This window comes from Triturus cristatus, chromosome 7, assembly GCF_964204655.1.
Source record: "Triturus cristatus chromosome 7, aTriCri1.1, whole genome shotgun sequence".
NCBI classification, from domain to species: Eukaryota; Metazoa; Chordata; class Amphibia; order Caudata; family Salamandridae; genus Triturus; species Triturus cristatus.
Window position 1 is genome coordinate 1,392,749,906 of NC_140590.1, and position 72,089 is coordinate 1,392,821,994.

A 72,089-nucleotide genomic window follows, 5' to 3' on the forward strand; every position below is an offset into this window, starting at 1 on the left:
ATAACATAATAAAATAACAAAACTTCACCCAAACTTATCCATCCAAAGGCTCTGTGAATTTCCCCAAAAGTGGTAGGTATGATCTTAATACCCCCTTCTCATACAGACTTTTTTCTTCCAATTGTATAGGAGATTCATCTGGCTATACTACAAAACGTCCATGCCTTATTCATTCACCTCACAGAAAGCTTTTGCTGCCCTAAATAATTATTTAACCACAAACTCCAGCTCACGTGGTCTGGTTCTCTGTGGGGCCATGTTATATCTGCACTTTTGACCATAGCTGTTTATACACCCTGAGCTCTGCAGCAACTTTGTCAGAAGAACTGACTATGTGAAACCTGTGTGATAGTGCAGCATTAATGCATTACTCGGTCTGCCTACAGGCACATGCCCATGGACAATTTGCATTCTTTCCAGTTTGTTTAATCAGAGACTCCCACTAGGATGAGTGGGGTTTCTGAACTGCTCTCAGCTTGTGACTGTCTTCTACCCCCACTTCAGAAATGTGTGCACCAAAAAATAACTAGGTCTAAAGATAATTTTCTAAGCAACCATATGCTGCAATTCCAAGCTGGCCAAGTAATCGTGTGAACTCTGATTCAACAATGGATGCCCCTCTGAATTTTAATTTGAAACTTTTCTAGATAGGGACTACATTTTCCACTGCAGCAACATCTGTTTACATATGGGAGGAGCACCGAATTGAGACATGCTAATATTAAAACTCAGATACAAGGGGTTTTCATAAAAATCTGGGCATCTTTATATAACGCATTTGTTTTAATGTGTAGCTTTTTGTCACTGTACTCACTGCAAATGCTGTTTTTAGTTTACGTGAATCCTTGTCCATTTAGCTTGACTAGTGTGAACAAAACTACACCATCAGTCAAAATGCAAATTAACTAACATCACTCTAAAATGTATTAGGATCTAAACATGCATGTCTCATGTCAAGGGAATAAATCACATTGAAAATCAATTTTAGCAATAAGGATTGATCAGATTATGTACAATGGAACCCTCACTTGGAAAGAACTCTGAAGCTTAAAGGAAACAGACGGATCTTTAACTTGGAGAGTGCCATTAATGATTTGAAATAATTAATCAAATAGCATTTTCTGATACATATTTAAAGACACCTTGCCTGTGCTATTTATGGATGCACTCGTCCACCCATCTAATTATTTTTCCGTATAGGTGAGTATGGAATTGTCATTTGTTCTACACAGAAGATCCCAAAATGTTCTAAAGGTATTAGATGTTTTTCATGCAAAACAATTACTTTGGCCACCACAGCAGCACTAGTCTTTGAACAAGGCTGTTTTAATTTGCTTATCACCCCATTGGGAGTCTGACTCCATTTCCTCAATGCTATCACAAGACAAGTTTGTTTTTCTTTCACCATAACAGTATGGGCTTTTTACATAGTAAGCCACTATTGAAGATCTTTCGCTGGCCCATACAGGAATACAGAATCAAATTAAAAACCCTATGGATTATCTATAAATCTTACGGCTGCAAATGTTCATGCTATCTACAAATCCTGGCTAGACGTTACATCCGGCCATGTATTTGTGATCAGCTTCAGCCTTTTCTGATCCAACAGCGAGCTTCTAAAAAACACACAAAGGAATATCTTTGAGGGTGCGAATGCTGGAACTCTATCAATACACAGCTTCTCTCCATTTCAAATTAGCTTCTAATCAAAAATCTTTTGAAAATCGAGTCACTCATCAGGGCCTGTAACTAGACTTCTACCTAAAGCAGAGGAAGGGACAAATAAAGTCAGTTTCAGGGACCAGCTTCCACAACGTGCTAACATTTGGCTCCTGTACCTCCTATTGTCAATGAAGAGAGTAATGTATTTACTATACCCTTATAGCCCGCCGTAGCGGGCTATACCGGCTATTAAAGGCCCGCTGCAGCGTTAAAGGCCCGAGCCGAAGGCGAGGGACTTTAACAAAAGCAGCAGGACATTAATAGCGGTATAGCCCTGCTACGAAGGGCTATAAGGCTATTAGAACATTCTGCCACTAGAGGGCAGAATGTTCTAACAAATTAAACAAAGGCTTCTCGAAGCTCGAGGAGATTTAAATCCCCTCGAGCTTCGAGAGGCTTTTGTAAAACATTGGAATGTTGCTCTGCGGGCCTTTACCGGCCCGTAGAAGCACGGAGCACTCCATTGTCTACAATGGAGTGCTCCACATTCCAATGTTCTAATATTCTTTCAAGTGCTCTGTAGTGACCAAGGTGACACATTATGCTCTATAAAAATGTCTAAATAAGTAAATCTCCTCTCACGTTGTATTGTTTAAGTGGCTATAATACCACAGTTTAGAATCCATTTCCCACCATCTTGTCTTTGTGATCCAGAGCAGCCACCAGTGGATGCAGTTGATAGGAGCTGAATGTAGTTTCTGTAAGGACACCATTCAGCACAGCTGATAGGACATTGGTCTTTTTTCTGACTTTCAATAATGATGAGTGTATTGTGAGCTCATTGCTGCCTGTCAGGTGCTAGCGCACGGTTTACAGTGGTGCCTCAGCCTCTAAGACGGGCTGGAACATGCGTTTGTACCACAACTAGACCGGCTGGTCTTGAAGTTTGTAAGGAACTAAGGAATGACGCAACGTACACAAGATAAAATAGGTGTACCACAACTCATGTACATCATGACAACGTTTGAATACACTAGTGGGCTCATTTGTGAGGCCCTAGCGGCACTATTGCACCACTGGAACGTCACTTTGTTTACGTTTCGGTGGTGCACTGCCACTGGCATATTTATAAGGCCACGTAGAGCCACGTTACGTGGCTTTTCATGGCCTTAGAAATATGCACCCCTTCCACTCAGAAAACTGAGTGAAATGGGTGGTGCTGGGGGCGTTCTCAAGCAAAATCCATTGCTTTTTGACACTGCCCCAGATTTAAAAGAAATCGTAAGTCTGAGGCAGCACAAAAAACGTATGCCTCCCCAGGCGAGGCATAAGGGAGGCACAACGAAGGAAAATATCTTTATTTCTCCTTGTTATTCCTCTTTCTATGTGTGCTGCATTCTACAATATACATAGAAAAGAGGAAAAGCCTCTTCTTGATGTTTTTGTGCAGGAAGGTTTTCCGTTCTGAAAAAAAATAATCATCCCCGCAACGCAGGCACCCTTGCGCCATGGTGCAAATGGGCCTGCGATGGCGCATGGCAGCCCATTGTGCACTGGCACAGGGGAAAAAAACAGGACCTAATAGATATGGTGTATTCCTGCCATTTTCTTTTGCCCTAGGGCAGGGCAGAAGCAAGGCCTGCTGCGCTGCCGCATGGCAGAAAACCCATAAATGAGGCCCTAAGCATTCTGTCAATGGCTGTCCCGTGCTGCATCTATCTTGGGCACAGATGGTCGTGAGCTTGTCTCTGTGCCCACTCCAGCTGTGGAAGCATGATCAAACTGCTGCAGAGTCTTCATACTAAACACTTGATTTAATTTTACTTTTGTTTTTCTCTTTCTTGGATTGCACAGCATACGTTCCCTGATTTATTTTGGCCAAGAAGAAAGCTGTAAATGTTTTGACTCATTAGGTTCAAGTCAAACAATATCAAACTGCCTCCCAAAAAGACGTCAGTTACCTTCAGTAATTTGATCCAGAACACTGACTTTTTATTTGCACAGTCAATTATATCTGTGCATGCTCAGGGATTGGGTGCATGTGCCTAGGTGGATCTCCAGAAAAAAAATCTGTGGTGCTTTTGTATGTTTGCAAACGTCAATAAACTATATTAAAGTTCTAGGCTACGTGCTTTGGAGCACTTTGCTCAAATGGATAAAAAATGTCACCATTGTTTCAGCTTTGGGGTAAACTAAAGGCATGGTTGTTCAATGCACACTACATTAAATAAGTAGGGAGTTCCTTCCAGCAGCGAAGGAGCATTGCCCCACTGCTCTTAGAGCAGTAGAAAAAGGAAAAAGAAAATGATAATAACACAATGTTATTATCATTTTATATTTAGTACGGGCTACAGGGCCAGGTTCGGGCGCGGCGGGACTGGGGGGGTCACAGGGCTCAGGAAATATACATGCACCGTAAGTGTGCATGATAGTTTGGCCGGCCGTCTTGGGCCGGGCAAACATTCATGCGCACTTACCATTTCTCCACCTGGCTGTGTTGCACAGCTGGATGGAGAACGGTCTCAAGGCTCCCAGGCACTGTCTGAGTGGCCAAACAGGCCGCTCAGACCAATCACGATGCTGGTGACAGCAGTGTCGTAATTGACTTAGGGGAGCCTGTGTGCTTCTGGATGGATGGATGGATGGATGGATGGATGGATGGATGGATGGATGGATGGATGGATGGATGGATGGATGGATGGATGGATGGATGGATGGATGGATGGATAGATAGATAGATAGATAGATAGATAGATAGATAGATAGATAGATAGATAGATAGATAGATAGATAGATAGATAGATAGATAGATAGATAGATAGATAGATAGATAGATAGATAGATAGATAGATAGATAGATAGATAATATTAAACAATTTATAAAGCGTATGGCTACTTCAACTGAAGTGTCCCAGCGCTAAAGATAGATGACGTACACAGCTCTGTCAAAGTGTCAAAGAATATATACTGCACGCCTGAGGGCACGCTGGCAGCATTTGAGTCAGAGAAGTTAGGTAAATTATACCTTCTTATAGTGAGAGTTAAACGTTGAGAGCTGAAATGAGTAAAGCAACATATTAATTATTTAATAAATACATACTGCAGGCCTAACAATAGCGTAAGGCATCCCACAAATAGCGCAGAAGGCCACCGGTCAGTCTTCACCTCATTACCTCTGGCCTTCTTCAGGGGTCACCGCTGGTGATATATATGGTCCTCAACCTCTCAAAATGTTAACCAGCCAAAAGTAGAATGAGGTTGGCCCACAGCCCTTAGACTAGTTTATGCAATGCAACATGGTCGTCATTAATGGCGCAAGCGCCACTATTCACATCAATTCCAACAATGAACAAAGAATGTTGCCCATCTTTGCTCCAAAACATTGTAGTCATTGATCTGAATAGGAAGAGAGGCTGAGTTTAGAGGAATGGTTTGAGCAGGTGATTAACAGCTACACCCAGTGAGTGTAGCTGCTTCCGTGTGCCCCATGTGAAATCTCGTGTGATGCCATGTCATGACTTGACAATTTACGCATAATTTAATGAATAAAAAAACGACAAGTCCCAGGTTTAGTATACTGTTGGCTGAAAAAAAGAGATTCGGATGAAGATGTCACACATGACAACAGCCACTTGGCAGCCGTGGCCCTTTCAGTAATGGACTCCCGTCAGTATGTTGCATTTGCACAATGCCCTGCGGCGCACTGCAGCCTGACGCGCAAGCCCAGCAGCAGCGGGCCTGACTTTCCAGTCAGAGCCAGGCCTCCCGCGGGACGGGCTCGCTTGCATCTCCCTCCAGTATCCGTGAAAAGCATACAGCCATGTTACACATACCCGGCTTAGGCAATGCTCATGGCGGCTTTCCTCGTTATCGGCTTATCCGCGATCACGCCAGGCCGGGGATCTGGCCTGGCGCCAGCTGGCTCTTCCTGGCTTCGAGAGCTGCCAGATTTCACGGAGTGGGCTCGGTGTTGGGAGTCAGATGACTGGCTGCGAGTCTCAGTAACACGCGGGGAGCTGCGAGCGGCCGGCGGCCTACTCGGAGCTCTCAAAATCAAAGTCTGCCATGGCCTCTTTATCGAGCGCTATTACGACATGAACGCGTTGGCAATTTTATTTGTTCATTTTTTAATTTAGGTAGGGTCACAAGAATTTCGTGGCAACGCAGCGTCACATTTTGCCGCAACGAAAGCAAAATTTTGCGATATAATGCCGCAAATTGTGAAATAGTGCTACTTGGCTGTTTTGTCATTTTAAGGCACATTTATTTATGCTATCTGGGCACGGACTTCACCACTTTAATATTAATTAAAACCAGAGCGACTTCAGAAGAGGAAGTAAATGTTGACCAGTTACCCTTTCCAAAGGATTTGCCCCTGTGCGTGACCCCTTATTTAGTAACTTTTGGTCAGTTTGTGCTGGAAACGTTATTGTTGAAATCTCAAAATTATGCTGCAGGTTGTGAATGTTGTAGCACACGAGGTGAATTCATTATTATTCATTTACTGGGCCGTGTAATTACACCTGACCCGAGTTTAGGTCATTTGTAAGGTGCAGCAAGTCGTAACAAAGGTTTAATTCCAATACAATCTTTGGGAATGAAAAAAAAAATCATATTTGCTTCGTAGAGGGCAGGTGCCAGGAAGTGAATATCAGTGAATGAGTTTCGTAACCGGCACATTGGCAGGGCCGGACTGGCCGTAGCGGGCACCGGGCAATCCTCGGTGCGCCGCACTGGTGGGGGCCGGTTTTGGGCCCCTGGGGGCCGTTTTTGTTACAGGGCCATTTTTGCAGCATAGCTGCAAAAACGGCCCTGTAACAAAATCGGCCGAAAACCGGCCCTGGCAAAGAGCTCGGCGGCACCCCCAACCCCCCGCGAGGGGGCGGCCGAGAACTTTGCCAGGGACGGTTTTCGGTCCCAGTCCGGCCCTGCACATCGGGCTAAGTCACCACAAGGTGCTTTCTAGCTCCAGTATGAGGGTTAGAAGAGGAGCATTTTCAGTTTCTTTCTGACTGTTGAGTTGGTTGCCCCGGTGAGGATCTTGTCACACTACAGACCCCACAGAGAGTGCCTGTAGACTTCAGTGTGTTATGGGACGTGATGCAGATATTGACTCTGGAGCGAGGAACGTATAGGGATGTGGATAAATTAGACCACGAGCCTCCTGTAATCAAGATGGGACTCTGTCAGTATTACAAGATTAAGGTTTCACTCAGTGACTCACCTACCCACTCAGACCATGCCAAGAACCTCGGCATCATACTCGACTCATCACTCACCATGAACCGACAGGTCAACGCCGTCACCTCCAGCTGTTTCAACACCCTCCGTATCCTCCGAAAGACCTTCAAATGGATCCCCCCCCCGAATCGAGGAAAACAGTCACCCACGCACTCATCACCAGCAAATTTGACTATGGCAACACACTCTACGCCGGCATTAACAAGTGCCTACTCCGCAAATGGCAAACAATACAGAACATCGTGGCTAGACTCGTCCTCGACATCCCCCGGCACAAACACATCAGCCAACACCTGCGGCGACTACTCTGGCTCCCTGTGGCGAAGAGAGTCACCTTCAAGATCCTCACTCACGCCTACATTTGCCTGCACAACTCCGGACCCAAATACCTCAACGACAGAATAAACTTCCACATACCCACACAGAATCCTGCGATCCTCTAACCTTGCACTGGCTGAAACCCCGCGGATCCGCAGAACCAGATCAGGCGGAAGATCATTTACTCACATCGCAGCCAAGATCTGGAACGAGCTACCGGTAGACATCAGACGCGCCCCCTCCCTGGACACCTTCAGGAAGACCCTCAAGACCAGGCTCTTCGGCTGAATGGAACGGCACCCCCCCCAGCACCTTGAGAGCCTCACGGGTGAGTAGCACGCTTTACAACAACCTGATTAATTGATTGATTGACCATGGCTGATAATGGGGAGCATTTCTGCCTCATGGAGTTACGATGGCCCTCGTATTGGTAATTGCTGGTGTAGGGGCAAGTCCTCCCAGGAATGATATCTGGCCCACACATAATCCTGCCTTAAAACAGGTCACCTAGTCCCTCAAAAACATAACACTGCCTGCGTACCTGTTAACCACCATAAATGGGACACAATCTACACAAAGTTAATGTAGGAAATTATGGGGTGTACTTTGAGGTCACACTCAAAGTATTGTATTGTAATTGCATTTATATAACACTTACTACCCCTGATGAGGCGTTGAAGCGCTTTTGCGGTGAGTAGCATGCTACTACGGAACCCATCAAGGATTAGTGGTGAACTAGTATAATGAAAATATGAAATTAATTTGAGTGGTGGATATGTTAGGCAGTTATTTGGATTGAGTGGAGGGATAGAAGAGGGAAAAAGGTTTGCATTTGTATAGCACTTGCTACCCCTGAAAGTAGAGAAGTGATTGAGCTCTATGCTAAGATATTGGATTCAAAAGTTCTCATCTTTTCTATGATATATTTATTTTGGACCTTCTCTTTTGTATCCCAGTGGGGAACGCTCATCTTCGCATATTGAATACGAGTGATTCAGTTTCTCTGGAATGCCCAGAAAACCTATCTTCAAGGCCCAACCTTTGGTCCAACACTGCCTCGGATGAAACAAATCTTGATGCCCACTATGAACCCAAGCCCGATCCTCCTTGGCTCCATCTCTCCGAAGACCCTTCCCTTTATGTTACTCAATTTGCTCCATATGCCATCTGAAGGCAGTTGACAGTTTATCTTAAAATCATAAATTACACAAATTACCCAGCTTTGGTCATCATGTTTTATCCAGCGAGAACTATTTTCTATTTTTTAAAGTCTGTTAACAGTTCTCTATGTTGATTTGAACCAATAGATGGATTAATTCTACGTGAGTGGACAACTTTTCTGTAGCAAACATTGACAAAGGTCAAAGAACTAGCTTTTTTTCAGGGGAGCGTTTTTGGTGGGATGAGTATGAAAATGTGTTGTGTGTCAAATTTTGTTAGGTTGTGCATCTGAAGAGGACATTTTAACTTGTTGCTGTTCTCAACAGTGAAGTCGAAAGGATGCAATACTGTATTCTCTGGTGGCTCCTTGTTGAATTGTTTGTGTGTGCAGTTCAGTGCTTATTCTCACTGCACCTTGCACCCCTAGCAGCTGTCTAGCTGCCCAGGTATAGGGATGGTCCTGGCTGTTCTTTATCTGATTTCAAAGTTGTGCAGTAAAACATTAGAGAAACTTTAAAAGGTCTGACCATCTATTCACCGTGTCCCAAAGCTCAAGAGAGTTGTGCAAAGTTTAGGGTTTCTGCATCACATAGTCAATCAAGGTGGCAGGTGGGTGGTCCTGGTTACTTTCAAATAAAATGCCCTCTATCTGCCTGGTCACTTAATTCTTTATTCCTCATTTTTTAGGTCTCGCCTGACCCCGCGCATGCGCTGATCTGGCGAGACTTATTGAGAGGGCTCCAAAAAGTGCTACCAGGCCAGCATAGAGCTACAGTGCAGGTGTGCGGGCGCGCGCGTGCCGCGCTTTACCTCGATTACTTTCACTTTTGCAGCCGCACGGCTGCTTTGATGTTTGATCGTGATCGCGAGCGCGATCACTTTCACGGCCGCTTTGCATAGCCAATAGGTCTCGCTTTTGGGACCTTATAAGTATTTAGTTATGCAACTGTTGCATAGCTAAACACTTATAAGGTCCCAAAGGCTAGACCTATTGGCTATGCCAATGCTTGTTCTCCTTGCAGTCCTTAACTTCAAAATGGCATTGGGCATCTATTGGTGTCTTTCTTCCGAGTGAGCTCATTTTGTACTTCTCTTCTGTAGTCAATCTGTGCCAACTCTGAGTCTGTTTCTCTACAGCTATGGAAACTATAAAGCGGTAACTTTTCACACAGGGCACTGAAGCTGGTCATGTCATACGAAGGGCAACAATAGAGGGGCAGCAACCTATTAGTCTTTTTTGTGACATTGTTTGCCCTCTCTCTAAGTGCCGGCGTGACAGGTCGCTGGGGTGGACTCTGGAATTTCCCCTACACCTTACTAATCGGCTGAATCTCTATGTTTTACAAACAAGAATATGTACTATCTAATTTTATCACTGTGGTATCTAGGGAAATTTGTGGGTCAGGCAGAGTATGTTGATTAATGACAGCTTGGGCATTCAGTAGATTCCTATTGGGGTCTTGACGATGTGGTTGATGGGTGTCTTGCGGTTTTTTCCTGGTATGTTGTGTGCTGGAGCATGCAGGCCAAAGATGAGAAGATGCAGAACTTCTGTCATAGGAGTGGTCCTACTGTCAGTAAGACTATGTTTGATGCAGACATCCGTCAGCAATCACATCCCGTACATTCCTGGTCTTCTCTTTTGGGCAGGAGTTCCATGCAATTAAAACGTAGCAGATAGTCAAGAAGGAGGTGATGAGAGTCAACAAGGTCTGAGCAGCTGATTTCAGAAATGGGAAAGGATGAGCATGAAACCACTGAACCTAACAAGAGGATGACGTGTTTTTTGGTTTACATACATCTTTCAATTTAAGTGAATAACTATACACAAAAGGCAGACATACTCTTCTAAAACCATGGTGGGTGAGATGTCACCTTTGGGGTGCAACACAACAGAATGTCCTTGGAAGAGGTAAGGGACTTTAGTACAAAATCAGAGGGCAAGATTTGCATGGTGGATTTTTACAAAGCATTAGCTGTTGCAGGTTATAAAGAGCATTGGCAAAACCAATAGGTTTCGCTTTTGCAAGATCTATTGTCTATGTCACTGTTTTTTAACTATGAGGCGGTCAACACTGGCTACGTCCTAGCACTTTTATTTTACTTTAAGCTATGATGCACAGCAGCTCATGCTATAGTGTAACATTAAAAAAATAATAATTGAAAAAGCCAATAGACTTTGCATAGGTGAAACAAATTGGCTTTACCAATGCTTGTTCATATTTCCTCCATTTTGAAAGTGGACCATAGAACAGACGGTTGAGTTTACAGGAGGGTTTCTCAGTAGGAAACATGGCATACAGACTGTGGCAGATACTGTTGCCAGTGCAATGGGCCAAGTGGACGTGGTCTGCTGTCCATAGGTTCGCCAGGCAGGAGCTGCTGGAGGAGGAGTATGACGACCAGCAGGCTGAGGGCAAGTCATAGAGGTCAGTACAGCAAGATCTGCAGAAGGTCACAAGGTTCATGCCAACACAGATGCTGTTCGTCAGCTCCCATGTATCTCAGTATAACACGTGACCGTGTCTGAGGCAGTGTGGCAGCAATTTAACAATTCAGTTTTGTTCACAAAGAAAAAAGTAGATCCAGCAATGAAAGCAGTGGGTGGAAACGCTAAAAGGAAGCGGTACTGGGTCCATCCTCTAAAGAAAACACAAACACACGAAGGACGAGAAAGAGAGACAAGCAACCGACAGGAAATTGCACCTAGTAACCAATGGAAAGCAAGAAAATGAGGGTGACAAGAAAACCATCAAATTGTAAGTAATGGTTTTTTTTACAAGAGATTGTGCCAGAGCTGTGTAGGCGAAACCTAATTCACAAGAAAGAGGTACTTAGTCCATTCTCCAGAGAAAACACAAACACACAAAGGCAGATGAAGGGAGATAGGAAACAGATAGAAAATTGCAGCCAGTAGCCAGTGGAATGCATGGAAATGAGAGTGACAAGAAAGCCAACAAATGGTAAGTAATGGGCGGGCTGTAACTAGGCCTGGGCAAAAATTTTGTTCCGTTCGCGGAAATTGCGATAATTTGACATTTTTGCGTTCCGCGGAGAGCGCGAAAATGTCAAAAATTCCGGTTTCCGCAGCTTGGCGATAATTTGTTTCTTGCTCGCGCTGTAAAATGATACATTCTCGCGCGCGCGCGATCGCCTTACCTGAATCCCTGCGTTCGCCGACAAGTTTTTTTGATCCGGTCGCGTTCTCCATGAGATGTTGTATTGTTTTTAGCCATTTGCGCTGTCTCGCGACAGTTCGCGCCCGCAGTGACGTCATGCGTCGCGCGATCACGTCTTTCTTCTCGCGATCATGCACCGCGAGAACAACTCAAAACAAGATGGCCGCGCCCGCAAGCAACCACATGGGTAAGTTGGCGACCCGCAACCATGTAGAAAATCTCGCGAACATGCCGGAAAAAAACTTCCGCATCTTCGCGATATTTCTGCTTGTTTGCGATAATTTTAAACATTCTCGCGATAATTTGCGAAGGTTAATTCCGCAAATTCCGCCCACCCCTAGCTGTAACCACTGTGCAGGAAAAATCTAAAAAGGGAGTCATGCTTGGTTGTAACTAGTGGGCAGCTACAAATATGTCAATTGAACATGACTGCTATTTGGAAGCCACATGAGTGACTTGCTTTGCTGCATGGAATAGGGCTGGCTGAGTCTTCTCACATGTACTGCTGCAAACCACATGTGAAAGACAGAATGTCCTCGTTTTGTGTGCACAGTCTGATTCACAAACAAAGTTGTAAACATGTAGTTACTTGGCATATGTCTACATTTTTTGATAGTTACAAATAGTATAGCAATTCACAAAACGTATAGGCATACCCAAGAGGAACATATGATTTGCAAATCAATAGCATGTAAGTTGACGTGATACACACACATTGCTGGTGTACATGTGTTTTCCCTAAACCAGAACACGCAGAATCTTCAAATTGTGGGAGGTCCACGCAGGTAGGGTTATAACATTAGTACAAATGTAAAAATATATTATCTTCTTTTTTAATTTCATGGAAAATCCACAATACCTGTTTTTGTTTTACACACCAGCTGCTGACTTAAGGAATACTGAAGCACTTCCGCAAACTTTCTAAACTACCTATTTATGGGTCAGTCAGTTGTAAGTTTTAAAGTGTGAAAGATGCATCACAAATGTCTGTGAGAAACCTGAATAAACACAACCTAACAACTATGTTGGTGGTCCTCTCGTTTACATATCATTTCCCAGCTACCTCTGTTCCTTTCATCAGGAACATACTCACAGGAGGGCAGTGAGGACCGAGAACCCCCTCAATTATGCTTAGCCCCAAAAAGGCAGCAGGCCAAAGATTACTTACAAAACAAAAGGTTAGCTCATGGTAACACTTTCTTTACAGCTGAATACTTAAAACGTGTAAACTAAAATTAAAGACCTGCAGTGCATTGTGAAATAACTTTAAACTATTTAATTTTTAGAACATCAGTGAAACTGCTCCTCTCTGGTCAGTTACAACAAAGAGCCTGATGTGGGATTAATAATGCTGCAGGAGTCATCCTAATGTATGCATTTGATGAAATGCATCGCTTGGTTGGCAACCCTTCCTCTTTTGAAGTGGAGCGCTCTATGGAGCCAAAATATTATTTCATAACGTTTTGCGAGTTGTCTTTTCTAAAACACTAATCACCGCTATTTTTTTTTTATATCCCCAGATCTTTCTTCCAGCTTTACCATCATCCCCTTAGTGCTTTATAATGCAGATGATGTATAAGTCATTTATAATCAAACAATGACTTCATGTGGGGTACAAAGTTTACTAAGCTAACATAAGGCAAACATCATTGACACTAAGAAATTGGTACCAACAATGACACAGGTACACATTCTTTTTGGTGTCTAGATTTGCCTTCGTTCATGTGTATAACATCTTACACCAAGTTAAACATGGTTATACATCCCAGAGCTGGGTCAATAACTTTGGCATACATAACGCCTGCTGCTGAACCCTGAAGTTGGAGGAATAGGACATAATGGATGTTTTGAAAACTTTAGACGGGGCCTTCCCAAATTACTTTATTAGGGAGCGGAAGAGCAACCCCTGCTGTCAATCACTTTTATGATTTTAACTGCTGTAATTCAGATTTTGTTGTTTTCATATGTATATTTATATTGATTGTTGGTGGATATTATTACCAAAGTATCTAGCTGATAAACTGGAATTGTCAGGCAGTGCCGTAACATTCGTAAAGCGCTCTGATACCCTTCCAGGGTCTAGCTCACGCTATATAAAACTTTAGAAATAAGATTATTGCCAGTGACATTAGTTAACTCTGTGATTAATGATCTGTTTTAGATTCTGGAGTGTAGGCTGTTGTTGACAATCCTTATAATTTTTATCAGCCATTTAACATTTTTTTTACCATTAACCAATTCACACATGCTCCTGCAAGTCCATCACTACAACTGGGATGCAGCGGTGGATACTGAGAGACAATGGCCCTGGGACAGTTAAACTTCTCTGAGGAGTGGACACTGACATTGCAATGGTGATGCTGGGATAATGACACAAACATTGGTATGGGCATATTGGTATGGAGACACTGACACAAAGACAGTGAAACGGGCAAAGAAATACATGTGCAGGTGAGTACACTGACACGCAATCATACCGTTTTATTTTGTGGAGAATTGCAAAAATTAAGAGAATTTTTTTTTTTTTAAATGTACATTCTGAACCTTGCATGGAAATTGAATACAAGTGCTTTCAAAAGTCAATTGAAATACTGACAAGAGACTGGTTTGAGTAGAAAATGTCTCCTGCAAAACTCCCTATGGCAAAAATTATGCAAAATATAGACCCACAAAATCTGCAAATCTCGCAGGAATAAAAACCACAGGAATGCAGGCCTTCCTTGCAGCCCATGCAGCACCATTTTGTTGCCTAGTAAGTGAAAGAGATGTGTATCTAAATTGGACCAAAAACATCCCATGACTTTGATACATTGTTATTCATGGAGGAGGATTTTAAGAGTGTCTGGGAGCGATGTATTGTGTGAAACTGGCATAGAGGGCACCGGAGATGATATTGGATTAGGCTGTTATGGTGTAGGTCTACATACTGGAACTCTCATACTACAACACTGGTAATACTTGATTCAACTTGCATTGTTTTTAGGCTGTCGCTTAGTAGTTGTGAACATGATAATGCCTTGGTCATTTTTGGTAAGCGGGACACTCAATCTAGTTCATCATTTTTCCTTCCTGTATTTTTATTTCATAAAAAGTAGGCCTGGGCTAAAAATCCGTTCCGCTCGCGGAAATTGCGATAATTTGACATTTTCGCATTCCACGGAGAGCGCGAAAATGTCAACATTTCTGCCATCCGCATTTTACCGGAAATTTTTTGCTTGCTCGCGCTGTAAAATAATACATTCTTGCGTGCGCGCGATCGCCTTACCTGAATCCCCGCGTTTGCCGACAAGTTTTCCCGATCCGGTCGCGTTCTCCACGAGATGTTGGATTGTTGGTAGCCATTTGCGCTGTCTCGCGACAGTTCGCGCCCGCAGTAACATCATTCGTCGCGCGATCACGTCTTTCTTCTCGCGATCATGCACCGTGAGACAAGTGAAAACAAGATGGCCGCGCCCGCGAGCAACCGCATGGGTAAGTTGGCGAGCCGCGACCACGCAGAACATACCGCGAACGGGCGGGAAAAAAACTTCTGCATCTTCGCGATATTTCCGCGTGTTTGCGGAGATTTTTAACATTTTCGCGATCATTTGCGAAAGTGAATTTCGCAAATCCCGCCCACCCCTAATAAAAAGACGAGGCCTCGAAGCTGTTTGTCTTATTGAATTGAACTTTATGGAGTAGAGCGCTATATATCAAAGGTTTTGTTTTCTTTTAAAAGGAAAACTCAGGACTGCACACTTGCCTACCTGGAGGCACGTGGTCACTTCACTGTAGTGGACTGTGTAGCTATTTGTATGGGGCATTAATACAACTAGCACAGCTGACACTTGGTTGTTATTGTACTAGCATGGCCTGTACTTTGATGCTTTTACTAGCACAGAATAAATGGGGAAAATGTGTGAAATCCGGTACTTTTCCCTTATTTACAATAAAGCACAAAGAACGAAAACGTGTAGTAGTAAGTTAAAAACTATCCTAGAGCTGTCAAAATTATTTGTAATTGATTAATAACTCAAAAAGAGCAATAGCTACAGTATTGAAAGGGATTACTGAGGCTATTACTTAAAGTTGTTTCGACTACAGACTGTTGCCGCTTCAAGAATAAAACATCCTAAACAAATAACCGGTATTTTGCAGCGCTTGATTTGTAAAAAAAAAAAAAAAAAAAAAAGGTTTCAGGGCTCTGGTCAGGATACCACTGCTGATTGCACCACAGTTTGCCCCGGCCATGCTGCCAATAATAACACCACAACTACTAACCTTCACGCTCCCAAAAGTGTGACATTTCGGACTATTTCCGCCCCCTAAAGCTATAAGAATGGCTTGTGCGGTAGGTAATGGTTGGTCATTTTAATGTGCGGTAGTTAATGTTCATTTTAATGTATGTTGTATTACTACTTAATTTGTTGTGGTCATCTCTAAATTGGCCAGACAGCGCCACTTTGTGGCAGACTGTCACAAGCGCCAGTGTTGACAAACAAGTGCCGGTGCCGAGAACCGGTACCCAGATGGCTCAAATGAAGCCCTGTGTTTTTGTTTCTGAGACGGTTGGTAATCCTTACCACTATGAAGGCGTTGTACCAACTAGGCGCGAGTCGGAGTTTACCTAAAGGCGTTACGGTGCACAGCAAGGAACGCGCAAGCCGAGTCTGCATGCTAGAAAGCCTTGTCCAAATTGGTGCAAGCCAACTTGCTTTATGATGACGTGTTTTGGGACATAGCAACCAAGGGGCAGCATGCACGTGGAACACCTTCAGCGAGTGTTTGCACTGGAGACAGCAGTGTCTGTAGGCATACAGGATAAACTACATGCCCCAGAATGCAGAGGGTATTGGCTAAAATCATAACTGGCAGATGGTGTCACGCATGCCATGCGGAGATACTGACGCGCCATTTTAGTTTCAGACCTGGCGTTGACAGGGTGGGGGAGGCGGCAGCACTTAAATGGAGACTATTTGTGCTCGTTGGCCTCTCCGCCGTGCTTGCTGTTTTCTTTAGGGCTAAGAGAGATTAGGCCGCAGTTGAACAAAGACTTGACTTGTTCATTGCTTCTGGCTTTAGGGGACTTAATGTAAAACTAATGAACTTTAAGCTGAGGCACAGATAATGGTCATTAGCAGGCTGCTCTCGCCGTCATCAGAACGCCTGACCTCCCTGTTAACTCTCAGTTTATCTTCCCCTGCAGATGGCTACGTGCTGGGCGAAGTGCGCGCCTTTTTATGTTTCCTGGAGGTACCGTTCATCAGCCAGGCGAGGGTAGCGTGGCAAGATGGAGTCAGGGCGCCGTGCCCAGGGCAGTAAAACAGAGCGGGCGGCGCGCCAGCTTCGAGGGGCCGGGGCCGTGAATCCCGCGCAGGAACTGACAACAAGGCATAAAGGCAATAATAATGATTTTGAAAGATATAAAGTTAATGGTGATTACCGTGTCAGCAAAAGTGGTGCTGCGCGCAGCCAAGGGCACTTCGCCGCGCGGGACTTCCTGATGTCAGGCGGAAGGAGCCGCGCGGCCGATCTCCCGCGGCTCTCGAGCTGCATCGCTCTCGCCTGCTCAATGTCACATGCGAACTCGAGAAGCACCGGGAAAGGCATCTGCGATCCGGCCTTCGTTATGAGGATCACAAGCTGTGAAAACACCGGGGCAAACTGGTTGAGATTCTGGCTTTGGCGGCAGCAGCTGTGGGTTCTTGCTGCCCATTGACTCGATGTGTTTTCTTGATCAAGTAGATGACTGTTGGACCTCTGTCTGGGACTCTGGGTTCTACTTTACATGTAAATGTAAATGTGAAGTATTTGTATAGCGCACAGCTACCCTGAGGCATCCCGGCGCTTGTACTCATACTGCAGTGGAACCCTTCCTGGTATTTCCTGTGAGATGTCAATCCTGGGCACCCCAAGGTGAAAGCCAGGCATCCTTTGCGCTGTGGGGGCCGTTGTGGAGATTAAGCAAGCTATTGCCCAGAGTTGCAGCGTGGGGCCCGTGATTAGAATAGGCACCAAGGCGAGAATTATCAGGTCCGATGGAAATTGAATCCAATACCCGCCGAGGCGGGGGATTGAACTCTGGTCCCGGGCCAGAACTCTGCATCAGGGCCTGCCGCTCTAACCATTGAACCACACTTCTCTACATGCTCTGTCCTCTCATTAAGGGGCGTATTATCAAGAAACGGCGTTACAATTATCGCCCATTCTGTCAACATGGGCTTCTATTGGAATTCTCAAGGGCATATTATTAAGCCCATTATCGCCGCTTTAGCGGCAGTTTTCTGCCGCTAAAGCGGTGATAATTGTAATGCTGTGCTTGATAATATGCCCCTATGTCTGTTACAAATTAAATTGCCTCGTATTACTTAGAAAAGGAAGGCAAAGGGAAGCTGGGCGAATCTACATTGCACTTCATCTAAATATTGTTGATGTTAGTTTTTTTGTCATTCTAGTTGTTGATTTACAACACATTACGTTTTGAAGTATTCAGGATTCTTAAAATGGATGCGCCACACATTTTAAGGTATGACCTTTCACCAGTTTCTTTCCTCAAATAGAATTCTTGGCCAGCAGTGGGTAAAGCTACCTGTCTCTGGCGAATCACTAGCTCTGGGGTCTGTAAATATCCAAAATGATCAATTCAAGTTTGAGAATTTTGCAGTTTTCATAAATTTTGACTTTCATCTGACAAAGTCCCCAATTCGTTTGTGGAAGTGGTCCTATTTAGGAACTTGTTCTAGAGGGATGTGGTATGAGACAGGAGAGGGCATCAGAGCAAACAAGCAGGCCCGATTCACAGAGACTTTTACAAGCCGAAGAACATTGCAGGTGTGCATAAGAAGCACTTTGTTGGTGTACAATTCTAATTCTGATTCACAGAATTGAGATTGGTGGTATGTTACATTTACAGATTGCATTGAGGAATTGGCAAATCTGTCAAGATACTGTTGCAAGTTCCAGGCCATGGACTAGAAGCAACCTTCAGCACATGTCACAAGCAGAAGTGCATACATTTCTTGGGTGGGAATTGGAAGGAAACACCTCCCATATTTAAAGGGGATTTAGTGAAAGGGTTTTTTTCCACTAAGAAAAACGAAAATTTGTAAAATTACCAATTCTTTTTATGCGTGCAGAATTTTTCACATTGCCGTTCTTCAAAATGAAAATAAAACCAAACATATGAGTAATTCCAAGAACACACATTTACAATTTTGAAACAGTGCACTGTGTGATTGAGACTCAGAGTGATAACTGGACATTGTCTGTGCATTATTTTCTGATGAGACCGAGTATACAATGTATCTGAAACTGCTGTGATTTGTAATATTTCTTTATGAAGTTGGGAACAAATGTTACACTTCACTTTGGGCCATATGTAGAAAGCAAAATTGCGATCGCAAACGCCGAAATTCACCGAATTTCGGCATTTGCGATCGCAATTTTGCTAAGTGGTATGTAGGAAGGCAAATCTGCGTGCAAAATAAGGAATCGCTAAATTTGCGACTCCTTATTTTGCTATTGCATTTAAGGAATCACAAATTTTGCGATTCCTTAAATGCAATGTAAGAAGCACCAAAAAAGTGCAATGTGGCCTTAAGGAATCGCGAATTACCACCAACTACAGGTTGGTGGTAATTTGCGATTTCTTTCACAAATGCATATTTTTGCATTTTTCAAAGTGGCATGTGGTGCACACATGTCCTTAGGGCATGTATGTGTGCCACATGTGCACCCATGCTCATTTCAGGGGTGCAACAGGAAGTCCTTTTGACACCCTGGCACACTTGAAATTGCATTCTCAATTTGCGATTCTCTAATTGAGAATCGCAAATTGAGAATGTCTTCCCATTCATTCCTATGGGCCTCTAGGCCCATAGGAATGAATGGGGAGGTATTCCTTAATTGCGAATTGCAATTTGCACTTCGCAATTAAGGAATATGTAGGATTCGCAAAATTATTTGGTAATCCTACCTACATTCCGTTTTGCAATTCTCTAATTGCGATTCCCTAAAAATTGCAATTAGAGAATCGCAAAACACGTTCTACCTACATATGGCCCTTTGTTGTTAAAATAACTGAGCTAGTTACTCTGCTCCCCAGATCTGTGCTCAACCCTAGTAAAGTCAACTCATGGAGTTCTGTTCTTGTTGCAGTGCTCTGTGTGTGAAGGACAGATTCCAATCCTAGTGGCCTGATTTCAAAATATGGAACTTTGTGTGAGTCAAGTATCTATAGTTGATCCTTGTTTGGATCCTGTGTGCAGTTTAGGGCTTTGCCATCTAGTCAACCCACCATGGGGTTTTCTGCAGATCGCAAGACCCTCTCTTTGAACTCCCCTCCAGATAAGGTAACACCAGTGCTTAATTTGAGCCGGTGGTTTCCGGTGCTCAGCACCAGTACTTAATTGTCAACACCAGCACTTATGACAGTCTGCCACATGGTGGCATTGTTTGTCTAATTTACAGATGAGCACAACAACAGTTGTTTATTCATTCCATACACATTGAAATGACTGATACCTGCTGCCCAAGTCATTCGTATAGATGTGGGGGCCTGGAATGGTCTGATTTGTTACACTTGTAGGAGTGTGGTGATTTGTAGTTGTGCTGCACTGTCATTGTCAGCACTGACAGGGCCAATGAGTGGTATAAGGTGCAGTGGCCTTCTGACTCGGGCCCTGGGAATTATGTTTTTTACAAACTAAGCATGGGGTAACACACATTTGAAGGTATGCAGTGCTTAATTTGTTCCTAACATTTCAGCTGATGGAGGACTCACTTTGAGGAGCAGGACTTATTTTTCATCACACTTTGACCTAGACCAAGTGAAGGAAAGGCAACAGAGGGGGAAAGAAAGAGGAAGAGAAAGATAGGAAAACAGTGGCTAGCGGTGAGAACAGGCTTGAAAAAGACCCTGCAAGAGTCAGATAAAGAGACGGGTCGTGTAAGGTGGATGATGAAAGATGCAGGAGGTGGAATGAAGGCCAGGTGTTCCTTGTCTTCAGCAATCACAGCATTCAGTAGTGCTGGTGATGGGCTTCTAAGAAAACGATTGAGCCCCTGCACTTATTTATTTTGACAAATTAAACACTAGAGGTGTGCCCTAAGAGGCAAAGAAGTTTGTCCCAACATTCAAATACACACGAGGAGAGGAAAGCTTAGAATCAGGTATGTTTCATTGGAAGTGAAAGAGTTTTACTACATGTGAAACTGTTGGTTTTTTACTTGGTTTCCTACTGTAATCTTTATGCAAAAGAATTTGCAGCACGTTTGACTTTATAACTTGATTTCAACTCTGGGAAACTTAAACCTTCATATGCCACTTTATTGCCATCGATTCCTACAATAAAGTACTTCCATCTCTGCAGGGCCAGACTGGGAAACCAATGTGGTCCTGGTAAAAATGCTCAAACAAGCCCCACTCCCTTCATCTCCTCATGCACTCTCTCTCTTGCCAACCATCCATTTTCTCTCCCTCCTTCTCTCCTGTCACCCTCTCAGATTGCTTGCTCCCTTCCTTCCCCATTCCTCCCTCTTTTTCTCTCTCTTGACGCCTCCCCGTGTCTATTGCAATTAACCGCAGGGAGCTGTAGAACCTGACACAGGTGCCAGGAGTGGCATCCAGGGTCTCGAGCCCCCCCACCCCACCCCATGGAAATGCCCTATGGCATAAAAGGTTCGTCCAGCTCATCATCGTAGCAAAACTGTTTCAGCTCTCTTTTGATTGAATGAGGAACAGCCCCTGGTAGATATGATGCCAAACGGGTTGTCTCATTGAGAAAACTCTCGTTAATCCCCTCACTCCACATCTGTCTAACTCTTTATGCCCACTAGTTATCAAAACATCTGTGTGAACCTGGCCATCTAGGCAACCCAGGCTGGTAGTTTGGAAGCAATTGTATGTCAAGGCTATTGTGGGCCCCAGTGCAAGAATGTAATTTGCCCCCTCAGCTGAGTCCTAAAAGATAGACATCATTGTTTGGGGTAAGTGCATTCCTACATCCATGTAGCCAGGTGCCACATCACACTTGCTGCCCAATGACAGTGATCTCCTGTTAGGATAGGAAGAATATAGATACTCTCAGCAAAGAGGAAGTGTTAACCTTAATCCTATTCTAGGTGGTATACATACAGTCAAGGCTTCATTTACCTAGTGTGGTACCTGCTTGTGGAGGATGGACCTTTTGTAAATGGAAGCATAGGTGAATTCCACAACAGAGTATCTGGATTGTAGCTCTATATAGTTGCCAAAACATATTCATCACTAAATTAGACTAACAAGACCACTGAATCTAAATAAAGATGAAAACATCCATTTTATATTGTATGGCAGTTCTTTTCTTAAAATAGAGTTCTCTCCTAATAAATCCATCAGTGAGCACTCCTTTCACTAGCTCTCTGGAAACATAGGGTGTCTTAAAGTCATATCTTGATCCCCAGAGGCCTTTTCTCTTTTCTTGTGGACCTAAATCCAAATGTACTAGAACAAAATTCTTCATTGTATTGGAATAAGTTTTCTTTCTTCCCACTCATTGTTGGGTCATCAGAAAAAGGATCCAGTACAGAGCGAGTAGAGGTGACTTCCTTCATTTCCTTTCACACTCATGCAGCATGTTGGCCCTCTCCTGACAGTACCCCCACTGTCCATTGCCCCTTCTTGAGTCCACTTCCTTGTGCTCCTGGCCCCGCCTTCCCATGGGTGACCATCTGGCTTCTGGTCATCTCGTTCTCAGGGTCCAAATGCTCTGCCCTGATTTATGTCAATCCTGCACTCATGACCCTGTAAAAAGAGCGGTAGAGTGAGCATAATAAGTTCCATGTTGAGCCCCTGTGTCCTCAGGGAGAACAAAGGGGCATATCAACAACAACCGGCGATAATTATCTCTAAGCGCACTTAGCGCTAGGATAATTATCGCCGGCTAGCGTGAGTTTTTATCGCTGAGATAGCGTGCTATTAGCAACGCTTATCTCAATAGCGATAAAAATCCTCACGCTAACAGCCTAACGTGAGATTATCGCTGGAAACCCAGCGATAATCTCACGTTACCTTGTTGATAGGGACAGGCAAACTTAGCCATGATATCCTCCTTCCATAGGATATCATGGCTAAGTCACAAAAATACCAGCTGTAAAAAAGCAGCGTTAACCGCGGTTAGCGCTGCTTTTTTTGTCTCTAACAGGGTTAGCGACATTCTTGATAATAGGAGAAATGTCGCTTAGCGACATTTCTCCTATTATTTTACTCTGAAACACCCCCTTTGCATCTCATTAGAGATGCAAGGGGAAGCATAGAGTAAAAGGGTGCTAACATGCAAATTTGCATGTTAGCACCCTGTTGTTGATAGGGCGCTAGTTTTATCTCTCCTTTTTTGGCTTTTAAAGCCAAAAAAGCAGAGATAAAGCCCTTGTTGATATGCCCCTTGGTCACCTTCCATTTTTAACTCCAGTATCTAGAAGCCTTTAGTGAATGATCAACTCTCATCTCTGACTGTCAATGGAACCCCAACTCCAGCTACTAACATGGATTGGAAGACCTTCCCTGTGTCCAACTCTTGGGCGGTAGCCCTTCTGGGAGACTACTTAGCTTCTTAAATGAGATGTAAGTCTTTGCGTACCTGCACTTCTTTTTCTGTTTAACCAGCTTTATATAGAATAAATGTACATAAACCAGGAACAATGATAACACATGCAATTATGGGAGCAGGAGATAATTAATTATATAAGTAAGTAATGCTGTTTACAATTTTATATTTCATAGGGAAATCAGGGTAACAAAAAGGGGGTAGAGGACGGTGGGAAGAGAATTATAAACCAGCATTTAAAGATCGAGTAGCAGAATGCAGTAATAAATAAACTAGGAATAAGTAAAGAACATGGTTAATTTGAAAACTAGAATGGAAACGTATCATTGAAATAAAGCAGAAAACTTAACACATTACGGGGGATTAACTTTTCATAAAAAGTAGAAGTAACTTGTTTAGCAGGAATATCTACAAGGTTCTGAGTGACCACCAATATAAGTCTCTATTTACATGAGATCTACACAGAGAAGCAAACGCTATATCAAATCTACAATGATGACAAACAACATACCACCATGCTTTGATGGAAATAGTAGTAGAGCACTTCCAGTTAACAGTAATTTGTTGAAAAGCTAAGGCCAACTTAAGGTCAAATAATCCATTTTCATTTGCATTTAACTTAATAACATCTAATGCACTTCCTAAAAACAGTAATGACATTGACATTGACTAACATAATTTATCGTTGGTAATATCATTAATCAACAATTTAACAATCAACCACCTACCCTTGGTATCTATTTCCTGGGTAAGAACAGTACATTTAAACTTTTTATTGCATAAGATAATAACCCCATTCTTGTTATTAGTTGTGGGAGAAACAAAAAAACCAAACCCACCCAATTGTGTTTAACCTTTAAGGCCTTTGCCTCTGTAAGATGAGTTTCAGGTAAAAAGACTACATCACGATTATAGGAAGCTAAATGTGATAGAATTTTCAGCATTTTTATGGGGTTAACAACACATTTTGCATTCTAAGAAATAACTCTGAATGTTACAAACAACAACAAAATAGAAAGCTACACAATCCACGAAATTGAAAAAAGCGAGAGTAGAAAGAGAGGAAAGAATAGGAAAATCCGAGAAGGGCCAGATGGCAACCACAGGAGGAACAAGCATTTGCAATGCATTAGGTCTTGCATTTACGCGAGTTTAAGCTATTGGCATTGTAAATGACAATGCCTATTATTTTTGTTTTTTTAAAACATAAGTAAAAGGCATTGTCAATTACAATGCCAATAGCTTAAACTCGCGTAAATGTGAGACCTCTTGCATTGCATTGGGGCCTGTCATTATGCTCAGGGAATCAGCTATACTCCTGGCAAGCTGTTGGCACTCCATACACTCTCTGCCAATTTTAAGCTCAATCCCCTCACACATTCCAGCATCCTGGAGCACGAAATCCTGGAACCTAGGACTACTTCCCTGAAATCTGTGGCACCAACACAATTGGTCCATCTATAACTCAACACGGCCAGGACCATAATGCCCGCAAGATCTCGGTTATATATTTAAACACTTGTTCACTGATTAAACACCAGATGGATATCTTCTTGTTGCTCAAATGTGAGCAGCCTGACCTTCTTCTGCTTTCTGAAACCTGGCTGTCTCAAGAGTCATCTCCTGATATTCCTGCGGCATTACCCTCTGATTACCATATCACCCAGGCCAATCGTCCCCAGGGGAAAGTGGGGGGAGGAGTAGCTATAATCCCTCGTCATGATTATAATTGCAAGACTCTCACCCCGCTTGACTTACCCCTGGTGGATAACCTGGTGATGAAATTTGAGTTTGAATCTGGCGCTGCGCCATTAGTATGCGTCCTGCTTTATAGACCTCCTCACTTTCCCTACTCCTTGGGTGAACAGATAGCTGATTTGGTAACGAACTATGGGAGGGTTATGCTGATTGGCGATTTCAACTATTGGGCCAATGACACCCACGGTGGCCCTCAATCGGCTGAGCTGACCGAGCTACTTACCAAATTAAACCTAACCCAACAGGTACCCATGGCCACTCATATTAAGGGACATATTCTTGACCAGGTCTGGACTGTGAACATCACTTTGTCTCCTGTCTCAGTCTCATCCTGCACCTGGTCTGACCACCATTTAATCCACTTTACCATTCAAGATAATGTCATGAATAAAAATCCTAGTTTAGCTAGTTGCAGCCGAAGAAACTGGAACAAGATTGACAAATCATTATTTCTTGATTCCTCATAAATTCGGCTCCCCCGGGCAATCCCCTACTTGACCTAACTGATGCCCAGCTCACTAACTGGTTACTGGCCACCAGTGATAAGTTTGCTCCCCTCAGGAAGATCCACGCTCCCCGTCGACATGATGCTCAAAATGGTTTTCAAGTGAATTAAAATACCCAAAATTAGCCCTTAGACAATTGGAAAGAAAGTGGTGAGGCAATTACAAATCTGAAGACAAACAGTCCTATTTAAACTTTTTGAAAACCTATAAAAAATCTATTTCATTGGCCAAAGTGGCACATTTTTCTTCTAGAATTTTGTCGGCCACCAACCGCTCGAAGGAGATTTTTCACATTGTAGATGAGCTATCCAACCCTGAAGAACTTTGTGTAGGCCCCCCCTTCTCAAACCTTTTGCAATGCCTTAAATCTCTTTTTCATTGATAAAATTAAAAAAATTAAGTCCAGTATCCCAGTCAATCAAAGACTGTCCCCTAGTTCCCCTCACATCACCAATAACAGCTCTCTCTCGCATTTCCCCGCAATATGTGAGCGCACCTTTCTTAAATTTCTTTCCAAAGTCAAATCTGGATCACCCACCGACTGTTGCCCTCCTAGCATTCTGAAGAAAATTTTCACTGCTCAGTTCACTGCCCCTAGTGTCAAAATTTCTTGCGGAGTCCCTCAGGGCTCCTCCCTCTCTCCCCTGTTGTTCAATCTTTACCTTCTCCCACTTGTCCGAGCCCTGAAAGAGCTCAAGGTCTGCACTTTTAATTATGCAGATGATTTTCAACTTATTTTTTCCAGTAGTAATTCTCCTGAGTCGATCCATGCTTTTCAATCCACCATATTATTCATCAGTCAATGGATGAACGAGAACCATCTGAAACTTAATCCGGACAGAACTGAGCTTATTCTAACTGGTGGCATTGATAAAAATCCCTGGGGACCCCCATTTCTGGCCCGGAGAACTGGGTCAGTCTCCTGTCCCCTCCAGCTCGGCTAAAAGCCTTGGGGTGGTCATTAGTCAAGATTTTACTTTGAAGCCTCAGATTAGCTCTGTGATCTCCACCTGTTTTTTTCAACTTCAAAAAATAAAGAAGATCTGCAAATTTCTTACTCACGATGCTCGGATACAGGTGATCATTGCCTTGGTCATGTCACATTTCGACTATGCCAATTCTTTATATTTTGGCATCCCTCTTTATCTCTCAAAACGGTTGCAGTTAATACAAAACCAGGCTGCGTGTCTAACTACCCATCTGTCTCGGCATCATCACATTACCCCCCTCCTGAAGCAACTTCATTGGCTGCCGGTTGCTCAGCGGTGTGCCTTTAAGATTGAATGTCTCATTTTCAAATCACTCAACAGTAACAGTCCGAAATTTGTTAATAATATGATTAATAAATATGCTCCCACACGCAAACAACGCTCAGCACACAAAAACCTTCTTCTCACCCCCTCTTTTAGACTCAAGCGCACCGGTGGTGTCAGGTTTTCAACCTTGGCCCCCTCTTTTTGGAACTCCCTGCCATCTGAAATCCGTCTCTCCACCAATCTTCTTGGCTTCAGAAGTCTTTTTAAAACATGGCTCTTTTGACAGGCTTTCTAATTCTTTCTCAGGGACCTGGACTTCTGCCAAACTAGCGCCATGAAACCTCCCCGATGTACGTGCGCTCTACAAATTCATATTGACATGACATGACACAGCTGCTGATTTTATCCCCAATTCCCATTCTTGCCCTTCTAGTATCCTTTTACTCATTCAACAGCATCTCTGCCTGGCACATGTCGCTGTATTGTTTACTGAACCTTTGCTGATTACCCACCTCTTTGGTCTAAAGGCACACAGCATTAAACTGCCCCAGTTGCTTAGCTAGATCATTTTTAGGTCGAGCCTGGACAGCGCATGCCCTGCTCTGTGAGGCATGCTGTATTGAGGTAGGGACCTGAAGCTCCACCCACTCTCCGCCCACATTTTTTATTAGCTTGTGTCATTGTCCACTGTAAACCGTGGCTGTTCATTGGTCAAAAAGCATTGTAGTCCCTCCTTAGTACCGCTTTGTCTCATTATGTAATCTCCCATGGTGACACCCCCTGTTACGTGTGTTGTTGCTCGATAGGCTTTAATTGCAGACTCCGAGCACTATTTTCTCAAATAGGGTTGTCCTGCCTGCTGCTGCAGGCAGGACACGCTCTCTCATAACTGTTTAAAAAAATATTATAGCACGCATTTGCAATGCAACAGGTCTCGAATTTGCTAGAGTTTAAGCTATTGGCATTGTAAATGACAATGCCTTTTATTTATCTGTTTTAAAAATAACACATAAATAAAAGGTATTGTCATTTACATTGCCAATAGCTCAAACTCTCATAAATGTCAGACATATTGCATTGTAAATGCTTGTTATGTCTATGTCTCAAATACCCTCACCCATTACACCACCAAGTGCTTCGTCCCTTAACACAATAACCACACCTCAGTGGTCATCATGTATGGAATGACAACATTTTATATGTAGGCTCCAAACAAAATCCCTCCCATCCCCAAACCCTGCACGGTGTGGCTTGTTACTGTATTGTTTTGCATCTGTTATTTCTAAAGCGCGGCTATCACTCCCAGGGAGTATCTTAGCGCTATGCAGAACTAGAAGGAAGGTACAGGCTGGTACAAATTGCCTTGGATAGTAATGAAGGATTACATGAAAGAGAAGCATAGAGAGTCTGAGGCTCCAAAGATCCCGGTTTTTAGAAATTTCCTGAAACAAGCCTCAGAATGGATGAGACGAAGATGGCTGGGGAGTATATTCCATGTTTTTGCCCCAAGAACAGTTACTGATCCACCTCCTTTAGTTTTATATTTGAAGGGTGTGGGTTTTAAAAGGTTAGCTGAGGAAGACCTGAGATGGCGTGTGGTGATATAGGGCATACATCTCGATCTTAGATACGCTGGTCCCAAGGCCCTGAAAGCTCTAAAGGTGATGACAAGTATCTTAAATAGCTCTCTTTTGTTAATGGGTAGCCAATGCAGTGCTTTTAAAGCTGCGGAGGCTGAGAAGCGACGTGGCAGATTAAGCACCAGACGAGCTGCTGAGTGTTGGACAGTCTGAAGTTTTTTTAGGATTGCTGTGTTGGCACCCGCGTAGAGGCTATTGCAGTAGTCTAACCTAGAGGTTATTAGGGCTGCTGTAATAGTTTGCCTTGCTGTGGCTGGAAGAAGGTCAAATAATTTTTTCAGGGATTTGTTCAGCACTTAGTGCCCCTCATAGAAGTAGTAGGCACTCTATAAATGGTAGAGTATGATATTCAGCAGCACCTTTGAGTTGATAATATAACGTAAGATACTTACGGGAAGTCCCTCTGACAGCAGTACAATGCTTTCTCAAACAGGATAGATGAACAAGTACTATTGGTGCAGTTCTGAAAAGCGCAAACTTGGACAAAGGATATTGTCACTTTACTTAAGAATCAGATTAGATTACACTAGGTCAGAATTTGTATTTTTCTAAACACAGGAGAGTAAGCAATTTGCTCAGATTCACTTGATGGGTGAACCAATGCCAGGACTTGAACCTGGTTCCTCAGGTCCAAAGTAGGCAGCTCTTACTATTAGGCCACATCTCCTAAGCTGCCTGCAGTAACTGAAATATTTTAGTAGAAGCTACTCACAAAATAACCAAAGGTCATATGATCTGTTTTAGACAACGCAGAAGCAGGTGGCTATCCTGGTAGTTAGAAAATGTAGCAAAGGGGGGTAATTTAAAAAACGTTGGGGGTTATTTACTAAGAAGTTGCCTGGACGCTCAAGTCACATTGTAATTGTATTGTAATTGCATTTGTATAGCGCTTACTACCCCTGACGAGGCGTCGAAGTGCTTTTTTCGGCGAGTAGCACGCTACTCCGGGACCCATAGAGGATTAGTGTTGAATTAGTAAATTGAAACATGAAAGTAATTTTAAGTGATGGATAGGTTAGTGAGTTATTTGGATTCAGAAGGATAGAAGAAGGATAGAAGAGGAAAAAAGGTTTGTATTTATATAGCGCTTGTTACCCCTGATGGGGTGTTGAAGCGTGCTAGTCCGGAAACCCATAAAGGATTAGTGGTGAATTAGTATGGTGAAATATGAAATATGAAATATGAAAGTAATTTGAGTGGTGGATATTAGTCAGTTATTTGGAGTGAGAAGGATAGCGGAGGGACAGAAGGGGAAGAAAGGTTTGCATTCATATAGCACCTGTTACCCCTGATGGGTGTTGAAGCGATTTTCTGGCGAGTAGCACGCTACTCCGGTACCCATAAAGGATTAGTGTTGAAAATTAGTATAGTGAAATATGAAGTAATTTGAGTGGTGGATATGTTATTCAGTTATTTGGATAGAGAAGTGTAGGTGGCGGGTTAGAAGAGGGAAATAGGTTTGTATTTATATAGCGCTTGCTACCCCTGATGGGGTTTTGAAGCGCTTTTTTGGCGAGTAGCACGCTACTCTGGATTTGAGTCAGTTATTTGGATTGACGCTACTCTGGAACCCATAAAGGATTAGTGATGAGTTAGTATAGTGGAATATGGAATTTGAGAAGCAATGCACGCCATTGCGTTGATTTGTTTATCATCATAAAAGCTCATAACCGCAGTGCAATATTGTGCTGCACCAAAAGAGTGCCCACGTAATCCTTGGTACATATCCACCTCCTTTGTTTTAAACAAGAATCACATGAAAATGTGAGAAGTAAATGATGACCAAGAGAAAAAACTCACTTAAAACATGGTTGGTATTCAGAAGGACTGGGTGAATACTACAATCAATCTGAGCATTTGTCAGGTAAAAGGACAAATGTAGAAGAGGAAACCATAATCTTCTATTTTTCAGCAAATCACGTTCTGCTTGTTGAATTTTTTTTTTCTTTCTTGCTCAAAAATCTATTTGGTGTTAAAGACTCTGAGTTGTGGCAAAATACACTTTTCACTGTAGTTTTTATGCAGCAAATTGGTCTGTTTTCGCAAAAAAAGCAATTCCTTTTGTCGTTTTTGAGTTGCAGTTTATTGCTTAATGGAGAGACTGTGCGGCAAAACTCATCAAATTCACTTTTGGTTAAAAAACAATTTCCGAGCCCTTGTGTTTAGTATACCAAAGATCAGGTGTAGGGAGAAAGGTAAAGCAAATTGTTCTTTCCTGAAGTAGACCTGCCTCGTTTTTTTTTATATCCTCTATTAGGTCCCAGAAGCAGGTTTGTTCCTCTTATTATAAAGGAGAAAAGCTTAGAATCTGAGTGTAAATAAATACCCCTTTGCACACCGCTTTGAGTCGCAATTTTCTCCGGGAGCTTAATCAGCCATGTCACGGACTGGGTCTACTTGAGCCATAACAGTGACAATTGTGGTGTAAAGCTAAATTTCTCGATCTTTGAAATGTACCTTATTTGTCAGAGCTCACCATCAGAGAGATTTCCCATACTTTTTGGCTGATTCCCTATTCTGCAGAGAAAAGAATTTGGAATATTTGGTCAATGAGAGTATTCAGGCAAGGAGCAGCCGTATTTCTCCGTTTAAATAGCCTCTCAATTCTGACATCATACTTGCAGGTGAGAGATCAGGCTAAAAGAAAGACTAGGTACTCAGAAGCAGCCTTTGTTTAAGGTCTGTTCCTATTGTAACAAACAATCTCTGTGGCATGTGAGAGTCTATTTTGAGAAACCAAATTATTTCGAAGCCATGAATATGCTACGATTATGATTACTATTGTGGCTTCCCCTTTGGCCAAAAAGCTAAACATGCGCTATGGATAGGCAGTTCTCACTTGCCGCTGTCTATCTCCTCTCTCTCTGCTTTATTTGCACCCCTGGCGGGCTTCCAGTTTTCTTCTTAATCCAGCTACTTGGCTCTGATCATCTTTGGATTCATGAACAGTTTCTGCTCAGGTCTAGTGGTTTTAGATTTCATCTGGTTTGCTAGGGATTTAAAGTGCCACCCTGGGTTATACTGATTTTCCCAAGATGAAGCACAGCAGTTTAGGCTGAAATGCGATTCGGTCCAGAGACCCGGGGTGAGATAAGCAGAAAAGAGCTGTGCGTGGATGTATTCTGCCAGATCCTGATTGAGTTTGAAAGCCTTTGCATAAGCCAATGGAAAAGCTCCCACTGATCCCAGACACCAGATGAGGCACAGGCCAGACCGACGCAGCTCCTTTGCCTATTGTTCCTAGGGTTCAGAAATCCCACTGTTCCCTAATACAGGCCATACGCATTTCACCCACATGTTTTTGGTTGAGGAAGGTTTGATTGCACAGATGAGAACTGAGTAAGTAATTGTGAGATTGCATTATAAATAGGCCTGGTCACTGTTTGTGTTTGTATTGTGTTGTTTGGCTATGTATAACTTTTGTTTGTAGCATGCATGATGACTGGAAGCAGTTAGTGTATTTGTTGTATCCTGTGTTATCTCTTTACTTATGGGTGTGGGCTGGTGAATGGTCTTCTTCTGCTTTCCCCAATGACTGCTACTCTAGAAGTTACGATCTCAACACTGTGCAAGATATACGCTGTCTGCTGGTGGTGTGGCCTATAACCTGATACCCTGAAGAAAAAGACTATCAATCAATCTGATGTCTATCAAAATGTATTCTGTCAGCATCAGAGTGTGAACATATATCAGTCTGGGAGTGATCAGGACTGATTAACATGATACATGCCAAAATGGGATGCCTGAAAAGTACTAAAGTGAGGTCTGCATGTAAAAGGTTTCATTTGAAGTTGTGTGAAGTCTTTTTTTATGCTACCAAATTGTGGATCATGCGGTCAAAGGTAATGTACCAGTTGTGTAAACTGTTGGCCTTTATGATGAAGGTTAAAACATATTTGTTTAAATTGCCTCCTCTTTTTTCCTAGCTTGGCTATCTCTGCTCTGTGGCCAGATGACTTATTCACATCCTAAGTGCAGTGTATGTGGCCTGGTATTGAAACTGGAATTGGGCATGGCATTGAACTGGTGTCACACCAGGAGGCATTGCATTTATTAGGAGAGACGAGTAGAGACACCAGTAGAATCAGATCTGATGTTAAAATGACAAAGCAACAGAAGTTGAGAAGCTTCCTGCAGTCTGATAGCCCATCTTTTTGCCACCTTTCTATGATCTAGAATTAAAAATGAAACTGAACTCAAAAGAGTTAAACATTCATCTACTATCAACTACTAACTACAGATTTGCTTTCAGTGCATTAGGGGAGGTGTAATTGTGGTTTACTTTAATTTAACCAATTGGACTCATAATACATCTGATAACAATTATTTGTAAACCAGAAGTTCAGAAGAGGAAACGTAGGATGGCAGAAATATTGGAGGCAAGACACATCTTGAGCGGTAGACTAGGGTATATGCCATCAATGCCTTCCCTTTAGCCCTAGGAAGGGACCCAGCCTTTTCACTTTAACTGATCAGTGGAGTGACATTATGCCCCATTACCCATTGTTTTGATGTGGAAGTTTTCTATCCTTTTGCATACACATACAATGTGACCTTCAAAAAGACTTTATTAAGCACCCTGGGCACATCCAACTTACCACTTAGATGGGCACGAAGGGGGCGCCATGGGAACATCCAATGACATGGTGAAATAAGAGCCCATCAAGTTCATTCAAAAAGCTTAATTTGGGCCCAAGTGATGTGAGAATACGCCTCCAGTCACGCACATCAGAGATTTAGGTCATTTTAGGATGGCAGATATTGGGTTGAGGGGGGCACTTTTTTTTTTCAAACTTTCTTAACTGAATTTTTATAGGGCACAGTACAGTACAGATATAGTGCAGCTGAAAGAAGTCATTGAACATTAATGCCAGATGCTAATGATGCAAATAGTTGTTGTAAAAACATGATATTAGTAATACAGTAATCACGGTCTAAGGTATCACTGTCAACAGTTTAGCATTATAATGAGAAATTTCAGTGCCCAGCATTCCCCCGCTCCCCCCAAAAATCCCAAACAGTAATCCATGAGTGAGAATAGTGATATCATAGAATGTGCCATATGTGGGGAGCCATTCGGTGGAACCAGGGTTTCGTAAGAGCGAGCATATGTCACTGGGGCGTGACTTTCATGTCCTCCGGGAAGATCAAAAATTGAAAGAGGTGGAGTGCTCTCATGCAAGTGGGGCAAGCAGCGAGTGGGAGTCCCTATGATAGGAAACTAATTAATGGCCTCCATTGAGATTCAAAATTCATGTATTTGTTCCTGCAGAATCTATGCCATTCTTTACATTGTCAGCTCTTGCCAAAGTCTTGCATGCCATTGTGAGAGTGAGGGTGCAGTGGTATACTTCCCGACTGCCACTAGGGCTGTTTAGCAGCCTCAAAACAGAATAATAAATTGAAGCGGTCGCTCGAGGTTTGGCACAGCAAAGATTAATTCCTCAAACCCACTAGAGCAAAGTCCTGTGTAGATGGAAGTGGTTAGCCCAACGTAGTTTTAATTTGTGCCAGTATTTGTACCCGGAAGTGCTGAATGATCGGAGAGTCCCTCCAAATGTGTCAGAAGTCACCAAGTAGCCCGCAACCCCTCCAGCATAATTCAGATGTGTTAGGATGGATTGTTTTTTAGTTTGGTGGGGTAGAGGTACCAATCGAACTAATTTTATAATGAGCTTCTCTGAGCTCCAGGGAGTGACTACATCTGGGGATGTCTTTCCTTATCTTCTGCCACTGTTTCTCTGGTATTTGGTCACTTAGAATTTTATTCCAAAATTGTACATGGTGTTGTGTGGCCAAGGAGAAGGTCTTGAGTAGGTGACCATTAAGGAAAGAGATAGAGCCCTTGGTGCCTCTTACCCGTCTTACTAATTTTTAGACGGGGGAGAGATCTCTAGTGGCTGCCAAGTGCATTACGGGGTAGAGGACCCAGTGTTTCAGTTTAGTATAATGTAAAATTTCGCATTTTGGGTAAGTCTAAATTACGTTGGCAATGTTCAAATGTAAGAATGTCTCACCCATGGAATAGGTCGTAGACTGTAAGGCAGCCTCCCTATTTCCACAGATGAAAGGGGCTCGGCCTTAAGGCAGGGAGGAGGCAGGGTTGAAGGGAATGGGAGTGTCCAGTATCCGAGTCACAGCATCCTACACTTTGAGGGTCATTCGGGTGGGCATGCTTAGGTATGTGTTGGGGGTTAATTCAAGTTTCGACTTCCATAAGACATTCCATACATATTGGCCAACTACTGCTCTGTCAATGTGGAGTCAATGCTTGTCTGATTCACTCGGAGCCCACTGAGAGATTATTCTTAGCTGCGCTGCCCTATAATACAAGTGAAAATCATGTCAAGCCTGCCTCTTTTGATAGTCTCAGTTGTTTATAGGGGAGACAGGGGAGATAGGGAAGCGAAGTTCTGAGAAAAACTCCTGTGGCAATTCAATCTGGAGGCCTTGGAAGAGGTATAGAATGTGCGGCAGGATCATCATTTTGACTGTGTTTATGCGTCCCAGCCATGATAGGTATATGGCTGCCCAGCATTTAAGGTCTACATTGAGCTGATGGAGAAGTGGGAAAAGTTGGCAAGATAGGGATCGGGGATCTTGGGTGTGACTTTAATCCCCAAGTAAGTGATGTTCTTTTTTACTCACTGAAAGGAAGTCATGGTTACTAGTGTCTCCCTCTCTTGTGTGGGCAGGATCAGGTTAAGAAGGAAGGATTTATGCAGGTTATGTAGTAGCCTACCATAGGTTCATAGCAAGCCAGTTCTTGTTGTAGGGCCATCAGTGCTGTGGAAGGGGTGGTAAGAAAGAGTGTAACACATCATTCGAGAAAAGTGATATCTTATGAGTTTCTCTCCCCTGAATAAAGCCTGATCGGTCTGGGTGAATCAAGTCAGGTAGAATGCACTCCAGTCTAGTGGCCAGGATCTTAGTGTCGATTTTTACGTCCAAATTAAGCAGGGCTATGTGCCCATAAGAAGCGCAGTAATGAGGGTCTTGCCCTGGTTTAGGGATAACCGAGATGGATGCCTCAATCATTGAGGGAGTAACCACTCGAATGGATGCCATATGATTAAATACGACTGAAAGGTGGGGCATTAGTCCAGCACTGAAGATTTGACAAAATTGCACTGTAAAGATGTCAAGTCACGGAGATATGTACCTTGAGAGCAGCTATAGCTGTCCGAACTTCATCCTCCCCAATTGGGCTGCCCAGCTCCTCCATATGCTCTTCTGACACTTGGGGTAACTCCACCTTTTGTAAATATTCTAGTTGTGCCTCTTCACAGGATGCCTCAGATGTATACAGGGTATTGTAAAATTCATGGAAGGCCCCGGTGGGTGGGTGGAGACAGCACAGCTCACCTGTGACACCGATCCTGCACCAGGGGCCATGTTTATTGCAGTCTGCCTCTGGATCATGACGGATTCATTGGAGCGCAAATCCTCATGTCCGCCATCTTTGGTCCTTTCCATTCATTTTTAATTCTATGAATTTTCTCAATTTTATTCTCGTTTTAGATCTTTGGGCCAATTCACAAAGGTTATGTAGGAGTGAAAGAGTACTACAGAGGTAATCTTTTATATAATCTTTAATGTTGTGATTCGGCTCCTATAGTAGAAATGTGACTTTCTTTGACAGTGTTGCATGGTTCTTATGATTAACAGCTTCTCCATTTCTATTTCTTTACGGCTTGTGCCTTGCATGGCTCAATCTGGGCTTGCTACATTTTCTGTATCCTAAGCTACAAACTGTTTCCCTAATCGTTCATGAGACAGTGAGTAGGACATTTAGAGTTAAAATAAATAATAGAAATGACAAAAATGTTAGACAACAGTGGGCATCCAACAGAGTTTTTGAGGGCAATGCAACAGATTTTTGGTTATTTATTTATTTCTTTATTTAATTATTTATTTATGTGTCTATGTGTTGTGTTTTAATTGAGAACAAGAGACGATTAACTTCTGACTGATTAAAAATGTGAAGTTATAAACAATATGCACATTGGGAGTACAATCCAAGTAGAGTACCTCCAGTTTGCCAGCTTTCTCTGCTTACTCTGTGGTTGGTGGGTGTTTTGAGCTGGACCAAACCCCCCGGAGTCTGTGCGACCTTTCTTGGGGGTGACGACAGAAAATATTTTGAAGCTATTGGGGATGCTGTTGTCATCGTGTACTACTGTGGTAATAGGGACAGTGCCAAGCATTTTTGGCACCCAGTACAAAGTGACAACGCCTTCCCCAAATCCTCTTGCCAATGGGGCCCTTTCGAATGCTCCTAGTGGTACTTACCTGCTGGTGACAAGATAGGTAGTCACCTATTGTTGTTTTGCTGTAGAATTGGTCCTGTGGAAAAGTAGGGGGTAGCCTGAGCAGAATTGTAATTACATTAGCAAAATGTGTGCAAGTTTTGGGAGACTATTTCTGCTTATAGCAGGCTCCGACTGGTATCTTGTAAGACTCTTTTACACGAGGCCCTTGCTCACCTAAAAACAAGTGATGCGAGATGTCGTCAACCCACATTTAGATATGAAAGTTCATGAAGTATCATAACACTTCCAATAAAATATTACACACATTTACATACTCCTCCTAATCATGGAGGTTTTTTTGTGATAGAGGGTGGTTTATTTCAGGCCATTAATTCATGAGTAAGACAACTTCCCACAGCAAAAATTAAGATTTGATCACTGAACCCACGAATGTGTGGTAGTCACTTGACCCAATAAATACAGATACTAGAGTGCCACCTTCGCTCAGCGTGGTATCTCTACATTGTCCCACGGTCCACTCTTTAAGATGAAAGACAGCATAGTAATACCGCATGTTTCCCTGTTATGCGGTGCAGCAACTCACAATATCACTTTTCCTTGCAGGAATTCTCTCCGGTTTTGCCCTGTCAAAAAGGTACAGTGAAAAACCTGTATGTGCGCCAATATCTACTATTCCCACGGGGCTCCTAATGGGGGTTCGAGTATACAAGTATGAGGGGGCGGCCGGCAGAGGTAAGCGAGGTGAGGCGTGGCGCGTCGCAGGGGGTAGATGGCAGAATAGGTTTTATTTATTTATTTAATTATACCCATTCCGTTATCTGTCAACTTTCCCCGCCTCCCACCCTGCCCTGCCCCCGTCCCCCCACGCTTACCTGTGCCGTCCACCGCTGCAAGTATGTTGAAACCACTACACACAGTGGTGGCCATGATAAGCGTTGAACAGTACTCCGATACTAATTTTCTAGCAGTGAAATATCACCTAACTTTAGGAAAGAAGATATGGTTTCCATATCATGGGAAGTCACATGAATAAACAACCCAGAGTTACAGACAGCCTGTGGTTGTGCTCATTTATAGGAGATGTTCATTGTGGTGAGGTCTGTGGGACACAATTACCCTTCATAGAAAGATCAAAGTGTGTGTTTTCAAAACAATATGATTAAATGTTTTTGCTCAAGAATAAACAGCTTACTACTTTAAAAGATCAGTTAAAGTAGAACAAAAACACTATGACGGCATGATTATAACATCTTTCACCAGTGGCAGCTCCTCCGCTAAGGCAGAGGAGCGTCGCCCCACTGCTCCTTGAGCAGTGAAAAATAAAAATAAAATGATAATAACAAGAAGCTATTATCATTACATTTTTCTTTGCTCCAGCCAGGTCGGGTGGGGCAGGGCTGGCTTGCCGCAGAGGGAGCAGGAGTGGTTTGCACTCCACCCCTACGTGCGCATGACAGCTTGACAGCTCCGCGGAGAGCATGCCCTGTCTCCCCAGGCACTGAATGAGCGGCCAAAAGGGCCGCTCAGACCAATCACGACGCTGCTCAGGCAGTGCCATGATTGGCTGGGAGAGTCCGGAAGACTGGGCGCTTCCGGGAATGCCAGCAGACGGAGGAGAGGCGTGCGGCGGCGGGAGGGAAGGTAAGTTTATGTTTTATTTTTTTTAGACCTACACCTTTTGGCCCACTGGATTAAATGTTCTGAAGTTCCTCACAATTCGTGTGGTAAATGATAGAGATCGACATAACATTGACACAGAGATGGATACAGGCTTTCCATGGTTCACATGGGAAGAAGTGACATTGCTTTTAAATCGACAAATAATGAGAATTTAATGAATTTAAAGTATGTTTTATTGCATGCATGTCAATTGGGAGTTTCCGGGAGTAGTAACCTCTACCCAGGGCATTAAGTGGGAGGTCTCTCAAAGGGGCGTGGCCAATTTAAATAAGGGCGTGGCTTAAAAACAAGTGAGCTAAAAATCTGTGCTTAGCATAGTGTTCCGCCCGACTTGTATTTTGCTGTCATTGCATCCAGATATATGATACAGCAAGTAACATCATACTTACAAGTTAGGACTATTGGCTTTGTCAATGGTTGTTAGTTGAATAAGATAAATAAGCAGCAACTATGGCTTGTATATAATATTGAAAAAGCTTCCACTTACAGCCCTGGTGACACCACGACAATGTTGCTGCTCCTGAGTTTCAAAAAGAGAAGGGAAATCCAGAGAGAAAGTGACTCTCTTTAAAGGATTTCCCTTCCCCTACAAGGCTCACCTGGCATGACGTCATGCCGTAACTTCTCCACTAGTGAGAAGTGAGCAGTGTGAGCAGCTCACATCGATGTGCCTGCGGTCACTGCAGTCCGGAAAAAAACGGACCGCCCATGCCAGGGCACAAAATAGAGCCCGGTAGAGACCCGTTTCGAGGCCCCCTTTAAAAAAACTGCTGGTGCTCAGACCCGGTGAGACCCGGCCCACTTAAAGCCCTGCTTCTACCCCTGATGGGCCCTTTCATACCTCTGGTACTTCCCTTGATATTCCTGATCTAATAGATCATGAAGGCAGTGTCAGACGCAGTAAAAAAAACTTTCTGTAGTTTCCACCTTATAAACCACATCAGCAAATAAGAGGCAGCTAAAGGTGGAAATTCTTGTCACCAGGTGAGATGGTCAATGTCCAGGTCAGGTGGTGCATGATGATACTTCTGGTACCCCTTGCATTTTTGTGAGCAGTTATCCATGACTGACAGTCTAATGAATGGGGCTGAGAGGCTATTCTGGCCAACTTCACTTGCACTGATATAAAGCACAGAAACTTCTAACATCCCAAGGGAACATAGTTAAAGAAAGGTTTGCCATTGGAAGTTACTCAGATCCGAAAAGTATTAAATATGCTGCATGGTGCAGAAGTTACTCAGATCAGAAAATTGGATAATATATTGCATGATTTAACACTTATAGCGCCACCTCCAGGTGACAGGTGAGACGGGCAGCATAACGCACTAAAATTTAGCACACAAACGATACTATGCAAATAAGGAATTAAAACATAGAGAAATATAAGACAGACATTATTGTAACTAGAGTCGAGGTAGGAGACTGCGCATTTAAAAATGAGGGGGCATATTATCAAGGAACGCGTTAAAATTATCGCCGCTTTAGAGGCAGGAAACTGCCGCTAAAGGGCGATAATGGGCTTGATAATATGCCGCAGAGAGTTCCCATAGAAGCCCATGTTGACACCAGAACATGGGCTTCTATGGGAATTCTCTGCGGCATATTATCAAGGCCATTATCGCCGCTTTTAGCGGCAGTTTCTTGCCGCTAAAGCGGCGATAATTTTAACGCCGTCCTTGATAATATGCCCCCCAGTCACTCTGGTTGATTCTAGTGCTAAATCCAAGGGAGTAGCCAAAAAAATAAAATACCCCCCACTTGCCCTAGCAAAAGTGCAAAGTGAGCGCGATCTCGAACCTTTTTATTAAGGAGATAGTTAGTGGTCATTGTTCCCCAAAGGTAAAAGCTTCAGAATTATGCATTTACAGCATGATTTGAAAAGAATGTGGCCAAAAACTGCACATTTACCAGCTTCGACTTATTTCTTTGGTTTATTCTTTCCTTTTTTCTCTCCGTCTTTCTTTCCCACTTTCTATTTATTTATTTCCTCCCTATTTATTCTCCTCTCATTCTGTTTTTCCATCTTTCTTTTGTTCTGTCCATTCTTCTTTTAGGTGTCATTTGAGCTTTCTGTCCTTCTTGATATTCATGTTTAATTTTCCTTCCTGCCTTCCTTCTTTTCTTGCCTGAGTCCAATTCTCACATTCTTGTTCCTTACTTTCTTCGTTTCATCTCCCTGTCCTTCCTTTGCCACTTCTCTTATCAGTTTTTCTTCTTGAATTCCTTCCATTTGTTAATTCTTTATTGAATTGAAAATGAAATACATTTTTTTTATTGTTCAATTAATAAAAACTTACGAGACAAATCCATACACATGTCATACATATTACCATTATTGAACCATTTTTTTTTAAAAACAGCCTTATTAAAATAAGGATTAGTCCCTCAATAAGAACACACAATTCATCTAGTTAAAACATGTAAAAAACCTGAACGTAAAGTGCAATTCTTTATTTTCTTTACTCCCACTGTCCTCCCACCCGTCTCTCATATCTTCATTCTATTATTTCATTCTACCTTCTGCTTACTTTTCTTTCTCTCCTCCCATTTTTATTTGTTTCTTCATTTTTTCTTTTTGCTACCCCTTTCTCCAAGTTTCAATCTTTTCACCCCTTCTATTCTTTTTCCCTTTACAACCTTCTCTCATTTTTATTCTTCTTTTGTGCCTACTTTTCATACTACTTCCTTTTAACTATCCTTCTTTCTTTTCTTCTTTCCATTCTTCTTTCCTTCCTTCAGTCTATGTCACTGTATTTACTTCTAACTTACTTTTTTATATTAAAATTAATCTCTTACATTTTGTCGCAAATTTCAGCTTTTTTGAGCTCTCCCATCCCTTCATCATCCCACAGTTGTCCCCTAAATTTATTCTTCCAGAATCTGTCAGTAAGTCTTTCTGCCTTGCAATGACCTGCAAGCCAGAGAGGTGAAAATTAAGGAGGGCCATAAAAGAATCTAATCTGTCCCAGGCATCCCCACTTAAAAATAGTGGGGGCCTCGCTACGCCCTTGGCTACATAGGAACATGACAGGAATACAATGACACCAACCAAAACACAACTAAGCAGGGAGAACTGAACATCAATAAGGAGAAAGCCTAACACAATAGGTACATCTGCCCTAAAACTAAAGGAAACTGATGTGTGAAACAAATGGGGAGGGGGGGGAACTAGAGAGTCATGCGGGAATCTTACTGGATACAGCTAACACTAACATCATAGCTTTTATGAACTCTTTTACTGACTTTGTGGAAAATTGAGTAATTTACCTCCTCAACAGTGATCAGATTACCTCAATTCCATGGACTAATGAAGTAAATGGGACAGCAGCAACAACAGGCTATACAAGAAACAGGCTACTGCAGAAGGACCTACGGGAATCAGGAAAAAGATTATTTTTAGAAATAGTTTAAAGTTATTGCCCAACGGACAGGGTGAGGTCAGGCACTTCAGAACCACGAAGACAAAATCCAGATTTGGGACTAGAACAAGCCAAGGACGAAAAATCTGCACAAGTCCAAGGGCTGTCCCCAGAATACAATGAGAGCAGCCAGCCCACTCTGCAAGTGTCCACTCTACAAGCAGGCAGCATCCCCAGCCAACATAAAGCAACTGCTACTACTTTCTGGTTCAGGAACACAGGCCACCACAAACGAAGAGGGCATGCTGGAAAAAAATCACAGAAAACATTATATAAATCTTGAAGGTGATTACCAATAGTCGTCGTTCACTGTCGCAATGCAAATGTTTGTAGACAAACTCAAGAATGTTTATAAACACCAGAATTACCGCCACATGCCCTCAATGGACGCCTCCACTGAATCAAGCTCTCTCTTCTCTCACACTGTGTTTGAGTGAATGCTCCCTACGTTTTGCTCTGAAGGTTTTATAGATTATAGATTTGGCACTACAAGCATTTAGGATCTCTGTGTTCTAGTTGCAGGATTAAAGCATCAGTAAGATGGGGAGGTTCTGTTGTGTAGTTCCTATAGTGCTATATAGGATCTGCGTGTTTAGACAACATATACTATAGGATTGGTGTTAGACTGATTCGAGACATCCCTATCGGGTATGTTAGCCTGTATACCAGCTAGCTCACAGTGCCACTAGAAACCCCTCTTACCAAGGAGAGAATAGTTCTTGGCAACTATCGAACATGACAACTCTGATTCCTCTGGGATTGTGGAAACAGTGTACTACTTTTTGCTCAGTCACTCATGCTCACTTTGTCTCGGAGAGATTCACAGAATAAATGGTGGGGACGTTTTTCAATATCAAAACACAATGTGAAATCTTGGGGTCAATGAACAAACTATTAAACAGTGTGTATAAGTATTTTTCGAAAAGTAATAACTCCACAGATGTACACCAATGACTAAACCTCACAGTCTAAAACTGTGGGCATATCCCTTTAAAGGACAAATTCCCTCACTCACCATAGGTGACATGCTTCATCATTTGGGAATCTCCTCCCAGAGGAAAAACCTAGTTCCTCCAGGGGCTACAACCTCCTCTCTGAGAGGAGGGAGCTCAGGGATGTTTTCTTCTTTCTGTATAGATGGAATATACTAAATCCACAAATGATGAGCCTAGTACATGTGAGGATGGACGCAGCGCAAAATATAACCAAAATGTGCAGGGAAAGTGATTTAAAACTAGTTAGAGAATGTAAAACGGAAACTTTATTCTAATACATCTCTACTAGAATTAAGAAAAACAGTGCACCAACAGTGTAATTTAAACTGTTTTGGTGGAATAGAAAAAAGTGGTCGACATGTTTCAGCCTAACACCCTATGTTGGGCAAAGCTTTCATCAGGACCTAGTAATGGTGCTGCTGCATGAATGTGTACGTGATAACAACTGAAAAGGATATACGGACAGGAGCTTGGAGCAATCTGTTTTTTCTTCTAAAAACCAACACCCGCATTCTGCTGGGTAGCCATTTAACCGGTTACAGGCTCATGTAAAGCCCGGAGTACCGACGGAGAGAGCGGTGCCCCATCCTGAGCTGTTGCCAGGTTGAGGTGAAATGGCTACCCAGCAGAATGCGGGTGTTGGTTTTTAGAAGAAAAGACAGATTGCTCCAAGCTCCTGTCCGTATATCCTTTTCAGTTGTTATCACGTACACATTCATGCAGCAGCACCATTACTAGGTCCTGATGAAAGCTTTGCCCAACATAGGGTGTTAGGCTGAAACATGTCGACCACTTTTTTCTATTCCACCAAAACAGTTTAAATTACACTGTTGGTGCACTGTTTTTCTTAATTCTAGTAGAGATGTATTAGAATAAAGCTTCCGTTTTACATTCTCTAACTAGTTTTAAATCACTTTCCCTGCACATTTTGGTTATATTTTGCGCTGCGTCCATCCTCACATGTACTAGGCTCATCATTTGTGGATTTAGTATATTCCATCTATACAGAAAGAAGAAAACATCCCTGAGCTCCCTCCTCTCAGAGAGGAGCTTGTAGCCCCCGGAGGAACTAGGTTTTTCCTCTGGGAGGAGATTCCCAAATGATGAAGCATGTCACCTATGGTGAGTGAGGGAATTCGTCCTTTAAAGGGATATGCCCACAGTTTTAGACTGTGAGGTTTAGTCATTGGTGTACATCTGTGGAGTTATTACTTTTCGAAAAATACTTATACACACTGTTTAATAGTTTGTTCATTGACCCCAAGATTTCACATTGTGTTTTGACATATATTATGGGGAATAAATCTTGCGGTGGTCATTAAATTTTCCCTTAGACCCCCCTTTTTTGAACTGTATTGTTTGTTGACGTTTTTCAATAAGCATTTATTGAACGAGCATCATTCTTGTGTAAAATAGGTGTGCTGAAACAACCACATGACAGTAACAGATATAAGTGATTATAAGCACCAACAAAGTAAAAGGATGGTACATTTCTACCATTGTGCTAAAAAAATAAAAAAGATGAATACAGGCAAGTACATAAAATACATGGCAGTAAAATATGTACTCCTATGATACAACCCTAACTAGATGTACCTAAGTGTACCTAGCATGTATGTGGGTGTAAAGCCAAGAATCCCTCTAGGATAAAGTCAACCCCATTACCTGAAGTGAGATACTGTGGGAAACCGTCTTGGTCTTGAGATGGACACCCCACAACGGATGTCAGACCACTGCGAGCTGGAGTGTCTGCGTGCAGGAGCCTCAGCGTCTTGCGTCAGTGTGTCGGCATTGAAGTCCTTTTCTCCTCTGACTACTTCAGCAAGATATGTTGTATGTATACCCAAAGTGGTACCCCCTGGGGATATGCCTTGCTGTGTCATGTCGGGCTAGGATGACGGAAGAAATGACCCTTATACATAGCTATTATGCAGGAGATGGTAGGTCTGCTGTCCTGCTGTGATTCCAAGAATTGGCATGCATAATGAATGAGGCTTAAGCTTTTCGGAGAAAACCCCATGTCATCTTTGGACATTACCTTAACTAGGCAAAAGGTCAGTGCTAAGAACCGGTATGTAGTGTATTGGTAGGGAAGGATATAGGGGAAAGTTTAGGTGACTACCTGAAGCTATATTAGGGTACCTAGATGGAACATAACAGTTCATGTTACTAATATTTCACTGGAATGAGTCTTGGGAGATGTAGCTTTATGACTGCCTGATTATAATGCTTGGAAAGCTAAATTTAGACGATTACTGCTCCAACAGACAAAACTCTTCCTTTCATCAAATAAGCCATTCACCCCCTTCCCTACATCATGGAGTCCTTCTCTGCTGCTGAGACTCCAGAACAACAAGATAAGCATCACTGAGCTTTCGAGACCACCTCAAGAACAAGCCATGTTTAGCTCAAATGTGATATACATTAACAACAAGACAGAGAGGGAAACACATGGAGCCACTCTTGGTCCCCCTGGTAAATAGCAAATAAACAACAAAAGAGTGCTGCCCGACCAATGAAGAGCCAGCAAGAGATGTGATCTTTTGAATGCTTGAATTCCTCTTGAGAGATAAGTGATGATAAAGCTCAAGCCAGAAACTGTGTGCTCTTCATCATGCAGTCATGGGCTAATTGCTAGTAGACTGTGGTTAAGAATAAGTGATTTGATAAGCACTACTATTTTTGCGCTAACCGAAGTGCCTGGCGAGTTACCGGGCACTCTTTAACATCATTAGATAATGCAAAAGCATGCGTTTGGTTTTCATGCATAGTGCAACCATCCGACACTGGAATTTATCCATGAATTTGTGAATCAGAATAGAGTGAACATGACGTAAAATGCGAGGGTATGAGCAGATGTAAAGCTCATAATACCCGTGAAAAAACGGCAGACTTTGTATATGGAGCTGAAAAGGAACTTACTTTAAAACAGTTAAAAATTCACCGCATGGGTCCTAGTGGGGGGCGGAGGCTTATAGTCACACTCTGCAATATCAAAGGAAATGTTGTCGTGATTGTTACATTGTCTGCTTAATCGTTAACTAACTGGAATTAGTTGGAGCAGAAAAGGGGGGGAGGAATCGACTTGCGGGGGGAGGAATCGACTTACTTCGTCAAAGGGCTGCGCCCGTGTAGCACCTGTATACACCCATCTGGAGGACCCCGCCGGTAATGTGGCATCTAACCGGGGAGTTTAAAAAGGAAGCTGCAACCCGGGAAGCTGACCATGTGATGACGTGTGGGCGCGCGCAGCTGCGTGTGCTATCCCCGTTCCGCTCTAAAAGCTAGAATGTAAACTGCGTAATGCCCGGAAGTGTTGTTCTTTCTATAGAACTCACGATAAAAGTGTGCATGACCAGTAAATGGGTCGAAAGCTCTAGCGCCTGATTAGGTCTTTTGCTACAGACTACAGCACCATTCACACTCTAAAAACTTTATTTGTACTTGAATGTTAAAGTGACCTAAAAAGTGAGAGGTTGCTTGTAGCTTATGGGACCCACGTTAAATGTGTTGAATACAGAATGGATACTACACAGCTCAATGTGATAAAGAAACCACTGATACTGTTTAGTAATTGTTATCATGAAAACAGCTTTGTGACAAAAAGTATGTGGTTCAATAAAGGGAAGGGGGTAAACAAAGTACTTAGCACTATGTGGATCGCAGCCCTTAGTGGAAGGATACCGTACATGTATAAGATTCATCAGTGAGACTTATGAGCATATGTCAGTACCAGAGATAGTTATGGGACGAATCACCGTCGTAAAACAAAACCCCACAGGATGTCATTATTAAGTAAACTGTATCTGAATATGGATATTCAAATTCCAACTAATTTCAGTTAGTTAAAGATTAAGCAGACAATGTAATGATCACAACAACATTTCCTTTGATATTGCAGAGTGTGACTATAAGCCTCCTCCCTCCACTAGGACTCATGCAGTGAATTTTTAACTGTTTTAAAGTAAGTTCCTTTTCAGTTCCATATACTAAGTCTGCCATTTTTTCATGGGTATTATGAGCTTCACATTTGCTCATACCCTCGCATTTTTAAGTCATGTTCACTCTAATCTGATTCACAAATTCACAGATATTTTCCGAGGTCGGATGGTTGCACTATGCATGATCAAAAACGCATGCTTTTGCATTATCTAATGATGTCAAAGACTGCCTGGTAACTCGCCAGGCACTTTGGTTAGCGCATATATATTAGTGCTTAACAAATTACTTATTCTTAACCAAAGTCTTCTAGCAATTAGCCCATGACTGAATGATGAGGAGCACACAGTTTCTGGCTTGAGCTTTATCACCACTATTATCTCAAGACGAATTCAAGCATTCAAAAGATCACGTCTTTGTGTGATTTGTTGACTTGTGTTGTGTTTTTTATGTGTCTTTTTCGGATTTATATGTCATTCAGAAATTCCGGAGACGCATTTGTAACCGTGAGTTAATTCGGTGTTGTTACACAACTGGTTAGGGTGCTCCTTCGCATGCGCATACCGCCGTGGTGTTCTGGTCCTCACAAATGCCTTGCTAACTGCAATAATAGGCAGAAACATGTTGACCATACACTTTGTTTATCACATACTAGGATATTCCTGGTCGATTTAACCAGTCTCGAAACATCCGCTACACTTGTTTTTATCTGTGCCAGGTTTTCTAACTAATAAAAAGTTTCTTTTTGGATAAAACTGGGGCACTTTTTAAACCACTTTTTCGCTCACATTTACAAAAAAAAACCTGCTCCGCTGTAGACAGGCATCGTAGCACTCCAGAGAGGCACTCGGCCCCTCTGGTGGGAACCCTATGATGAAGCATGTCACCAACTAGGTTGGTGAGTGAGGGTTCTTTTTAATGCAAGAGTGACTTCTCTTGCTGGCTCTTTTTTGGTCCGGCAGCACTCTTTTGTTGTTTATTTTTTAGCTCAAATGTGAGACATGAACGACGGTGCAAGGTGAAGTTAAGAAGTAAAGGTTTCCCTCTTAAATAGACCATGGCCTTGAAGCACTTATCAAAGGAGGTCCGTATATAAAGCACCCTCATACTCCACTTAGCTCAATGACCGTGATCCTCAAAGCAACATATGTTCAATTGAAATCATGGATATTGCAGTGTCAAAGCTAGCCTATTTACGTCCAAGTGTAAAAGGGTTTATTGACAAACGAAATGCTATTTATTGATCTATTTATGAAATCTTATAGAGCGCATAGCTACCCAACAACGGTCTTCCCAGCACTAATAGGAAACATAAGGTATGGCATACTGCTCAGGTAAACCGATTAGTTTTTAGTTGCAAAACACGCATTGGAAAAGCCAATAGGTCTGATCTTGTCTGCCAGCCTTTTGGATTTCCCAAAGCTGGCTTTGTCGTTACTTTTACTTTTTCAAACTTTGTTGTTGGTGGGAGCTGCTGGGTCCTCATCAACATAAAAATGCCTAAAAGCAAGCATATATTTTGGTGTCTCAAAAAGCATATATTTCCATAGCAGACTCTATCAGGTATGCAAATAACTTTTGTGCAAATGTGTTCCTTTGTGAAAGAGCACTCACATTGAAGTTAGGCAATGGCTGAAGTGGACAGACCCACTATCCAATGCTGTATTGGGAAGTGGGTGAAAGAAAAATGTGAATGACACAACAACAGACCAATGAGCGAACAGGGCCGGTTGTAAGCCATTCTAAGCAAGAATATTATATGTATAATTTTAATAAATTTAGAAGGTCTCGGGAATGTCAGACTTAATTAGTAGTATGTGAATTACAAAGCAAAATGGTCAGAGTTTCCACTAGTAAAGGTTAATGGAGGAAGCTCCCTGTGCGCGGGCAAAACTCAAATTTACACACTAGTGCTCATAAGTTTCACATTTGAACACATGATATATTCTTTAAAAAGTACCCTAGCTGGTATCTAACCTGAGCTCATGGTAATAGGTGAGACAGCCTTTTAATAGTATTTAAATACATTTTATATTCTATTCTATTGCATTGCAGCATTTTAATAGCGCTTACTGCCCATATGTGGGGCGCAGAAGCACTTGTCAATATGGGGAATGCGCTACACAGTATAGGGTGTGTGGTTGGGAGGATGTTGTGTTAGTTTTGTTCCCTTGTGGAAAGTGTTTATGCCGTGAGTGATGACCAACGAGGTGTGGTTATCGTATTATGGGACAGAGCGCCTAGAAGTATGGTGGATGATGAAATGTCAGAGACAGACACACAGATTTATGCTTTTCAGTGTGCTGACAGCTTTGAACAGCTTTGCAGGTCCCTTTAAGGTATTTGTTATGCCATAGTCTGTAAACATTTTTGGCTGAGCAAGCTAGTCTGTCAGAGACATGACACGTTGTGTGACTAATGTTACTATGAAGAAAACATGGCTGAAGAAAGTTACAGTTTCACTAATGCGAGTAAATAGGGTTTATGCTTTACAGTTGTGTCTGCAAGTTGTTCCTTGGTTTTTCCCAAAACTTCCTTTGCTGTTTAGATTGTGTGGACAACAATCACATATATTGACAAAAAAGGGAAAAAGGATCATATTTTTTCAATACAGCCCCTAGGTTCCTGCCCCTACTCGAAATTCCTAGAGTGAAACGTGACAGAGTGTACAGCAGGGCTGCATATCTGATTGGGTTGAGGGCGCCATGACAAATATATAAATATATAATCTGAAGGTCACACATTTGAATCAAAGTGAGACAGTCGAACAGTAACTTGTCACTTTTAATAATAAGAGTTAATTAATTCCTTGCGCATTCATGCTTATTCTGCTTAGTTCATAATTGAGAAAAGCTCAATTCCTTCCCAAATTCAAAACTGCTCACAGATCTCTGCAGATGGACAATACAGTCCATTGGGAACATCGGTGATGTCCGTTCATGAGATTCTAAGATCCAACACCTGTGCTACAATGCATTATTTAAAACCAAACATTATGTCTAAAAGTTAGATCTAGTCACGCCCACAGGCCAGATCTTCTGCACAAAGCTGGAAAGTGCATAACACATTTGAGGTCTGCCTCCCAGTGCGCGATCTTTCCTGTCCCAAATCACCGATCTCGGGGGGCGTGGCTTGGACGGCAGAGCTAATGGCTGCCTGATCCTGCCGATGCGCCGTAACGGAGCAAGCGAAGGGAGTTTACTCCGATAAATAGCGAGCCGCCAAGAAAAAAGGAAACATCCCGGGGCGTCGGAACTCACACGCCGTAGTTTGGTACCATCGCGGAGAGGCATGAAAGCTCAGTAATACTAAGAAAAGCAAAAGTAAGAATGCGGACTGGGGGCTGAGACAACCAAGATGGTGCCCTCGAGAAACAACGGAGGAAACTGAAACTGAAACTGTGCACAGCTACGCAACTACGAAGGAACAAGGAGCAAAAAGCCCACCGGAACAGCTACAATATATAGATAAGCCACCTCTCGGGGGCCAGAGGTGAGTGGGGAGAAGCGGGGGAGGCAAGCACCTGGTAAGAAAAGACAGCGCGCAATGAGAACAGCGCTGACCTGAAAATCCCCCACCACACATAAGGATCGCGCGTACTGCGATATCCCCTACCCCTCCCTCTAAAGTCACCGCCGAAGCAACAGGGCGGCTGGCAGAGTCACATACGACGGAAAAAAGAGGAAAGGGGGACAGTGGGGAGAACGGGGGAGCAGATGAGGCGCGAGTCAAGGGAAAGAAAAGACAAAATGGCGGAACAAGGAATTAAACCGAAACGGAGGCAGAGCGCTAACAATTGAGAGGAGATAGTGGATGCAGAGGAGAAAAGACCAAACTTACCACAATACACCGGGAGAACTAAGATAAGATCAAACGAAAAGCAACCAAGTCTAACAGAGGAGGGCGTGAGCGGGATGAAAAGACAGTGTGCGGTGAGATCCAGGGCTAACAATAAACCAAAAAAAAAAAGAAAGAGGAGCACAAATAGGCGAAGGGGGGAGCGCCCATAAGCCCTAAGAGCATAACAACACAGAATAACGCACGCAAAGGAATAAACACCGCTCCCTATGAAGTAAGAGTACGAAAGGGGACTAATTAGACCGGCTTCATGCACCCCCCCTCCAGCACATGACCGCACATGACCGCACATGACCGCCTAACACCTCAAGAAGGGCTGCCATAGATACGTAGCAAAAGGAACCACAGTGCCCAGGCGAGAACGTCCAATACAAGAAGACTTTGGGGGTACAACAGGTAGAAACAACAGAGAGCAACGTTAGATAGGGGAAGAAGGATAGAAGTAGAGCCTGGTGACAAGATAGTCAACAATCCGAAAAGAAGAACAGACAAAGAAAGACAACACGGACGACATCTTGAGCATTAAAGAAAAGAGCAAGCAAGGAGACTAGAGGAATCAACACGCAGGACAAACACACGAGACAAGGGACAAATAGCGACGCAAGAAAGAGACACGAGTGCCAACAACAAGAAATATGGCTGACAGAGAGACCAGACTGCACCAGCAGCAAAAGAAAAGCAAGGGGGAACCACTGACATCTGATTCACCAATCAAACAGAGACCGGACATAAATAGCACGCTAGAAATGATTCTTAAGAAACTAGCAGAGGTGCATGACTTGGCAAAATCAACAAAGCTCACCACAGAAACAATCCAATTAGAGATTGCGGCGGTTAGAGCAGACCTGAACTCTGTGAACATCAGACTGACATCGGCGGAACAGAGAATTAGCGACACAGAAGATGCTGGACAAGGCATGGTTAAAGAAGTAAGATCATTAGCTGCAATCACGAGCGCCCTACAAAAGCAAGCAGCAGAGATTGAAGATAAGAACCGAAGGGGGAAGATACGAATACTCGGGGTTCCAGAAGGGACAGAGGATACGGCAGGGTCGTGCTCCGCATTCCTCGAGGACCTAATACCAAAGTTTACCAACCTAAAGTTCAACCGTCAATTTGAATTAGATAAGGCATTCAGAGTACCGGCTGCCAAAGTACCAACCTCCCACTATGCAAGACCCATCATATGCAAACCCTTGAGGTCACAACACACGGAGGAAATTTTCAACTACGCCAGGAAGGACCACCAGATCATCTGGAAGGGCCACAAAATCATCCTAACCCAAGACTTCTCAAAGCCCACTGTGGACACAAGGAAAGGATTCCTCGCTCTGCGCCAGAAACTCAAACACAGGAACATACAATTTTCGTTCATCGCCCCTACAAGATTCAAAATAATAGACAAAGGGAAAAATCACGTCTTCACGGACCCTCGAGAATTGCACAAATACCTAGAGGGCCCAATGTCACTACCCATGGACACAGTCCTACATGGTACAGCAAAAAGAAGCCCATCGCCAGAACACAATAATGAAGGAGACTCTGGGTAAAACAAGATGGTAAAAGCGAAGAAATAAGGAATCAAAGACTTTGCACATCACTACTGGTAAACAGACATAATATCGAATTCAAAATATCGACAGGACAGAATATCGAGTTTTTAATATAGAATGGACAGAATATCGAATTGCCAAAATATAGTGGTGAAGAATATCGAAAATCAGGTAAGAAATAAAATATCGATTTAAATAATATAGAAGTAAGTAATATCGACAGTCATAATATAGTTGTTAAAAATATCGATTTTTTTTATAGTGTTTTAAGTGTTAGTATATGTGTTAAAATTATGTATACATTTTGGAATGTATGTTTGAATATTTTTAAAGTAATGAATTTTATGTTATTTAATTTTGCTGTAATTTAATTCCGTAGCGGGTTGTGGGTTTATAGGGGATTAGGGTGGGAAGTAATTTAATTATAGTACATTAAATAATAATTTTTAGGGATTATTAATTATTTTTAATTTAATTTTGCGTTTTACTTCTGTAGCGGGTTGTGGGTTTACAGGGGAATAGGGTGGGAAGTAATTTAATTGTTATTAGGTAATTATTAATTGGTATTGAATATGTATTGGTTGTTGATTAATTATTAATTGGTAAATAATTTGTTTTAATTGGTAATTAATTAGTATTAATTGTTTAATTGTTAATTATTTTAATTCTATTAATTTATTATTTGTAGCGGGTTGTGGATTTATAGGGGAATATGGTGGGAATTAATTTAATTGTAAATAATTAATTATTGAAATAATTTTTGTATATTGCTAATTAATTTATTCTTAATTAATTATTAATTGGTATTAATTTTATTTATTAATTTTTGGTATTGAAAATTAATTGGTTGTTAATTAATTATTAATAGGTTATTAATTTAAAAAAGCATTGGTATTTATAATAAATTAATTATTAAATATTGTGTGATTGGTAATTAATTGTAATATTTTTATTTGGTATTAATAATTTATTTATTTTTAATAAAATATTAAATTATTATTTTCCCTACTATTGGACTCACTGGAGTGGGAATAGTAATTTTTACTCCTACGCTATCCAACGCTTTCCCTACTATTGCACTCACTGGAGTGGGAATAATAATTTTTACCCCTACGGTATCCAACGCTTACCCTAGAGTTGCACTCACTGGAGTGGGAATAGTAAATTTTACCCTCCCGCTATCCAGCGCTTTCCCTACTGTTGCACTCTCTGGAGTGAGAATAGTAATTTTTACCCCTACGCTATCCAACGCTTTCCCTACTGTTGCACTCTTTGGAGTGGGAATAGTAATTTTTACCCCTACGCTATCCAACGCTTTCCCTACTGTTGCACTCTTTGGAGTGGGAATAGTAATTTTTACCCCTACGCTATCCAACGCTTTCCCTACTGTTGCACTCACTGGAGTGGAAATAGTAAATTTTGCCCTCCCGCTATCCAACGCTTTCCCTACTGTTGCACTCTCTGAAGTGGAAATAGTAATTTTTACCCCTACGCTATCCAACGCTTTCCCTACTGTTGCACTCTCTGGAGTAGGAATAGTAATTTTTAGCCCTACTCTATCCAACGCTTTCCCTACTGTTGCACTCTTTGGAGTGGGAATAGTAATTTTTACCCCTACGCTATCCAATGCTTTCCCTATTATTACACTGTCTGGAGTGGGAATACTAATTTTTACCCTGCCGCTATCCAACGCTTTCCCTACTGTTGCACTCTCTGGAGTGGGAATAGTAATTTGTACCCTCCCGCTATCCAACGTTTTCCCTACTATTGCACTTACTGGAGTGGTAATAGTAAATTTTACCTGCCCGCTATCCTACGCAAAAAAATATTGCATTTTTTTTTAATAATTATTACGTTAATATGTATGTATTAATATTATTTTTTTACTTACATTAATTATTTATTAATTTTAAAGTAATTTAAGTATTTTTAAGTATGTTTCAGTTAATTATATGTTTTATTTCATTAATTTTACATTAATTTTAAGACATTTAAAAAAAATTGATATTGTGACTAAGTATATTTTTTACAACGATATTTAGGATTCTATATTTTTGTACTTACCTGTTTGGAGATAGGGCTTCGATATTTTGGCATTCTCTATTTTTCCTTCGATATTTTGGCAATTCGATATTCTTCTTCTCGATATTTCATCAGTGATCCATCACTACTACCTCATACAACCAAAAACTGCTGCAGCAACACAACTACCTCAAAAACCATGAACTGCTACCTCACAACCTCAGGGCGAACAGGGACAGAAAAGGTCAATCTGGGAAGCTCTGGGCCTACCAAATCACCGATCTCGTCAATCCTCAGCGCAAGCATACATAAAACCCTCAGGTTGTGGAGGGGGTTATATGGTGATATCCGGTAGCGGTGTGTCTGCTTGTCTATAGTGAGCTCTGTGTTCACCAGTGGCTTGCACAGATAGATAGCATCGAAGAGGGGCCCATTGGTCCATTGGCTAGGAGGTTATTTGGAGCATCAATGCAAAAGTTTCTATTAAATCGTTACAGATTGTTAGGTCTTTTATCCAGTCAGTCGCTTTAGGAGTGCTGCAGCGTCCCCCCAATACTTTGCAACCCTTCGCTAGAACATAAGCAAAGCCATTGTGGAGAAGCCTATGGCCAATTTTGGTATGTCGTTGGCATATCCCAGTAGCGTCACACTGGTTAGGGTGCGATGTAGTCCGTCATTCGAACCAACAGTGTAAGAACCTCCCTTCAGTAAAATTGAATAGTAGGGCATGCACATGGCAAAGGGAGAAGCCTGCATGCTTCACAGCGTATACAGTGATAAGGGCTGGCTAGGTTTACAATGTGTTGGCGAAAAAGTGTGCTGTAAGTTGTATGTAGTACAAAAGGGGATGGTGATGGACGGAGCATCAGAACCAATCAAACACTCACACCCAGTCAACAGATCTGGGTTTGATCCATCACCATTCCTGGTGATGGATCAAGACTGGCTGAAGACGGCTGAAATGCCAGAAACCGGTCCTAGGAAGCTTGTTTCCGGTCCAGGGAAGACATGGCTTGGCAGTTCGGGCTGGACTGTTCCCATGAGGCACAGGGTCAGACTGATTTGCATATGGCCATGCCTGAACTCGGGTGGCAGAGTGGGCTTATGAACGGTGATGGATTAAACCCAGATCAGTTGACTGGGGGTGAGTGCTTGCAATGTTCAACACTCCGTCCATCATTTCCTTTGGTTTTTGCTTTGTTCGCCATAAGTTGGCAGGGTATGCTCAGACGTGAGTCCCTTGCTCACTTTGCCACTGGATTCAAGCAAGCCTGGCTGAAAATGGCTGAAATGCCAGAAACCGGTCCTAGGAAGCTTGTTTCCGGTCCAGGGAAGACATGGCTTGGCAGTTCAGGCTGGACTGTTCCCATGAGGCACAGGGTCAGACTGATTTGCATATGGCCATGTCTGAACTGGGGTGGCAGAGTGGGCTAAAGAACGGTGATGGATTAAACCCAGATCAGTTGACTGGGGGTGAGTGCTTGCAATGTTCAACACTCTGTCCATCATTTCCTTTGGTTTTTGTAAGTTGTATGTAGGCATTTGAGGTGCATAGGTTTGTGGTGATAATTTAAGGATATTCAACCAGTCTGGGCGCAGCAGTATCGCTATTGCACATCAGTTAGGGGTATGGTGAGATCAGCATCCCATCTAGGTGGTGTAGTTCCTTTCGCTCAATGTTGGGACACACTGGCGTACAATCAAGATAACCGTCTTGAAGCATCAGTGGATGCTTTCAATTGTGTTAATGTGTTGAACTTTCATGGTTCTGCCGGGTAAGTTGGGATTTGTGCCAAAACTATGTCGCGTAGTCTCGCAAATATAAATACGTCCAAGGCTGCAGGATCTCCACTGGCCTGGATATGTTGCAGCATAAGGAATTGTCCCTCTACGTAAATGTGTCCTGGCTCGAATAGAGCCATCTTGTGCAGAGATGCCTCCACAGTTTTTTCTAAAGTAAGTGGCAGACAGGAGTTGTTTGAAAGAAGGATTGCCAGGGATTACAGCAGGGGGACCCCACTCTGAGACATATTATGTGTAATGCCCAGCTCATCATGGCAACTGTTCTCAACTCTCTTTTTGGCCCTGGCTGCCTCTGGGGGGCGTATCAATGTCAGGTTCGAACCCAGGATGCTTCAGGTAGGGGAGGAGTGCATCCGGATGGTACCAATGGGTTGCATAGTGCCACTGTGCCACATTGAAGTATGATTCAAAAGGAAATTCAAAGCCCCCACATTCGTATGGGAGGGTCAGCATATCCAAAGAAATCTGTGCGGTCCTATTGGCTCAGACAAAGTTGATCAGGATTAACTTAAGTGCATGAAAGAAATGATTGGTGAAAGGGATAAGGATATTTTGAATTAGATAAAGGAACTGGGGTAAGAGCACGATTTTGAGCAATGCCACTCTGCCAGCCAAAAATAGCGGCAGCTTCGTCCTAGAGGTAAGCTTGTGAGTTGACGCTATGAGGTATCTATGGCCGTTTGTAATTTAGATGGATAATGGATTCCACATCCCTGTGTAGGATAATTTCCAGATATTTGATAGAGTCCTTAACTCATTGGACCAGGTGTTCCAGCAGGCACCATCCTGTATTTTCAGTAAGTGGGAATATGTCTGTTTTATCCCAGTTAATAGAAATACCAGAATGCTGTCCGCACCAAATATTTTCTCTAATCAATGGGGACACATTGATGTCTGACTGTCTAACAATCAGCATACATAGGTAGTAAGAGTGTGCCAGAGCAAAAGGACTAACATCTATGCATGTGCCGCTCCTGAAGATGACGAGCCACGGGGTCCGTGGCTCATATAAATAGTAGAGGGGATAGGTCCCCCTATGTATTTGAAAAGGCACAGCGATGAGGCCATTGACTGAGACTCTGGCAGTGGAGTAGGTATAGAGCAAACAAATAGGAGCCAGAAATCCTTTCGGGATTCCAAAATGCTCAGCACCTCCACCAGGAATGGCCTCTCCAGCGAGTCAAATGCCTTTTGGCGTCCAATAGCATTGCCACTGTCTAAAGTACTGATTTAAGTTTATGTAGTGCAGTGAATATCTTGCAGAAATTGATAGAAGTGGATCTATGCATAACAAAGCCAGCCTGTACCAGGGAGACTATATTATCAAGCAATAAACATAGCCTAGTCGCAACCACTTTTGCAAGGATTTAATTATTGCAGTTCAATAACTAGAGGGGTCTGTAAGAAGCACAGAGATAATTGCTTCACACAGGGTTTGAGGGAGGACGCCATCAGTAAGCACTTCCACGTATACCTCCATAAGGTGGGGTGTTAATGTATGTTTGAATGCTTTATAAAAGTAAGTGGATAGGCCGTCAGACCCCAGTGCATTGCCCCTCGCTACAGCATCTATGGCTGTAACTATTTCCTCCACCGATATCGGGTGGCTAAGAAACAGTTGATGGCCGCAGTCCAGCCAAACCAGGGCCACCTCATCACGGTAAGCAGCTAAATGTGTAGCAGTGTCTGCGAGCCTCTTCTCATTGATGCACGTATAATATCTTACAAAATCCACTAGAATATCCTCGTTGTCTATCAGTGACGTACCTGTCTGGGATGAAACAGTTTAGATGGTTCCCGGTTGCATATTGCAGTTTAGGAGCCAAGACAAGGTCCTGCCAGGCCGCTCCTACTCGCCATATTGACAAACTACTGCATATTTGCCTAAAAGATATATCTTTCGATCCGCTTAAACTCTTGTAGCAATTGGTGTTACCCCCTAATAGTATTCCAGTATATGGCAGATATGGTTTGGGTCTCTAGGTCTTTGAGCTTCTGCTCCAGCACTGTGAATTGTCTATGTAGATCACGGAGAGTACCTGCATGTTTGGCTATCACCATCCATCTAATGAAAACCTTGAAACTCTCCCATAGTGTAACATATTTCTCAACTGAACCTTTATTGAGCTGAAACTATTCCAATATGCCAGTATGTAGCTCGTCTTGAAAGATCTGCTCTAAGAGGGAGCCTGTGGGGAAGTGCCAGCGTGGTCTGTACAAGCGAGAGCCCAAAGAAGACAGCTGCAATTTAACAGTAGGACGATCTGAAAGGATATAATGTATATGTGTAACACCCATAGCCCATGTTCCGGGTTATTCGTAGACAACCAGAAGTCCAATCGGGTGGGTGATTTGTGTGGATAAGAGTGGTGTGTTTAATCTCTGTCGGAGGTGTGTAACTGACGCCAGAGGTCGTGGAGTCCGTAGAGGTCTGAACATCTGTCAGGTCACATAAGGAGATTGCATGATGAGAAAATCGAGTTTCAGTTCTAGCATGAACATTGAACTCTGTTAGACTGTGCAGAGAAACCAGACTAAAGTGGTGATAGACACCATGGGGCATGGCTGTGCCCCCCAACAGACATTAATACACATATGAGTTACCACAGTGTTCATAGAAGTCTGAGGGGTCCTGTGCATTCAACGGTGGGTGTGCAGTCGGGATTGAAAGTAAAGGGCCTCCCCCTCCTCTGGTCTCGTCAGCGTCCAACCTCAGAAAGAGAAGGAGGGGTAGTGAAATAGGGGGGACCGGTTCAACGAGGACAGTCACTCAGCATCACTTTAAGCCTCTGCATTCACTGGGAACACTGCAAGGTCGCTGTGCATGGAGTTTGATGCTGAGCTGGGGGGGTCGATCGTGGAGGATTCCAATTCGGTTTAAGAGATTTGCAAAGTTTAGTAGCCTCCTCTGCAGATGTGAAGAAGTAGGTTTTTCCCTCCATATAAATGTGAAGTCAATCAGGGTAGAACATAGCATATTTCATTTTGCAGTTGCGAAGTGTATATTCGACATACATGAATTGCCGACGCATCTCCTATACCACCGCTGGGAAGTCTGAAAAGTAGAAATCTGTGAGCAAGTGTATCACAGCGGGCCCTCTCCTTAGAGAACAGCTGGATGGTGTCCCAATCTCCGAAGTTAAGAACTTGCACAATAATGGGTCAGGGTAGTACTAGAGGGGGTCTTGGGGCCAGTGATCGATGTGCTTGTTCCACCAGAAACATTGCAGACAATTTGTCGTGGCTGAACAGGTCGATCAGAAGCAAACAAGGCTAGCCTACCCATGTTCTTGGATTTGGCAATGCCAAATATCCAGATGCTGTTTCTCCCTGACCTGGTTTCCAAGTCCTCATTTTTAACCACCACAGCAAGGGACCACTTTTGCAGTTGTTTCAGTTTAGTTTTAGTTTCGGTGAGGTCGTCTTTTAGATCCGAAATCCTTCTTTCTGCACCAGCAATTCTGGTCAAATGTTGATCTATTCATTCCGTTAGGCCATCAAACTGCACAGCCAGGGTGTCAATCTTGTCATCTATGGATTGAAGGCTGATCTTAAGTTCGCGGAGGAGTGCAGTCATAGAGTCAGAATGTCTGTCTGGTCCAGTGTATCGGATCAGTCGCCATCAGCTGCAGAGTCAACCAGGCAGGGTGTTTTCCTGTCATAAAACGACAGATGGGCCTGCCTAGTATCAGCTTTACCCATCACAAGGTCAACAAGTGGGCACTGGAAGTTAGAGAGAGGGAGGTTTCCCCAATGGGCAGCATTCGCAACTAGGAAGAAAGTAAGCACGTCCTGTCCCCTCTTGGGACTAATGTAGATGTTGTCACCAGCAAACAGACAGGAACAGGCGAGGTAAGTGGCTGAAGTTCATGCTCAGTGCCAAAGCCCGAAGGAGCTAGGGACAGTCCTCAATTCTCTCCCTTCTCCGACACACAGAGGGCATCACCAGGCAAGCACAGCCACAACAGGCCTATTAGGTGGCCATTCAGGTGGGAGTTCAGGCACCCCGGTTGCAGAAACGTAATGGATTGTAGGCTGCGATGCTCTTCAGGCCCCCTTCAGTGGTGAATCAGCCCAGGTCCCCGAGCCCAGTATGCAACCACTGCATGCAGACAGCGCCGATCATCAAACCTCAAAAGCCCGCCACTGGTAGCATTGAGGTGTGTGCCATGTCTCCAGCAGTGCTCTCTGCTTCCTCACCAAGCCAATGGTTGGCACCCTGGATCAACATGTGTGCTGGCTGATGGAGGTCTATGTCCTGCCACCAGACCACAAGGGCCTCCCACGTGGCAGCCTTGTTTCAGCTGCCCATGACATGGCACTCCATTAAGGCAGCCGAAGAGTAGAGGTGGGGTAGGAGCTTGACCTGACATGGCAGTCAGGGCAAGAGGGCAGCCTCAGGCTCACCAGTGTCCCCTGTCATGGCCGGGCAGCCAGTCTCTTAATAGGCTGCAGCAAATAGGCTGATTCCGCACCCTCCCACCTCCAGTAGTCCAGTCGCCCGACCAACGTCGCTCCGGACCTCGATTCTCAGCTCCCAATGTCACTCAGCCGATTTTGCCATGGGGTGCACCTGTCGACCACTGTTTATTTAGGTGTGTTCATTGGAGCTTCGTGCTACGTGGCCATCTTGGCTGGTGGAGTGGCCACATCTCCCCAGGGCACTTAGTTATCTTGCAGAATACATTGCAAAAAAAATTAAGTGTTAACACAATGTCCATTTTTATGGTGCACAGTAGGAATGAAGTGTCTCCTATCACCATGTATTAAAGTAATATAGTCCTTTGTTGGGGGCTCTACAGCTCATTAATGGCCCTCCACCTGAGATATAGCCCTGAGCTACAGGCGAAACCTTAAATCAAAAGAGAGGGTTATTCACAATCTGTGTAGCCCAAGGCAAAACACCTATAAAGTTATTAAAATAATCCACTCCCTTAAAGTTGAATTTTCTTAAGTAAATAAGGAGAAACAGTTAGACATTCATTGAAATGTTGGAGCAATTTCATTGCCTTAGTAGAGCTCTCAATATTTCACTGTTCTTATTTATCCTTACAGCCTGCTGCCGAGGGTCTTACTAGTTGTTAAAGGCCCTGAATCAACTTCTGGGTCTGAGCCACAGGCGAGAGCCTAAACAAGGGACTTTCAGCCACTGAGGGTAGAATGTTTTAAATTGAAAAGGAAGAAATAGAAAGACAAGCATTGGAATGATGGAGCAGAAGGCTTATACCAGCCATTATTAGATCTGAGCCACTTGATTGTCTTCAATGTTCAAATGTTCTAGTAAGAGACATTATCATTGCTCAACTTAGTGGTATTTTATGTCATTCACTAGGGAAGAGCTCATTCTTGTGCAGATTTAATCACATGCCTTCATGGTTACCCATGTATATCTAGTGTAGAGGCACCCAATCTCCCCTTCATCTAAAAAGGTGACAGTGATGGTAAAGGAGTCATGAATAACTGTTAGAACACTTGACGGGTCAATCCAACTTTATTAAAATACTTCAGAACATCTTTAAGAACTTCAAGGAAAGTGTGATTGGGTACAAATGTTATGCATAAAGTTCAAGATATTTTTTGCAATACATAGTTTTTAGTAGTTCTAGTTTGGGCTTTTTGTTAAAAAAGTAAAGTAGCTTCTGAAAGAAGGCCAATTTAAAAAAATGTTCAAAAGTTTCTCCTACATTTTTCTCAACTCTTTTGGTAAGGAGAGTTTTTGCCTACAGGAAACAATTTTTTCATAGCACATTCAGATTTGTGCCATGAAGAGGAAAAAGATGAAATAATCACTCCTGTGTCACAAGAGGACAGAAACGTTTGCCATCATCTTGACCCAACCAAACACTGTTTATTTTGGATCTCATAATAACCTGGTTGGAACAACATATTCCACTTAATTTAGAAAATATGACAAATATTTACTTAATTATTACTGTAATTCCATTGAATCCATTCACATGTTCCTAAATGTTGCTCTCATAAACTGACTTTCTTTTAAGTCCAGGCAACCAGATTCCTTCCAACAACACCAATTTATTTCTACTTTTTCTTTGCTCAAAGTACAGAAAAAATCCCCTTTTATTCTAACTTGGCAAATCTTTCTCAAAGACCAGCTCCTGATTAGGGAGTGTGGATGCTGGATTTCACTTGAATGGAATGGATGTGGATGTATGAAGAAGAATATGGAGGAACAAAGAGAAGGATGGATTTCAGACCATATAAATTCATATAGTAAAGAGAAGATATGGAAATATTGATGTACTTGAGGTGATTTAAATGGGAAATAAATTGTGTATCTGTAATTAGGTATCACATCACTCAAAAATAGATGCAACTAACTGGGATGCTTTCCAAAGCACATTAGGTAGGAATGAAGGCATGCATTGAACTCCTTCACTGGTCATGCACTGTGTTCCAAATGTGCTCAAATCAAAGTATATACCTCCAGTTCTGAAAGAACTTCATTAACTCTCTCTAATAGCCAGAATTTACTTTAAAATGACCTGTATCACCAACAAAGCACTACATCTTGGCCTTGCCAACTACCTGAAAAGCAAATTACTCACCCAATATGTGAGACAAGAGGCTGCCTCTTTAAGGAGGAGATCCCTAGAGCAAAAACACGCGAAACACTGAAACTAGCATTCTTCTGCCAGGTACCAGGAATATGAATTCAAGTACCACCACACCCCAGACTCAAAAAGAAAGGGGCAGATTTAAAAAACCCTTGTGACACTTTTGCGCCGCCGTTGCGTCTCTTTTGGGACGCAGCGGTGGTGTAAACAAAGCAGCCAATTTACAAAGTGACGCATCTAGGTAGATGCGTCACGTTGTAAAGCCCTGCATCGCATTATACCTGCTTCAGGTAGAATGTATGCAGGGTGGGCGTTCCCACGCAGGAAAGCCTCGTAGAAGTGACGCAGTGAAATCTACAAGATTTCACTGTGCCACTGCTAGGACGCCGCTGCGTCAAAACTTTACGCCTCCTTGAAGCAGGCGTAAGGAGTGATGCAGTACAATAAGTATAGGCCTCAACATGCATTGCTGAATTTGCATCGTGCTTGCGACATGACTCCAGCAATACGTGACTTTTAGGCCAACAGATGCGTTAGAATTTCTGACGCATCTGTCAATCCTTGCGCCATGGTGCGCCGTATTGTAAATAAGGCACAAGGGTATCACAGCCTGGCGCAGGGGAAACTGACGCATCTCCACAGAAGCATCAGTTTCTTGTAAATCTGCCCCTAAACTTTTTTAATATGCCTACTAGTCTAAATGAACTGTTATTATAGGCTGTACTGTTGCTGTGTCTTGCTCAGTATTATATGGGAAGCCCTCTGATAACCGAACATTTTACCACTGTACCAATACTTTAGATAAAATTAAAATAAGCATCACTTTTACTTTTCATGATCTGATTATTCGAAAATTAGATTTGTTGTTCTCAAAAAGATACTGTGGTGTACAGTCAATAGATACAGCAAGCTAAAACAGGGCACACACTGTAGCACTGTACAGGCTGTACTTTTGGAGAGGTGGGATACAATGGAAGCAGATTTTGTGGCTCGAGCACTCTATAAGCAAAATGAAAATAAATAGGAAAGGGGAGGAGGTCTTGTGAGGAACAGAGTACATAGGAAATTAGAAGTGGGCCATGTGCCAAAGACAAGCGGACCTAATGTTGCTTCTATTTTACCTGCAGGCGATACAGATGTTCAGGTACTGTGTTCCAAGCACATCTGTACATCCAATTAGTTTTGTTTTCATGTTTTCTAAATGTTGTGTTCCAAGAATAGCATTAACCCTCCTCTAACGACCATGTGCTGGAAATTTGCAAGATGTTTGAGGGGATATAAAGCAAACATGTTTTTCCGCAGGACTTTTTAATACAAGTTGGAAAGAACAGTAATCAAGGTGAACCACTGGTAACCTCGTGTGACATGCACTGTGATTGGGTTAAATTGGAGAGGGTAGGGAGGGTTATTCCAGGCATCGCTACTGAGACTGAATTTGAAGGATTAAAGAGACACACAATAGCCTTCCAGTGAAATCCTCTAGGATAGCCTTGAGAAGATTAGGAGTATAAAGGAGGCACTTAATAACTTTCTAGTGACATGTTTTGGGACTGGATTATCAGGATAAATGTGACGGATAATATATTTCCATGTCACACTATAATATTGGATTATGAAGCGAAGGAAAACATGCAATAACATTCCTCTTGTAGAATTTGGGGGTTGGATTAAGTTAATTAGCAGGGCTTGCAATAAATCTGCAGTATAATCTGCTGGTTTTTTTTTAAGGGGGGGGGGTAGGAAGTATTTTTTGTAGTGAGATGCTCTGGGATTCATTTAATATGGATCAACCAATAACCTTCCAGTGGCATGCGGTGATGGACCGGAACCAGGCCGAGGGGATTTGGGCAACATGTAGCATGTACAATAGGAAGGAAAGGTAAATACCGGCCTAGTAAGACTCTAACCTCTGGCTTACAAGATCTGCAGGGTGATCTGGCTGCAAAAAGAGATAAGAAAAACAAACGTTACGAGCAAAGCTGCTGGGTAACAAGGTTTCATCAGAGAAAGGGGCGTGCATGGGTCTTTGGAGTTATGCCAGCCTCATGGGTCTTTGTATCTATGCCAGTGATGGAGCAAGGATTTAAGAAAAACGAACCTTGCTCGAGCAATCCTTGTTTACATTGACTAACTATTAAAACTGTGAATGGAATGAAATTAATATGCACCAGACACAAATATGGGGAGAAAAGCTTTACGCATGCTTAAATTAATTTGGAATAAAATCGCAACGTGACTAAAATGTGCTTTAATGTGTGGAAAAGCTTTGCGCATGTGCAAACCAGAATTGCATAGCAATAACATGACTAACTCGCTTTGAGGGGGAAAAACTCTGACGCATGCGCAAGAAGGACTAACAAGTGGTCTTGAGGAACCACATGCCTGACATCTGCTTGCTTGAATTTAAAAGAAGACTGCTATTGTTAATGCTTTTGCTCAGAACAAAAACTAACAATAACATGGGATAGAGTAAAAGTGAGTGGTGAACAGTGAGGATCATATGTTTAAGGAAATAACCACTGTTTTTGATTGTTTTATCAATAGTGTACGTTTGGGCCTAATACGATCATGACAATAAGAAAATGGCGTCTAGATAACGAACGAGTCGCGCATGCCTAGTGAACCATGATTGTGACCCGATGACCGAAGAATTGAACAGCGTCCAGATGCCAAGGACAGGCGACATGGGAAAGTGGTGCTATGTATCCCTCGTCTATGAAGACTGTATTAAGATGTTAATAAAAGTCGTCTATGAAGACTGTATTAAGATGTTAATAAAAGTTGCAACAATACATGTATAAAAATTAGAGTTATGAATGAGCTAAAGGGGAAGGGTTTGCAGAACAATAAGAACGTTAATAAAAATGAATATGTCAGCATGGTATGATGAAACTCCCCTTGCCCCGACCAATCATATGCAGCATTTCACTGATATTTGCAACTTTAGAGGGTGGGACATGTTGAATTAAAGACTATAACTAGAGTAACTTAGAAAAGGGAGAAGTAGATGATGATGCGGAACAATTAAGGTGCAGAAAGAGATGATACAGATCACATCGATGCTGAGAGAGAGAGGCTAGAGCTGCTAGAAGAAGAAGAGAGAGAGCAGACTGGGAAGATTCAGATCCAAATGACAGCCTGATTAGATTCAAAGATTCCCGAAGAACATCGAGGAGGGAGAGAGTGTGAGAGAGGGAAGCGCCCCGGTGTGCCAGGTTCTAGAGAAAAGACCCCCACCAGTCCTTTGGCCAGAGGGTTGGTTTTCCAGACTTCATAATTAGGTAACTATTAGTCTGTCTCGAATTTGCATATTTCTTTGTAAATGTAATTTGTCTTGAACCTGCTGTCTCTACAACTATCCACTCTTATGCATTTTGTTGCCAAATGAGTTTGTGTTAATGATTGTATGACAAATGATATATTTTCTCCTATGCAAAGAATGAAAGAGTTTGCACTGTGAATTTGTATCTGTGAGCGTTTAATTTATGACTGAAATTTTAAATAGAACTTATGAATCTTACCCAGAGTTTGTGGTTATTTCACTAAGATCTATGAATTAGTTAGATAGCTGTTAATATCACCATCAACTAACTTAACTAATTGTCCATCGACCAGAGGAAAGAGTGTTGATCACCAGCATCATGGATCTTTGTATCTATGCCAGCATCATGGGTCTTTGTATCTATGCCAGCATAATGGGTCTGTGGACCTATGCCAGCATCATGCTCTTTACTGCTAACCCTGGGCGTAGTTGGCGTAGTTGCGCTAGCCGTAGCTACGCTCAGTGCACTTCGCACTACGCGATATACGCGTAGCACTACGCGAACTGCGTAGTGTGCTGTTCACGATGATTGCACAGTGCTGGATGCTTGTCCGCACTGTGTAATCATTGAAAACGACCTCTTGCACAGTGCGAGCTGTCGTTTTCTGCCGCTCGAGTAGATTTTTACTCGAGCGGCAGCTTTCTCAACGTGGAATGGAAGTTTCTCATCGCGAGCGGTCGCGAGCATACGCGACCACTCATAATGAGAAACCTGACCTGCCCGTGTTGAGAATCTCGCCGGGAGGTTTATTTTCCACGCTCACGATCGGCAACTTGATGTTGCTGATCGCGAACAAAGAAAAAGTCTCGCCGGGATGTCATTTTGCTCGCTCGCGGTCGCCAACTTGACGTTGAGGACCGCGATTTTGCACTGTGCTACGTGGAATTCGTGTAGCGCAAAGTAGTACAACCTACGCAAACTTCGCAAGCGTAGTGTGGTTGTCTGCCCAGGGTTATTTACTGCAGTCATACAGCTAAATCATAGTCTAGGGAATGCTTGAAGACACACTTGTAATTTAGTCAAAACATGAACTGGGAATGACAACACCTATAAAGGTAAGTCTCTAAAGAACCTGTATACAAAAACTGAAGCTTTTTCCTTGTCTGGTCTTTATTAAAAAACAGAATAACACCAAAATCACACTATGAAAGTGCATGAGACTGCAACACAGAAAGGACCAGGGAAACATCCAGTCCACATTTCTTCTTTGCATTCTAGGATTTGTAGTCCTGGTTTTGTAATGTGATGCACATGACTATATATCCCAGTATGCAAATAAAAACCTTCTCTGGAGCAGCTACTCAAGCAAGGACTTGGCAAACCTGACAAGGCTGGGGAATGGACCAGGCAGAGAACTTACGATGAGAAACACAAAGCTGTTTTTCACAAGGTTCACACGTCAAAGAGGAGCTGGCCTAAGCACAAACAAAATCAATATATGGCTACTATAATGTAATGACCAACACATTTATTATTTTGTGCGTCACAGATTAGGGTGAAAACCTTTCCTGGTTTTAAGGATCAATTTACAAGCAGTTGCAGCTACGATTACTTTTTTAAGGTGATGGCTAACCTTTACTCAAAACCATATTAGCCGACTTTTTTGAGTAATAATTCCTCAGAATATTACTGATTCTCGATCAAATGCTATCATTTGTGTCACTCTTATTGGCACACTCTTGAGTTCCATGTGGACTGATTCAACGGGATCTGAAGAGGCTCGATTGAGCTACAAGGATTTGTTATTTTGCATTTAAGATAGGGTGTGAAAAGAAGCGCCCTTCTTGTATGTTGTGTAGCTGACCATTCCAAAGATCTATACAGAAATCAATAAAGCTAAGGACAAGTGTGGAGGTATCCACTTAACCCTTGGTGCCAAGCTTTCACACTTGACCAGAAGTGTTCAGATTTTTTTTGCCTCACCCAACTAAATTTAGCTTCCTCCTTTCATTTCAAATCAGAGCATGGATTTATTTTGGAATAAGTGTCCTGAACAATAAATACCTACTCCTCACCGTGTTTGGGCTATTCAAGCAATGGAAAATGCATGACATTTACTTTGGCATTTTTAATCTAGATGGGATTAGGGAAAAACTAAACTCATGTGTATGGTGCAGTTGCTCCCTTGCATGTTTTAGTCCTCCATTTTCTTCTGACTTCACTTGTGAGCTCACTCATTACAATTAGATATGAACGATGATTCCTGTCAAAGGATCGTTCATTTATAACCAGGTACCAATAGCATTTGGTGAAAAACCCACCAAGATGTAATTTTGCACATCTGTAGAGACTCTTTTTAAAAAGAGAGGACTGGTGTGCATAGCGAGACTACAGCTAAGGGAGATATTTCTGAATAAAGTCCATATTTGTCAGGTGTAGCTCTACAGAAGTGACTTTTGTTCCCCTTCGTCTGAAAACTCGTCACTGAAAAAACAACCAAATAGGCTTAGTGTGCCTCTGCAGAATTGTATATCCAGCTCAGACTAGATGCAAGGGAGTACCACATTTTTCCTGTAGCAGTGGCGGACGGTGACATTTGAAAGTGGTGAGGCATAAAATGATTATCATACTTCACCGTAGCGAGGGAGCGTAGTGAGCGAGCCCAAACCTAAGTGGGTTGAAGAAAATTTTGAAAAAAGAGTGGAAAAATGGTGCATTTTCAAGCAAATTTGAGAAAGCAGGAAGGTTAATAAAGCAATTGTGAAAGTGCAGTTATTACATTATTAAAGAGATGTCATATAACATAGGTAGCTGCTTATTCAGTATAACCACAGAGCTTCATAACAGACTTTGACATATAATGCATTTCTGAGTACCTCACAGATGTTTTTTATTTAACAAACAACTAAACAGGTCGCAAACTAGCACCATTCCACATATGCACCTTTTTAGAACGTCGGAGTGAATCATCCTAATACCGCAACAACGCACTGAGGGACAGGTAGGGTAATATTCTGTATATTCAACAAGTCAACCAGATAGCATTTCAAATTAGTACATTTAGAGCAAGCAAGGGGAAAATGACAAAATGTATGGAACCCAATGTACTCCTTTCTACAAGTCAAATCATTAATCTGCAGTTTTATCGTAAGATCTCTTTTTGAAACATTATGCACTGCCTTATCATGTATCTTGAAACAGCAGGCCTAAGGCTGTCCAACAACAACTCTACTAGAAACAGCAAAGCTATCTTCCATGCTCAGGCCTAAGACTGTACAACAACCCTACTATATTAAGAACTATGGCTTTGGGCAGAAGAAACAAGTCTCTTTTGCATCTGACCTCTCCCACTCTGGGAGGCACTGTCTGTGAGTGGAAAAATAATGGACTGGTAGGAGGCCCAGAGCGATTAGAAGTGGCAAGCATTAAATCATCACCTCTTTGGTAGTTTGAACTGAAATGCTCCTAAAGGGGCACAAACAAGTGTGATCTGTATAGAGCTGCTGCTCATAAGCAATAGAAAAATAGAGAAAAAAACAAGGAACTGGAAGACGACCTGAGCAATTTGCAAACACTGACACATTTGCAAGCATTCTGCCCATTACCTTTCCGTTTTAGTTTGGACAATAAATAGAACACAGGTTAAACAGATAAATTGACTTAGAACAGAAAGAGATATCTCATAGGAGGCACAAATACTACCGAGTCAAACCTCAGATAAATCTAATTCGGGCTATATAGCTCAATGGTCTTTGAAATAAATATATTTAATATTTGGTATATAAAGGCATTCACCCTGCCCACCCTTTGCCCTCTCCCTTTACTGTACTCCAGTAGGCGCTAAAAACGTGTTTTTTTCCTAAAATGTTATATGAGGGGTAAGAGTATGCCTTCCACTGAGACTTCTGAGTCAGCTGTTGGGACTGGCACTCCCGAACACGCTAAACCAAGTTGCGTGAGAAGCATTAAGAGCAGCTCTGCAGAAACAAATCTATGGATCAGAATCAAAACTCGTCCGCCTCACAGAAATCCAACTAAGACTCGCAAATCGTGGTCACTTGTTTCAGAGGACTGTGTGGTCCGGACCACGGTACAGCGTGTGGGTTCGAGAATCACAAGTCATTCAATGCACGCCTGAACCGGAAAGCAAAAGGTTTTGAAAAGGAAAACAAGCTGTAATAGTCCAAACCCTACATTTGAATCTCAAACACAACAAGCTGCAAATTACGAGGGCCGGCCAGAGGCTGCGCCACTGCGCCGGCCCGGGTCACATAAAATAGATGGGTGGGAAAGCATTAGGAGCGTGCATACTTTTTAAATATTACCAGGTTCAATTCAGCGAGTCAAGTAACTGTAGGGATTCTGCATCAATCAGCATCCTGTATCCCGAGGCCTAACTGAGGCAGGCTTATACACAGACAATTGGACCCCTGACACACTCACATCATTCATGCCACGCATACGCACTGTACACAGTCATTGACTGTTTGTGTTGAAAACATACGTTATCTAATGAGGAAGTGTGTAGACTGACTCACTCGACTGACTGTGTAGACAAGACACACCGGTGGGTGGCACGAGGTCTACAGTCTGTGACACAGAGTGTGAGGTACGACGACAACTCTCGTGGCTCTGTTTTGTCGTGTGGCACTGGCTCTCCAGGCGCGGTGACGTGGCAACAGCGTAGAGGAAATGGCCAATCACCACTGCATGGCTTCACATAAGCCACAGTGTGATTGGCCATACAAGTGCGGCACTGGGCAGTCCCGCCCACCACCCACATGCGGCACCTTCCTGCAGGCTGCGCGGTGTCTCAGCCAATCCTGGCGCTGCATTAGCAGTGCCACTGCACCAGGATTGGCTAAGAGCGGGGCTATTGCCTGCCCATAATGAGACCCGGGGGCCCAGGTCCCTCGCCAGTCTGAGTCGCTATAGGGGAGGAGGAGGGAAGGTACTACTGCGTATAGGCATGCGCGGGCCGGTCATAAAAATGACTAGCCCAAAAATTGACATGCGCACACTGCTGCTGCGCTATTTCTGCTGGGCTGTCACTCACTGCCGCAGCCCTGCCCCCACACCCTTCCGCGATGTCCGATTTAGTCGGGCTTGTCCTGGTGAGCTCTCTGTGCTAGAGTGTTGCCGCAGACTGCTATTGCGCTCAGATGATTTATTTTGAATCCTAAATTGAATGTTAGCGTGACGGTCGTCCATGTGGCTAGTGGGGCAACGCCCCAACGCCCCCAATGGACGCACCGCCACTGCGTAGGCACACACAATGAGCTGCAGTCGAAAAATACAAATTGCTTGCGGTCACTAGGCCAATCTTTGAAGTATTAGAATATTTGACTGTTTCATGGGTTTTCTCTTCCATGTTCCAAGTAAAAATTATAGTGTTTAGTCAAAATATCTGGGACATTTTACAGTAAAGCTAACTCATTGGCCTTATTTATTAAAATACGTTCTTGGAGGAGTACTCCACAAATCTTCCTTAAACGGGTCTGGTCTCAATCGCTCCATGTACTTTTTCACTATATTAAAACATTTGCAGGCCTGTTTTTAGTCATGCTATGACTCAGAATTCAAGCAATATGTTTGATTGGCAATGTACTGGCTGCCATAAGTAAATATGCACACAATTACTTTTGGTAAAGGGTTCTCATTTCCTCTTTAACATAAGCCAAACACAAATCTGGAGCGTGTGCATCATTCAAGTGATACTCTGTAATGTTACTCCAGGCAGTTGTCTGTTACAGCAGATATGTTGAAAATAACCTGGAAGTGGGAGGACATTACCAACTCATCACCATCCTCATTCCTGAACTCACTTACAATTGATGCTAGCACCTCTCAGGAAAGCAATCTGCGGCTACCTAAAATGAAAGTCTGGGTCTTCATTGTGGAAGGATCCATTCACAGCCTTTATCCCTTGTTGAGAAGGAAAAGATTCCCTGCATGGTTCTGGAGAGTCTATGCCCCTTCTCTGCATTTTCTATAGAAAGCTTAGTCTTGCCTTCTGATTCTTTTGGCCTCAGCACACACGAGAACCATGCAAGTGAACTGAAGGCTCACTGTGATGCTTAGCTGCGCTCTTTGGTCTAGATAGGCACCCATATGCACTCCTCCTTTACTGAAATTGACTACAGTTAGTTGACCAAACTGTATAGGACTAACAGTGGTGGCATCAACAAATGAAAGTGGCAAGGCTGGCCTTTTTACCCCTGCCAGTGAGGGTTGACTACTGGTCTCTACTTTTCTAAACTGGTGTGCCAGTCTGCTGCAAAATAATCTTTTGCTCCATTCATGCAGAGCATGAATGGCACATGCATGATTATCATCTGTATTTGCAGTAGGATGTGCGTGAATCTTATGTGGTAGTGAAGCCAAAGGATCCATATTGATTTTCTATACACATACATAAAAGGTG